Source organism: Calypte anna, chromosome 1, assembly GCF_003957555.1.
Source record: "Calypte anna isolate BGI_N300 chromosome 1, bCalAnn1_v1.p, whole genome shotgun sequence".
Classification (NCBI taxonomy): Eukaryota; Metazoa; Chordata; class Aves; order Apodiformes; family Trochilidae; genus Calypte; species Calypte anna.
Genome location: NC_044244.1, coordinates 51,760,173 through 51,830,401, shown reverse-complemented (window position 1 = coordinate 51,830,401; position 70,229 = coordinate 51,760,173). Strand labels below are relative to the sequence as shown.

The 70,229-nt window shown below is 50.3% G+C and overlaps 2 protein-coding genes and 1 non-coding gene across 4 annotated transcripts; 1 reads left to right on the top strand and 2 right to left on the bottom strand.

Annotated features, from left to right (window-relative positions):
* Positions 1-32,489: 32,489 nt before the first annotated feature.
* RPL3 (ribosomal protein L3) lies at positions 32,490-40,020 on the bottom strand. Its single transcript, XM_008496210.2, has 10 exons — positions 39,988-40,020; positions 38,491-38,683; positions 37,728-37,896; positions 36,705-36,840; positions 35,338-35,524; positions 34,776-34,936; positions 34,392-34,493; positions 33,863-33,958; positions 33,455-33,574; positions 32,490-32,605 (listed from the first exon to the last, which is right to left on the bottom strand). Exons 1-10 carry the CDS (start codon positions 39,988-39,990, stop codon positions 32,561-32,563), a joined length of 1,212 nt encoding a protein of 403 aa, XP_008494432.1. The 5' UTR covers positions 39,991-40,020; the 3' UTR covers positions 32,490-32,560.
* LOC115600506 lies at positions 35,136-35,228 on the bottom strand. Its single transcript, XR_003989029.1, has one exon. It is a non-coding gene; the product is annotated as a small nucleolar RNA U83B (small nucleolar RNA).
* Positions 40,021-47,382: 7,362 nt separating the features above from the next.
* SYNGR1 (synaptogyrin 1) lies at positions 47,383-69,305 on the top strand. Of its 2 annotated transcripts, none has more exons than XM_030469328.1 (4): positions 47,383-47,560; positions 60,451-60,688; positions 62,449-62,594; positions 64,948-69,305. In XM_030469328.1, the coding sequence occupies exons 1-4, from the start codon at positions 47,462-47,464 to the stop codon at positions 65,164-65,166; spliced, it is 702 nt and encodes a 233-aa protein (XP_030325188.1). In that variant the 5' UTR covers positions 47,383-47,461; the 3' UTR covers positions 65,167-69,305. The 2 variants fall into 2 exon arrangements, with proteins under 2 accessions (XP_030325188.1, XP_030325189.1); XM_030469329.1 differs by having other exon boundaries at positions 47,411-47,560; positions 63,696-69,305.
* Positions 69,306-70,229: the final 924 nt, after the last annotated feature.

The following is a 70,229-nucleotide window of genomic DNA, read 5'->3' as shown; positions in this document are numbered from 1 at the left end:
TGGTCCCATTTTGGAGCTCAAGTGGGAGGAAGTGGAGATGCAATACATACCTTTGCTTGTTTCCACTACCAGAGAACTTATCAGGACTTTACCTTAGATGCTCCAGCCGTGCTAGCCCTGTCCCACCCCAAATTCCTCACGACACTCTTAGAATTCCCCTCATTCTCACTCCTATACTTCCAGCAGTATATCAGCCATTTCACATGATGATAATTCAAATTCGACACCCCAGAAGGGTGGAGTTACTACTCTAATGTCTGCCTGGGTGCTAAAACTCCTTCTGAAATCTGCAGACAGCTCAAAAAAACCAAACAAAAAAAGATTTTAAATGTCATGTCCATCCAGATATAGCCTGTTAAAGGAATGCAGAAGGCCTAGGCTTATTGGTGGTCAGTGGAGGGAAAGAAAGATTTGGGATGGCTAAGGCAGCTCCTGAAAGTCATTCTATCTATGTAAAGAGAGCTGAGGGCAGCTAGGTCCTGAATGTCCATGGCCCAATTATGTGTTTAAAGTTCATAAGGGGTAAATAGAGGCTCAGATGCCCTTTGAAGATCTCTGCCCTCAAGTAACCCGGTGTGGCTCCACCACCTCCACACCACCTTGTTCAAGCTGTGTAGGGTATCCCCCACACCATGATGGCTGCCTGGCCAGGACAGAACAGCCTGCATGTGGGAGGATTGATTAAACTTCTCACAAGGGAGAAATGCCACCATCAGAGAGAAGGACTCATCAGTAAGCTAATAAGACTGCTGAAAATTCCTTGCTTGGTAGTAACAAGATCTGCTGCAGGGCATGACTCTGGGCAGGGGGGGGGAGAGGGTCTATGTGTGGTGTGTGTTTGCTTTTTTTTTTTAATATCCGTCTAAATTACATGTGAGATGGGATAGAAATAGAGTTATTTATTTTCATGTGGATGATGCTGGACAGTTTTTAAAAGCTTAACATCAGAAACAAAAAACTAATCCCTGTTGAACCTCCAGACAGCAAGGAAGAGGATGTTTGGAATTTGTCTAATCATCTACCTATGATCCTGCCTGGAAATAGAGCAAAATGATATTCAAGCCACTCAGGTTTCAGTTCCTTTTCCTTACGTTTTCTGCTTCTAAGACAGGGGCAGATTTTTCTTGAGTGAGGTCTTTTAGATGCAGGCTGGGCCAGTCTCATTGGTGCTGAGTTCAGTAGGGGTGCATGCACTTGAAACTGCTGAGCCCTGAGCTGGGTGGGTGCTCCTTTGATTCTTTTGCTTTTGTGAAATTAGCTTTCAACTTATCCCCAAACCCCCTAAATCTAATGGGGATGGCTCACTTGGCCTGTAGGGTGGATGTGAGGCCTGCCACAGAGCAAGAATTCAAAACCACCATTGCATAATGTAGGAAGATATTTTGAGGATACATTGAAGGAGCTGAACCATAACATCATATAGTGATTTAGGTTGGAAAAGGCCTTTAAGATCATCAAGTCTAACCATTGAGAGCATCGTGACTTGGTAAGGTCAAGTAACAACTGTGATAGTTGGCAATGGCCCCACAGACAAACCACAACAAAAACAGAGATTTCATAAGAGCCTGTGGCAGGGTTTCTTATTAAAACACTTTCACCACCACTACAGGTTTCTAGCCTGCAAACAGCTGAACTCATCTCCTTGGTTATTTTCTTATCACTAGGGAGGAGGGCAACACGTGTCTGAGGACAATAGGCAGTTCCTTGCTGCACGGCTGCTCTCCCCGCATGTTGCTGGAAAAAATGATCTATCCATCATCCACAGATGCACAATGTGAGGGATGATTTTTTTTTTTTTTTTTTGGTTGGTTGGGTTTTTTGTTTTTGTTTGAGAGGGGAGAGAGAATTGTGAAACAACAGGAAGAAAAACAGGGCTTTCAATGGAAAGCAAGACTCAGTCTGAACAGCTGAGATGTCTCAGCCTCTCCATGATGAGTCCTATTTTGAAAAACAATCAATGGAAAGAAATTAGGAGGTGTTGACAGCCAATGTGTAGTCAGCCCGCCCACTCAAGGTATCTAACTAAGGTGTTGCTCCCTCTCTCTGGTCTCTAAGTTCAGGAGAATGATGAGCAAGCCCTACGCCTACTCTGTGGTGCTGTCACAGCCGTCAATGGAGGGGAGCAACAGTGACACTGAAATTGAGCACCTAGAGTAAGTTTTATGCATAGTTTACAACAGGAGGCCCATTCAGTAGGTGCATCACTTTTATGCTACATCACTGGTTATACCAGCTTTATCAAAACCCAGGCAATCAGAACGGAGTCATAGTTTGTAGCCTAAGCTACTGCTTTCACCATTTGGCTCAGAGGCTGCCACTGTGGGTGTTGCTCTAAATTCCTAATGGCTGAATTTGGTCTAATGGAGGAAAAAAGTAGAAAAGAAGAAGAGACAATGAAGGAAGGAGACAGAGACAGGCAAGGAGCCTGGTGTTTATATCTAGTGCCAGAGAAAGTCAGAGTCTTGGGGTGCCCAGGTCTTGCACAATTTGCCTTTGTGCCTCTGGCACTGGCAAAGAAAATGATTTCCAAGGATGTGTAAAGCTTGTGCAGGGCAACTGTCTCCAGGGGAAAGGGAAGGTGTCACCTGGCAAGCAGGCTGTCAATTGGACCTGCCAAGCTTCCTCTGGGAACCCCTCCTCTGCCTGTCTCTTCCAGGCAGAGGGATTCCCCCTGCCCCTCACCACCTCCGTCATCTCATTCATTACTGGCAGAAACCTGGCAGAGAGAAGAAGATGGGGGAGGAGGACGAGCACGCAGATACATGCAGAGGGGAGAGCAAGGCCCCTCACGATGTCAGATGGAGAGGGCTCATGCTGGCCGCAGCTCACTGCTCCACGCTTTGGGGTGAAGGAGGAGGCAAAGGCATTTCACATTCCTGAGGATGCTCAAGCAGGATTCAAAAACAGAAGGCAAAGCTGAGGGGACAGATTTCCCAGTGCTTTCCTGCATGCATACACTTCCCAACACCAGGTGGGGAGGAGGGGATGCAGCCTCCTCTGCTCATGCTATCATATATTTCTGCCCCCCCACACCCTTCAAGTTTAGGGTAGAAGAGAACAATTTCCTTACTCTGGCAACCATCCATTATGTCTATGGATCTGCTCCCCACCCCATTCCCCCTCTCTTTCCTGTTTTGATGAAAGGAAAAAATGTTCTGCTTTCCTTCTTTATTTTTCCAGACTAGTGAATAGCACTCAAAAGGAATTTCTCTCCCTTCCCCCTTTTCCCTCTCCCAGCATAATAAATATATATGCATGTGTGTGTGTAAATACACCACACGTCACAGGTCATCTGTTGTTTTTCAAGAGGCATATACTATTTTTGTTTCCAAATTGATTAGGTGGGCAGAGGTTCCCCCTTTCCACTGACACCACCCCAAACACTGCTTCCTCTGCCCACAGCCTCTGCCACTCACCATCTCCCCATCCTTTGCCCCTGGGTCTGCAGCGAGTGGCGGTAGCGGTGGCAGCAGCAAAAAGGAAGCTCGCCAAGCTGGAGTAAAAATAGCCCCAGCAGTTACTCAGCTCAGAACATAACATGACTCATGATGTGAAATGAAGATGAGGGTCGAAAACCAAAAGCAAGCAGCAGTTCCCCACCACCACCACCTGCTGTAGCTGCAGAGCAAAACCCTCTCCAAATATGGCTTTGCTGGGGGTCAGGGCATCATCTGAGGTGGAAAGCTCTGTCAGTGGTACCTGCAAGAGCTGGTCCTCCCACCCCTGCCAATTCAGCTGTGCCGACACCAGCAGCCGGTGGATTTAGTGATGCTGCACCCAGCTCTCAGATCATTTACCTCCTGTAAGCTGTGGACCTTGAGCAAAACCGGCGTGCCATTGGTCCAGTGGGGAGAAATATCTCACAGCACCCTGTGCCAGCACAGCCAGCAGCTGGTTTGCAACAGCACAAATGCAGCTGGACACCCCGGATTGCCTGCACCCACCATGACCTGAGCCTGTGAAGGGGAAGACAACTGGTTTCACACCCATATCCCACCCTGCACCTCATCCTCGTGCAGGGAGGAGGAGGGCACCCAGTTCCCTGAGGTGTGCAGGAGATCAGCACCCCTGGCATGGGGGGAGGCAGGCTGTTGCTATCTGCTGGCCTGTGTAATAAAGGAGGGAGTTTAAAAATAGACTTTGAGCTGCGATGCCGGAAAGGCAGCAAGATGTATAGAGTGGGTGTGTATTTATCCTACACACCCTGTGTCTGACACCCCGCTGGCACAGGGACCTGCCCCAAAGCAAAGGTGCCGCTTGGTGGTCATGGGTGCTGGCCAAGGGGCCCTTGTGCTGGTCCTTATTGCCACCTTGGCTGTGGGGGCAAGGGGCTTGCAGGGAAGCCCTGAGCTCTGTCTCACAGGTACCAGGGATGCTCAGAGACCTTCACCCACCACCTCACCTTGAGATCATTTGGATCACCGGGACATACACATCTTGCCCATGCTGAACCAACCCAATCCATGACTCCTCCACCCCCATATACCCAGACAAAGTGGCATCTCTCAGGACAAAGCCTTTCAATAGATCCCCTGCCCTCTGCCCTCTCTGAAACAATGAGAAATCAAGGAATATTGTCCGAGCTGAATAAAAAGATCTAAATTTAGAGTGTCTGATGTGTTCTTGGTTTCCTGCCATGACTCCCCTCCTCCTCCCCAGCCTCCCTCTTCGTTGCTCGCTAGCCTTGTGCACTGAAAGGTTTCTGATGCGGTGAGATCACCACCAGGACCCTGTCTCCCCAGTGATGACACAGAGGGGAATTCCAAGTTTGACTCTAGTCTCTATTTTTGTAGAGCAGGGAGGAGGAGAACACACCGTTTTTTGCCTCACCGGCTTAGATATGCAAGGAGGAGAAGGAAACATAAGGTCAAGAGAGAGGGAACTTTCTCTGCCACTTTGGTCTCCTTGTATCCTGGTTCTCAAATGCTCCAAGTGCTCTGTCCACACATTTCCACCTGCTCACTGCATCCTGGCCTCCAGCTTTGCCACAGCAAGTCCTTGGAGGAGCAGTGCTGCCCCTCTGCTGCTACAGCCCAGAACCCAGGCTTGTAGGACCCTCACTGTCCTCCCACTTTCCCCAGGCAGGTCTGCCAAGAAGCAAGCAGCTCAGAAACAGCAAACAGAGGCAAAAAAAAGACCAACCCCCCACCCAAAAAAAAGAAAAAAAAAAAAAAAAAAAAAAAGCCAAGAGGGGAATGGGGTGGCGGGAGGGAGGGGTGCTATCCAGCAATGTACTCCTGATGTTTAAACAAGGGACTCCCTGGGTTCATGCCTGATAAGGTTGGGTGTCAGGGGAATCTATTCATTTGTTTTCCTCCTTAGACAAAAAGACCTTTCCAGAACCATAGTGAGAAGGGAGCCAACACCTCTTGATGAGCACCGGAAGCCTTTCTGTCTTGCTCCTGGAGAGGAAAAAAAAACTAAGCTGTGAGTATTGACCACACCACTCCATGTAAGTGGAAAGGGGAGTGTGGGCCAGCAGTGTTTTCTGCATGAGGATGGACACCAGGAGCAAACTTGAGCTTGTCAGAACATCTGTGGGGTGGCTGGAAGTGCAGAGGTCCCTTCTGATGAGAGGAATCAGGCAGATGGGCTGGGGGTCTGCCTCAAAAGCAAGGAAAATTCCTCCTAGCCTCCTTCAGCTTTGAACAGTGTCTCCTGAGAGCCTTGTCCAGTCCTCCCTGGCTTGGTGGCTGAGTCCATGAGCAGGTGGAGAAGGGCTTTGAGGCCAGCCAGGCTCTCCCACACTTCTCTATCTTTCTCTGGCTGTGCAATCTAGGGAAGGGAGGGCGGGCAGAATTATGAGTCTTTTTTTTTTTTTTTTTTTTTTTTTTTCTTTAAATGACTATTATTAACTCCCCTTTTTCCAAGAGTTTGGGGACAAGTTTTTTGGAATGATGCTCACATGCGCCAAGGATATCAGACCGCGCATGTTGGGGTTGTATGTTGGACAAGATGGGGAGAAGGAGAAGCACTAAGTGCTCAATAGGGAGGGGGAGAGCTGCCATGGCCACATCCCTGCCCAACATCATGTGAACAGGCAGAGAAACTGAGAGGAGCTGGACCTGATGAAGCAGAGGGAATGTCCTCCTTCCCTCTTAGCCAGGGTGAATGACACACGGGACTCAAGAAATGAAAGGGAGAGCCAGGAGCCACTTGTTGGTGGAGACAATTTAATGCCTGTTCCCAGCTCGGACGAATTGGCAGAGACAGTGGCTGGGGAATGGAAAAGTTCAGGTCTCCTGTTCCATGTGCAGCCGCTGCCAGAAAACATCAGGCTAATGGATGCAGCAGGGTGGGAAGGGAAAAAATAGCCTCAAGGCCACTGGAGATGAGGCCTCCTACTATCCTCTGGCTTGTCATGTGTGTGAGGGAGCAGCAAGAACAGGGCTGCTCCACAAGAGAGGACAAGCCAGGAACAAGGAGTGCCCTCAGCCCAGGTGGCGACCCTGTAGATCCAGGTACGGTCCCTCAGTACCTAAGCAGAGACAGAGATGGGACTGAAGATAAAGTGACTACAATGTGGTTCCCAAGCAGAGAAACTGATCAAAAAGCCAAGACAGCAGGAGACAGGACCAGGCAGGGGTATATCTGCAGCATAACTGGGGATAAATGAAGATCCTGCACCATGAGGATCTCTGGGTGCAAGGCCCAGGTGAGGTTTTTGAGGACAGATAAAGCTCAGAAATGCACTCTGAGTCTTGACAACCATCAAGGTATGGACTTGTTGGATGTCTCCTTGTGAAATACCCTGGCTCCTGTTGGTTGGGTAACACACACCTGGGGCAGGGATATGTAGCTGGATCAGGATGGTGGCACAGAATGAGGGCAGGGTCCCAGAACAGGGACAGTGACCTTGAAGGCAGGCTAAGATCATAACTTGGAAGCAAGGCAGGAACATGAATCTTCTTTAGAGGCACAGAGATGAAAAAGGGGTCCCAGAGACAGGCAGATATGGGGCAGGGTCCCAAGCACCCACTGCAGAGAAATCAGGTAGTGGTAGGTGGCAACAGTGCTGGAAAGCTGCAAGGACAGAAAAAAAGATGGTGTAGTGTCCTAGAGTTGCTGGGGACACAGTGGGTACAAGGTCTGTGGCCTTCACCAGAGGAGAAGGCATGGGACCAGGTCCTGCTCAGCCTGAAGACAGAGAGTAAGAAGCAGGAGTGGTGCTGCCCCACACAGGGGACCTGCCCAGGGCCAAGCACAACTCCAACATGGTCCCACAGGTGATCAGCACCCCCAAGGTGAGGACTGTGACAAATTCCAGTCACAGCCTTAGATGAGGCAAAGTCTGGTCAGGAGAGGCAGTAGACAAGGCTGCAGTGTAGGTTGAAGCCACAACCTGAGGAAAAACTACAATCATGTAAGGTCTGGAGTCCACCTCAGACAACCAGTCTGGAAACCAGGAGAGCAGAGAACAAGGCCAGGCACAAGGTACAGCCACAACATAACACAGCCAGAAGCAGGCACCTAGACCTGAGCTTAAATGGAGCCCATGGACGGAGGGGCAGTGGTCCCAAGTGTGCCTGGTTGGGTCCATGAAGCCCCACTGATGAAGCCCCATGGCAGGAGTTTTCCACCTCTTCAGGGAGTGGGGACTGTAAATCTGTACCTGCTGAGGCTCAGCATCCAGGCAGGATGTTGATTACCTAAACCAGCCAGAGGGAAAAGATGCTTGAAAGCCAAGACACACCTGAGCAACACGTAGCAAGCTGAACTATCCTTGCCTGGCCTCGTGCTTCTTTCATTCGCTCTCCCTTTCACTCTGGAATGACAACGCAAAATACTGCCTCCATCTCTCTGAAATCTATGCCAAGAAACTTTTATTTTTAAATTCACAAACAATGACCTAGCAGCTGCTCCAAGGCTTTTTTTTTCCTCACTAACAGAGTGGAAATTATATATATATTTAATTAGCTCATCGGAGCTAAATTTCCCTTCCCACCATTCTTCATTAAAAGCAGATGTAAAATGACCCCCGACTCCAATCTCTATTGAAGGAGGTGTGACCCCTCTCCATCTAACAGAAGTTTCCAGAGAGCCAGTTTCTCCCATCCTGCCTCTTTGCTTTGTCCAATTGTTGGTAGAGAGAGCCAAGAGTTTAAAATGCCATTTCAGCTGCCTCTCCATTATCTTGGGCAGAGGGAGGGTTGAGATACCTCAGAGAATGGAAAAGTCCCGATAAAGGAGACGAGAGTGGTACAGATATACCCTCAAGTCTTGCAGGCCCTTGGACCCACACAGGATCCAAGGATGGTTTTTGCTGTTAAAAAAACCAAGCCAACATTTTTTTTTTACATAAACACCATCCCTCCCAAGTTCTTACTGAACCTGAAGTCAAGCCTAGCCTGCAGGTCTTTACGTTCTGCACACAAGGACTATATTCCTTCCCTGTGTATTGGCCATGTGTCCCTCCAGGGCAGCTCTCCTGACCTCATGTAGGGCAAATGGTGCCCAGGGGCTCACTGCAGCCTTGTGCTTCCCAGATGGGAAGCCACACAGGCACACTGTGCTGCGGGCAGCAAAGCTTGCATTTGACACCAAGCCCTTGACCTAGGTGGCTGGCTTTTTCTTCAAGAGGTGTTCTATGGGATTTTGTGATCAACAGTCACTGGATGCATAAGCAGTGAGTTAGACACCTCCAGGTGCCCCAGCATCCCAGGACAGGAGATGCCAGACTGGCTGTTTTAGAGCTGCTGGCGAGTTTGGACTTCCCCACACCACCCCAACCCCACACTGGGTATGCCTCAAAGTTTAGAAGTTGATTGCTGCCTTAATCTCCTCCAGTGTCACAATAGAAGGTCAAGTCAGACGTAAAGGCCAGCTCCTGCTGCTGATCCAGAGTGACTGAGAATAGATCAGACTTATCTCAAGAAAACACAGCCAGAGGAATGGTGCTTGTCAGTCTGTCTGGCCCTTCTTTCTCCTTCCCTCAAGCCCCTCCCATCATCTGGTGGGGTCTGCAGGGCTACTGAGACCACAGAAATCTCGGCAGTGCTGGTTCATTGCACAAAGCCTTCTCCAGTGATAACAGCTCCTTTCTTCCATCCTTCCCTGGTTCCTCCTTCCACCTCTGCAGCTCTCGTGTTCCCAGAACCACGTCTGGGTCTTTCCAGGAGGTCCTGAGTAAAACCCTGCCCTCCTCCCCCAGCCCGGCCATGCAGGGCAGCCCAGTGGGTGTTTTGGGGGAGGACAGATGTCCACACGATGTGGCTCTGCTTGGGAACAGACTCTGTTCCCAATATTTACAGCCCTGTCTGTGATGGAGGGTGTGGTTTCAAAATTGGCGCGAGATGCTTGGAAAAAAGTTTCTGGAGAAGGAGGCTCTCCTGCCTTCTCCCCTCTCACTCCAGCTGTGCATTCCCTCTTTTTTTTTTTCCTCGCTTGTTCATTTTACTGGGATCATTTTCAGTCTGGATCAGCTCCAGATTGCCACCCTGTCACCTCCTCTCTCACACTGGTGCTGGAAGCTGGAGAAGGCAAGGCCAGGATGGAGGCACCAGCCCTTTTGCTGGCAGCAGCAGCTTAGACCAGTGGAAACCAATCCTGAAACCACTCACTCCAAGACTCCCTCTCCATACTGGGAAACATCCCTACAGCTATGTGGGATGTATGTAACTATGGCTCTGCTTCTACGCAAGGGAAAATCCACACATCTCCAGAAGGCCACATGAGTGTGTGCAGGGAGGTTTTTGTTGTATAAATTCTTGCATGGGAATAGATGCAATGCAAATGGCCCGGAGGTTCTCTACGGACCTGCACGTGTCCCCATATCCGTGCCTGTGGGATCATCTCTGTTTCTAACATGAGGTGGCCATGCATCACATCACAGCTTTGCCTTTTCCTTGCCCACCTGGAGTTTGACAGGCCCAGAGCAGTAACCCACTCTCTTCTCCCCCTCCTCCTCAGCCTATTTCCTGACACAGTTCCTATATAGGACAAGTTTCTGTTGCAATCAACTGTTAGGTTAATGAAACCCTGAATTAACCATCCCCCTTCTCTCCCCGCCTCTGCAGGGAAACCATCCCAGTGGGCAAAGCAAATCCTGGGTATCTCTTATCCACTCTGAGGGAGGCACATTCCCAAGGACACATGTGGGAACTCAAGCTGGAGTGGCCTACAGGGAGAGGGATGGTTGATATGGAATTTAAACACACACACACAGACACAAACACCGCATGTGTGTGCAGGGACACTCATGCACACTTTCCCACCTCCACCGAGGATGGTAGGAAGAGGGGGAGGGAGAGGTGGGCTTTCCTAATTGGAATTTGTTGATTTGTTCTACCTGACACACAGCAACCCCCACCAGCACCAGCAGATAACAGGGCAATGGCTGGTGAAGGAACCAGAGCTTTTGGGCACTGCCCACAGCAGTGTTTGCTGGCTACAGACAGGATGGTTGGGTGGTGATCTGGAGGGTCAGTTGTCTGCATGGCTTGAGAGAAATCATCGGAATGGGAGAGAGGCTGCTCCCTTCCTGTGGGAGAGTTTCTATCCAAAAAAGTGCAGGGCCACTCCAATGGCCAGCTTAAACAGGGGTGGTGAGCACCTTTTAAAACCTGCTGATACTGGAACTAATCAGTGTATTTTTCTAATGTTTCATTATTCAAGATTGACCCCGATGTTCCTGCCTCACACTACATTTCTAGAGACAAATTTTTTGCCTTTAGTGTTAATGAAAATTACTAATCTAAAGACTTAAGTAAATTAATACTCTATATTTGGTTCCCTGGTTCTTCTGGATTGAGGGATTGCATCTTAGTTCATGGTGGGCCTAGAAGACTCTTTTCCTTTGCTTTTATTGGAAAGTTATCACACTGAAGGAGCAAGCTTCCCACTCACTTGCACCTTCACTGCATTCCATCACTGGGGTGACCCTGGCCTCCTTCTGCAGAGGAACTGGACTCATCAGGAGATGGTGGCAACAGGGTGTCTCTCTGCTATAGCAATAAACAGAGATGCAGCAGAGGGCTCCGAATCATAAAGACCTTTGATTTTGCCAGGCGATGGTGCTGGGTGAAAATGCCAAACTCGGACTGATGTTTCTGTGAAAATGCAGGCGAGATGGAAGGGGCTGGGGGGAGGGAGCCTGAGTTATACAGAACAGATCCTTTAGTCCTGTCTGGCGCTAGCAATAATAGCAACAATAGTAATATTCATCATCATCACAGCATTCAGATATCAATTTCCATCTTGCAATTTCTGTGTGTGCACTGACTCATTTATTTTCCCTGGTGAGACAGGGAGGAATTGTTAGGCCATGGCAGATGTGGGGAAGCAGATATCCCAAGCCCTGCAGAGAGGGCCGGTAGTGGGCTTTAGTGGAGAAATCAGTTCTTGCCTTCTAGTTCTATGTCCATAAAACTCTGCCCACTAAAAGATGACTATCCCTTCATGGTGGCAGGAGGTTGCTGCTTCTTAGCAATGTTGGTAAGACCACAAAGGACTCAGTGAATCAAAGGAACTGTCTCTTCAAAACTATTTGAGATTAATTTTTTTTTTCCCTAGAATGGGTGTTAGGGCGTGTGGGCATGTGGGAAGGTATTTGCCACTACTGTAAGCTCCTGAAGTCATGCTAGGGACTTTCATTTCCATCTCTGAGGCTCTGGCACCTCGCAGTGGGTCTAAATCGGCTAAGAAGCATATCTAACCACGGAGCCGTATCCGTGTGACGCATGAGCCACTGAGTGCAATGAAAGGCAGCCTGGTGGCTGCAGCCTTTTTCCCAGGACAGCCTACCCCCTCTCCCAGCTGTGCTGGGCAGGACCCTCTTTGCAGCGAGAGGACTGCTGCGTCTGCAGCTCCGTGTCATCGCCAGCTATGCCTGCCTGGATTCAATAGCATCCATTGTCCCAGGGAAAGGTCACCCAAGCCAGGCACGCAGACAGTAGTGAACGTGGAGGCTGCTGCTGGAACAACTGAGCATGGGGAAGGGAAGCAGGGGCAGAGGGCAGAGGGGATAGAGGGGATGGAAGGGCGTGAGGACATCAGAAGAGGTCTGGATTGCCTCTTGCTCAGAGGAGGTTTTTGGGTCTGTATGCAGTGACGAACCGACCAGTTTCCACAGAGATAAGCATTTATACCTGGACCCTTGCTGGGAAATGTCCGACACCAGAAAGCTCACAGCTTCCCTGGGCAATCTGCTTTTCCCATAACTGGCTGCACTTTTCTTCCTGTCTTGAGAGCGGTGCTCCCAGGGCTCTAATGGTTTTAGCACCACACCTACAGCAGACATCACCCAGTCTCCCCTTACACGTTTCAGTCCTCAGACAGATGCTGTGATTTAGTCTGTCTGACCTTGTGGTGTGTGACATAATGAAGGAATGTCCTCCACACGGGATCCCAACGCCTTTGCCACCCCAACAAGGTGCTGCATTCGCGGTGCTGGGGATTTTTATGCCTTTTGAGCAAGACCCTCTCTCCCAAGCCTGTTATCATTGGGTCTTTTTGTGCTTCTTACTGAGGCGTCAAAAAGAAGCGGGGTCAGAGACATTCTGGCAGTTATTTTTTCCCCTCTTCCCCTCTCTCTGGAAAACACACTGGAATTTCACTAACAAATATTCCTCCAATTTCACGATCAGATGTCTGGGCCATGAGTCCCACCCTAATTTCTGTAGTAAGGCTTTTACCAGCCCAGGGTGGGATTCTGCCTCCACCAATTCCTGCCTGAGAGAATAACCATGAAACCACTCACAAAGTTAAAGCAATTGCCAGCATTTTTTCCTAATCTATTCACAGTTCTCTAAGGCTTTAGTCAATGTTTTGGAAGCATTTGCCATTAGGTGATCATCTTGCATTGGAACAGCTGCTTATCTCCGCAAATTTGCATTCAGCAGGGGTTTTTAGCCTCCTTGTTAGTCTTAGGGTATTTGGTTTTGGGGGTTCTATAAGAAGTATTTTTTAATTTTCAAAAGCAGTTCTCCTCCCATTATTGGAGGGATCACCCCAGGACAGTCATTCTCCAGGGAGAACAGAATGGAGATAAAATTGAGATGCATTTAATTGTAATCCATGTAACATGCCCAGGATGAGCTGGAGGGTGGGCAGGGCAAGAAAGAAAAGTGAGAGCAGGTTGCCCCCAGGTATGAATTGAGAAGGGCCTGGCCCATTACTTTGCGAAACATCCTCATTTAGGAAAGATCATAGGCCTGTGTTTTGCCTCAGACCCTCTGGAACATTATTGTGGCCCTGGATATGTCTGCACATCTCCAGGAGGTTCCTTGGTTTTGGAATCTGCTTCCCAAACTATCACCTCCCAGCCTTCTCCTTCTCCTTCTTCTGCCAGGCAGGAACCACGGGTGTGAAGGTAAAGCTACTTTTCCAAACTGCCTGCAAAAAGAGGTCCTTCAAAGCACGCTGCCTGCAGAAGACCCTGGGAGAGCAGGCTGTGCAGCACTGATTGCACCAATCTGGTAAAAGCCTCCAGAGCCCAACTTCCCCTGGCTGAACCTGCTTGAACCTGCCCTCATTTTCTGCCAGGCTTCTTTACGTTGGCACCAGTTCCTCTTCAACGAAAAATATAAGGGGACTTTCCCAGACACCCTGCTTTAGAGGTACCAAAATGAGACAGCTTTGAGACTGGACTGCTCTGAGCTGCACATATCCCTCTGCCTTCACTGGGCTTGACTCTGCAAGGAGCTTTGGTGGCTGTTGCTATTTGGGTCAGAGTTCCTGTCTTTGACCAATTTCTTCTTCAGACTCCAGTTATGATTTCTGGTCAATTTTATTTTGAATCAGCATGTCAGTGACAGGCAAGTTCTCAAGATCTTCAGAGATGTGCTTTTGTGAGAGAACTCAGTTACTGAGAGAAGGGTCCTTGCAATCTCCAACCTGAGAACAGAGAGTGGAAATATTTGCACTTTCTTTGCCTTTAGGTCTACAAAGACTTTTGTCCTCCAACCTGCTGAACAGACCTTTTAATTTAAGTGCCTTACAACCACTTCTTCAGAGATTTGTCTATGCTACCAAAAATCTCCAAACAATATCACAAAAAGGAGTAAGGTGCAAAACTATTTTCTTCAATATATCCATAATCCTGGGACCCTGTTGACAAAACAGAATTGTTTAGAGCCTCTTGAGATGTTTTAGGCTATCTGAGACACATGAAGGGGCCTGGTAGGTCTTTCACGGGACTTACTGTAGACCAACACCCATCTGGAGTAGCAGCTGGAGGCGAGGCAGGATATGCTACTGCATCTAAAATGAAACTGGATAGCAATATTTGGGCAACTCCATCAAGCCAGAGCTGAGTTGTGTGTGAGTGCATCTCCAACTTGAGTGAAACAATCTCAGGATGAATAAAAATTTGAGAGATGAATAAATGTGGCACTACCAAGCCTTGCAAGCACCCTGTCTTCTCTGCCAAATCAAATCCAGTTCTTGTGCTAACACTGAATCAAGCTGCTTGTCAGTTCTGCAACAAAATAATCCCATCCCTGCTCAGGCTGGCCATCTGTTCACTCTTTGGATTCACATGATTTTACGCCGTAGCTCTGTAACCTGATGATCAATAGCTTCGCCATTTCTGGCAGCTGGCATGCTGCATAAAATCTTTCCCAAGTGCTCTTCTTACATGGATGGGTGGAAGGAGCCTTGAGATTTCACAATATTATTGACCAGCAGTTTCTTCCTGCTGCCACCAGCACGGGGCACAGGGCTGTGCCATCTCTGCCTCCCCCATTTATGGTGGCACAGGCTATTTCAGCTCTTCTGCCTGCCCTTGATGATTTCGCTGCTCCAGGGGCATCCAACCACCTGTGGCTACCTCCTCTTATCCTCAGCCCTGCTCAACCTGCTCTGGTTCTGCTGGAGTTTTAATTGACTTCGGTCACTGTGTAAGCGTGCTGAGACTCACGGCAGGGCTGATAAGAGCCTGGGTTTTATATCTCAGCCTTAATTACATGACGCTGATCAAGGTTGTGGTGAATTATATCACCATCACGTGGCTGGGGCCACCATGCACTGCCCATGGTGGCTACACAGCTGAGCATGTGCTGGGACTGGCATGAAACCTTGGTAGCCCCAAAGCAAAGCAAACTGTTCTTAATTCACTGAGGGATCTATGGTGTGTTTGATGAGGGATGCAAAGCCCAAAGGTGCTGTGATGGGCTCAGAGGTGAGGATGGAGGTGCAAGCAGTGCTTGCACATTGGCGTGGTCTGATCTAGTTGGGGGTGTCCCTGCTCACTGCAGGGGGGTTGGACTAGATAACCTTTAGAGGTCCCTTCAAACCCAAGTTATTCTATGATTCTATGGCCTGGAGCACATGCTTAGGGTGCCTACTGAGCTGTGGGTCAGGGAGCACTGTGGGGCAATGAGCCCTTGTCACATGCCCATGCAGTCGGGGTTAGGGTAGCAGAGGCCCCCTGAGGAACAACAGAGCATTGAGCTGCCCTATCTCTCCGGGGCGAGGGAAGCGGAAAAGTGATAAGAGCCCTCTCGGATGAGGAATTCCTTCTCACTTTCCCCTTTCTGTTTGCCTTTCATCAGAGATAACATGAGTCTGGGGCAGCTTACCAGGACGAAGAGCAGCCAGAACAAGGAGGGACAAGGGCCACAGCTACCCCTGCATCCATCCACCTGGGCACATGTACCTGTACCTGCCACCCCCTCTGGTCAGTTCCCACAGGAGCAGCCTGGCCATGGACACTTCTCTTTTCCCACCTCCAGACTTGTGTTCTCTGGTTCCCTTGCGTGACGCCCCATTGATTCCAATCAGGAGCTGTAACCTGAGGAGCAATTCGGAAAAGGGGAGAGAGATTATGGGCAGCAGAGCCAAAGCTGATAAAAGTGGTAGGATATTTGGATAACATTTCACTGCTGCACTACCTGCCTAGAAGGGAGTGGGGAGCACCTGAACACCTGACACCATCAGGCTGTCTCCAACCTGGGCTGTTCACTCTGTCAGGAGAATTGAGTTCCTCCTGGCTCTCCAACCCTCCTGCTTGGTTGCTTGGTGGTAGTCTTTCCAGCTACCACTGCCCTCTCTCTGCTGGCCCCTGCAGGTTTCACAGCTCACCACTGAGGAACTTTGAGTCTCTCCAGTGCTTTACCATAGTGGTGATCAGCCGTTTTCACACTCATGGTACCAAGCATGGACCCGCACCACAACCAGGTAGCAGAGTACCCCAAGTAATTCAGAGCGCAAGTGAAAACTTAAACTTGGTGATGTACACAGGCCAAGGACAACAGCCAAGGATCAATACCTCTGATGTTGACCAAATGTAGGACCTCTGTACATGATCCTGCAGGCTTTGCTTAGTGAGGCCACATTCCTAATGCTTCAAGGACCTGAGTCTGCCTCCTGCCTCCACAAGTGTGGTGGGTTTGAAAAGAGCAGAGCTCTAGGAAGAAAGGCTCAGAGGAGCGGTGTTACCAAACCACAAGTCTTTTGTGACTACATGAACCATCTCTAGAAAAGGCTGATTTCCAGCTGCCCTTCCTAAATTCAAAGACAGCCATTCTGACAGCTTCATCTGACCCTCTTTTTCCCTGCTCTGCATGACAACGTCCAGAAAATCTTGCTTGCCAAACCTTCTCCCCAGCCCATGTTGCTGTGTAGGTGACACCCTCACTGACCAGTCCTAGCTTTTTTCCACAGTGAGGGACAAGCACGTCATGAGCTCAGTGGGAGTTCTCTGGGAGATGGGAAGAAGACAGAAAAGTTGCAAATGGTTGGTTCCAGTGAGACTCAGCCTCTTGCCAGATTTTGAGAGGCTCAGCTGCATAGCACTTGGGAATCCCAGAGCATGACTAGGCTTGCTGGTTGCCTCCTTAGCAGATGTGACTGACAAGCAGCTTAGCTGTGGTGGCAGATATGGTTTGTGGTGGTGTCCCAGCTCCACACCTTCCTGCCAACACCCCCTTGCCAGCAGGGGGGAGATTGGCCATTTGCTCTGGCAGTTCAAGAGGAATAACCTGGCAACACTTCAAGGCAGGCACAGACATCCAGGCCAGGGCCTACCCATTGGTGTGAAGAAGCAAATGAGAGAAAAAAACAAGGAGAAAAGGCTTCATGGTGTTGCAAGAAAGCCAAAGCATGGAGCTGGTGTTTTACCCTTGGCCTGGGCACAAATTCTTGGGGTGGGAGAGGGAAAGCTGCTCTGTCCAGATCAGGATCTGGGAACATGGTCTTGGTGCTGGACAAGACCACAACGAAAATGCAGTCCCTTTAGGCAGGGCACCTGAGTACAGATTCCATTGAGATGACTTGGAGATTTCTCTGTGCCCTGAGGCCACTATCTTGTGCCACACAACCGTGGGCAGTGCCCAGTCCTCTGTGGTGCTGCATCTGGGGCACACATACATGGATGCCCAGAGGTGGGATGCTGATCCCTCAGCTATCCGAGCCTCTGATTCATTCCTGCTGTTTGTGGCCTGTCCTTGCCAAGGGGAAGGCTGAGGAGAGCACGGAAAGAGGGGTGACTCATCTCAAAGCCCAGGTGGCTGTCCAAGCTGAGGGACACCTGAGGGCTTCCGCTGTGGCAGGAAAGCAGCAAGAAGGGCAAACATTCCCAGAGGAGCTATGCAGAATAACCACAGTAGAATAAGGGTTTCCCTACCACATTGTGTGCCTCGACATCTGGGAATCTCATCAAGCCCACGCGGCAAAGTGAGCTCATAGCCAGGGTGGGAAGGAAAACCCAGGGCTTTGTCTGCCATGAGGTACCCTCCAGCCATTGCTTTGTCTCCTTTTGCGCTTCCAGCATAGGTGGTTATTACCTCCACAAGTGTGTCTGGACACTGCCTGGTAGGATGATTTTGAAGGTACAGGTACACATTCAGTAGCATCAATCAACTCCTTGTGCCCAACATGCCCCTGTGTCAACACCTCCAAGTCCAAGCACCCAGGGGAAAGTGGGAAAAGAGAGCACTTAGGAGAGCAGGAAAAAGAAAGAAGGGGCTATGGTTGAGGGCAGAGGTGATGGTGGTCCAGACAAAAGAAGTTGGAGTTGGGACTGGGTTTTGGAGAAGTAGGTGAGATGGAGGTGGAATGGATTTTAATGAATACTGTACTCGACCTGGCAGTTAAGATAGATTGTACAGCAAGATTAGAGGTCATGGAAAGTGTATTACAAACCCTGCATTGCTTTTATTCACTGGAGACTGTTGGAAAAACAAGCAGGAAGGCAGCACAATGGGTTCTCCAGCTACAGACATCTCAGCACACATTTGAAAGACAATGGAGAAAACGATTAACTCCAAGAGTCCTCTATCCTGTCTCCAGTAAGATGCATGCCTTGTTTTGCATGGCTAGGAACTAGGGATCAGACAGACAATGCCACTTTACAAAAACAAACAAACCAACAAACAAACCACACACACAAACAAACAAAACCAACAAAAACCCCAAAAAACACAACAAAGACACAACAAAAAAATTCATAGACTTTTCTTCAAGGGAAAATGGGCGTAGGTAGAGGGAAAGAATGAAACAGACATTGGAATCAAGCACAGTCTGAGTAAACTGGACCTTCAGATGATGTTGCCCTGCAAGGGAAAGTGGGTTTGTGCATGGCCTGGCCTGTTGCTGAGGGATCTCTCAGTCCTAGATGAAAGGTGCTTTGTTTCAAGGACATGGTCTGGCCACTGGTTCCCACCACCTCTGGGTGCTGATGACCACCCAGGTCTGTAGACACATCCCACTTGGACACTGACAACTGCAATCAACGTCTTGGCTTGCAAGCATCACATCTCCATCCCAGCAGAGGGGAGGGCTGTAAATCCAGACACTGCAGATGGGAGGGAACTTACAGGGGGTGAGAGCACTGGGAGACGAGTAGAGCCCAGCTCCTGCTCCTCCACAAGCAGCTGGGGGGACCATGTATCTATCATCAGCCCTTCCCCATGAGGGGGGATGGCAGCCAGTGGGATCCAGCACTGGGGAGCAGAGAAGGTGGCTGGGGACCTGAAGCTACTCTTCCCAGTCTGGGACTTGGCCTTAGCTAAAAGGACAAGGTCAGGAGCATCCTAGCTTGAGGTGTCTCCAAAAGCCTCTCCAGGAGGGAAATTTGCATCCTGTCACCTGTCTTAATTAGGTATTTAATTAAGTTGCTCTTCCATTGGTATTCATATTTCTGGTAACAGATGGTGGCTTCCTTTCCTGGGAGCCAGGAAAGCTGTGCATCTCTCCTCGTGTTCTGCCATATTCCCACTCATGACCACATCACCCCTCTTTGGAAAAACATCAGCAGTTCACAGGACTCTACTGAAGAATTTAAAGTTCACATTTGTCTGACCGATGAGCAGGAGGATCCTGAGGGTCTGCACCACCTCACAGGGTTCCCCTGTACCTCCCTGGGAAAGCACTGCCAGGGTTCACAGCTGACCTGAATGATGGGAAACTCCCACACAGATGAGCAGAGGAATTGGACAGGATGATGTGCATGTAAGATCCCTCAAAGACAACTAAGGCCTGGTGTGATGTTCAGCCTGGCCTCTTGCTTCTCCTGCTGACCCAACACCAGCTTGTTGGCTCTTCTAGACCTTCCAAAGCCCATCACATTGTCCCCATGGCCTCCCTTGGGTCAGCCATCTCACCCCTCTGCCACTATGCTGCTGCTCACTCAGTCCTGACCCATGTGTATCCTGTTTGTGTGGGCTTGGAAGGTTTCAAACGCTAATTCTTGGTTTAAAATGAAAAATGGGTGGCAGGAGGAAACAAATACTACTGGCAGAGGAAGGCTAGGAGAAATGGAGGAGGTGGGAAGCTGTGGGGCAACCCCTCCTGAGAACACCTGCTGCAAGCGACCCCCTCACCATCACTCTTCATGGAGCCCCAGGGGGCTGCTGTCACATCTTGGCTCTGGAAGAGAGGGGATATCCTTAACATCACTTCTTAAGGTATTTTGGCCAAGCATCCGGTCCCCTCTTCCTCTCCCTGAGTTCCTGTACTCTGCAATTAGTGGTGACCTCAGCTCGCTCAATGAGTTGTTGAATTCAGAGATATGAGATCTTGACATGGTCCTTTCTGGGCCAGTGGGTGCTTAGTTCATTTCCTAAATTGAGAAATAACCTGTTATTTCAAAAGATACTTCCCAATATTGAAATTAGCTTCCTTGAGTGTGTTGTTTTTGCTGCTTTGACCCCCTTCTCCTTCCTCCTCCTCCTCCTCCAGGCTGGAAGGGTCTCAGCCCCTAATTTTCCCATGAGTTAAATGAAGTGCTATGAGGCTGCAGAGAACTGGAGAGTCTCAAGTTGAACAGTTCTTCCCTGGAAGAAAACACAGCTTTACACATGGTGGTGAGGTTTTCCACTCCCTACCTTCTCATCTTCCCTTGGTGAACCTCAGCAATCCATTTCCATTGCTCTCTATCCCTCAAGCCTGTTTTGAGGAGGTACTTAAAGGTACTCTCAGCATCTATGCCCTTCGCCAGTACAGTCCCTGAAAGAGAAGCCTTCCCTGATCCCAAAAATATCCCTGCTCTAACCTCCATTCAACAAATATCATTACTCCTCTACCCTTTCTCAACATACCCTTCCATGTCCCCCTTCCCAGCCTTCCTTCTGGACATGTGTGACATCCCTATGTGTATTCTTCAGCAGAATGTGCCTCCATTCCCACTCCTACTCCCTGGGAACATGTTAGTTTTGTGATTCCCAGCCCTCCTGTCCTCGGCATCCTCATCCCCTCCACCACCTGCCCTAGGAAATGCTGTTCAATATGAAGAGCAGCAGTGCTGGATCCTGTTCCCAGATCAGCATTTATCTCATGCTGGGGTCCCTCTCTCAGTATTCAACATACATCCTTAATCCTTTTGTATTCTGCATAAACATCTTTGCCTAGATCTTCTAAAGGGAGGAGGAAGAGAGGAAGCAATAGTCTACAAAGGACATGAAACTTTTGCATCAGGGTCCTATTCACTCATCCTTCACGGATACCGACCAGTCTAGTTGTGTGACACTGGGTGAGGCAGGGGGATGCACAGGGTGCAAACTGAGATATTTAGGATTTGAATGTGCTGTGAAAGGCCAACATGTGTCAGTGATACATGCAGAGCCCAAATTTCCTGCTTCCTGAGTCCTCAGTTTCCAAACTGGGTCCCACAGAGCATCCCACATGCCACCCCACACCTGCAGCATCCTCCCCATAATTAGAAGCCCAAAAATCACCCCACCTGCCATGGTTTTCCCTGCTTTCCTGAACTGGCAGAGCCCTGTGGCCATGCAGAGATGGGCTCCTGGACCTATGTGCAGGGACCAAATATTATCCATCCAGGAGAAAGAGCAGGTGTGGATAAATTTGGAGCCTAAGGAGGCGGAAGAGGACTTTCAGCCCAGAGGAAGCCAGCTGCTCCTGCCTGGGTAGCTCAGAGGAGAGGCAGCACCAGCAACATGGCAAAGAGCAGGGCTGCAGGAGCTGGGGAGGTAGGGAAGCTCAAATGATGAAGGGGGGTGAAGCTGGTGAAGAGCATCCGGAGATATAAGTGAGGTCAGGTAACTCCGCTTATAGCAGTTCCTGCACTGCTCTGGGAACAGACAAACAAGGCCTTCCTTCCTCCCAGCTTCCTTCTCCTCAGCAGCATTCCTATTCAGGAGAGCCAACCAGCTGGCCTACTCCTCCTCCATCCCTGCCTGCATCCCTGGGGGTGACTCACCTGGTCCTTGCTGTGCTCCATGGCTTCACACCTCCCTGCCCTGATGTGGGCAGCATGGGCAGAGGGGTTTCACCATGCAGGGTGATCACCCACTAGTAGTGTCCAGGGATGGCTCAAAGCAGCCAGGTGGCAGCTGCTGTTGCCTTGGGCAGAGGTTGCAAAGCTACGATGAGGTCGTAGCTGCTATTTTAAGCTTGGGAAAGTGCAGGAAAATAGACTTGAAATCTCCCTGCAAAGCTGCGATGGGCACTTGACCAGGTGTCAGCTCCAGCTCTGGCGAGCCTGACTGGCGGTGCTATTTTGGGGATGTATTCTTTCCCTCTGCTGGAGTTATTTTTGGAGGCTGAGTGGGTACCAAAAAGGACCTGGATGTGTTGCAGATAAGGGGCCAGTGACATTTTGGTGCTTGTGTTCCAGTCACAAAGTCTGCTCAAAAAGGCAGACCCTGGGAATAGCAGTGCTCCTGGTGGCAGCAGCATCCTGACTGTGCCACTCTTGCCACAGGCAGCAGGGTAGGGATGCTGTGAGCTTCCTTGCAGAAGGGCCATCCTGTGTGGCTCTATGGTCCCTGGTACTCTCCCAGTTGTCAGCAGTGCACTGCAGCAGCATTGAAACTCATGGCATCTCTGAAAGACCATCTCCCTGGCTCTGGAGCAGGCAGTACATGTGACATGAGGATGGTATTATGGACCAAGAGGATCTGCATCTTATGGGGCCGGGGCAGACTTTTCCTCCCCAGCCACAGAAGGGTCTGAGTAACACCAAAAAAGCGGGTCTTAATTTGCAGGCAGCTGGGATACACATAATTTTCTTGGAATGAGGGATATAGGAACCGGACTTCCTTAGCACAAGTGTGTTGAGGAGAAGGCTGCAACTACTGTCGTTGTTATTCACTGCTTTGCACAAGAAGAGGGTTTTTAGCGAGCTCTTCAGCCAAGCTTGGTGAGGACAGCTGCATCCCACAGGACCAGGGCTGGGAGACTCAAAGGTTCTGTCTCGTGCCAGGAGAGCAGGTTTCCTGACTCAGAGCCACCCAGAAGAGCCCCTTGCACTTGGGCTGTGGCTCTGCTGACCCACATCTTCAGGAGAGGAAGTGCATAGGGGTTTCCTCAAGACAATAAGGGCACAGTGGATGGGGACATGGACAGGATGGACAGGGACATGGACAGGAGCTTGCACGCTCCTCCCGGCCTCGGGTGAGACCAGCGGCCAGGCCCTCTGGGCTTTTTACTCAAAGTTTCCATTCGTGCCCATGGGACAGAGGCCCCGTTGTGCACATGGGGCATGCGGGCAGCCCCCCCGGCATTTCAGGGTGGTGGAAGGGTGAGCTTTGAGACAGAGTCCAGGCTGGCACCCACACCACCACTGCACACTGCTCTGTTCCCACGGCTGCCCTCACTCTGCTGCACTAGCCAAAGCTTCAGCATCTGGAGCTGGGCTAGAGGACATCCCCCTGGGTAGACCTCCTTGGAGTTTCTCCTTCCCAAAAGCATTGACTGCTTCCTTCTCTTCCCACCCTGCCCCCCCTCCAAAGTCTCCTTGCACCCCAGAGCTCACCACAGGGGGCTCAGACTGGGGGAGATGGAGAAGCAGCATGCTGGAGTTGTGCCCTAAGCTGAGACTGAGACAACTTGTCCAGGCTGTCTCCAGCACAAGCCCGTGCAGAAGCCTCCCTGAATCTCTGTCTTTGTTCCCCCTCAGTGGCGTCAGCAGCTCTTCGCTCCCTCCAGGAGATGATTCTGCTTCCGTCGCTGCCGTTTCCTGTGTTTCTCTCTCCCCCCTCACTCCCGTAGAGCCAGGCAACACCAGCACAAAAACAGGATTCGAACTGCTGGAGAATTACTCTGATAACAATGACCAAGGAGACAGTCTGCTGGACAGGACCCTCCCCGGAGCCAGACTGAGCTGGGGCCCTGGCTGGCTCACGACAACCTTTGGCACCCCCCTCTTGCCCATCTCCTGGGGCCACTGATGCAAAGAGAGAATTTCAGGCAGGAGAATGGGCAGAAAGAAAGGGAAAATCCTGGGTGATTCACTGCCTGCCAGCAGTTCCATCTATCCCCACACCTTGGCCCTTGAGGCCAGGCAAAGCAGCTCTGATGCCATCCCTAGGAAGACTTCCATGCCCACCAGTGGCCAGCAGAACAGCAGGGATCATGCTGTGCTCTCCCTTGCCAACCCAGCTCCATTTCCTAGGGCACAGAGCATTTTCAAGGAGCAGACAAAGGCAATTTCTATCCAGCTTCATCTGTGAGGAGAGGAGAAGGCAGATCTAGCCTTCAGGCAGGATCAAGAGATGTAATGTCTGCAGACATACTCCTGTGCAGCAGTAGCCCTGGACCTGAATGTCCATCCATCTGCCCTGGGCATCCCTAAGGGAGAACTGGGATTGCTTAGCATCTCAAATGAAGATTTGAAATTCAGGGAACCCCCATCTGTAGTCCAAAATTTCCTCCTGGATCTAGCTGTCCTTCTGTAGGAGATCCCAACCCTGGCTGCTTGCCACCTCTCCCTGCCAAGGAGCTGCCAGAATCCCAGTGCACTGGTGGAGCCATGGAGGGAAGCATCACTCCCTTCTCTTGGTGCAAAGCCAGGCAGCACAGCTGAGGCAGGGGAAAAAGGCCCTAAGATTGCCTGAACTGAGCTGGGAAACTCAGGCAAGGACCAATCCACTGGCAGGTCGGGAGGCAGCAACAAGTGCTGAGAAAAAGCTGCAGAGCAGGAGCACAGCTGGAGACCAAAGGAGAGGTCTATAACCTCACTCTGACTTGTCAAACAAGCTAAGTCCAGGTGCTCATGGGTGCCTGTGCTGTGCTCCCCATTGCAGGTGCTTTCTCACCTCTAACCAAGTGCTGCCTTCACCTCACACAGCAGTGACCTGCAGCTTGGGGGGCAGCAAAAACTGGCTGTGGGTGACACCATCTGGGTTTCCACCTGGAAACCATTCCACCAGGCCTTGGTTTAATGGGGCAACTGCTTCCAACTGGGGCTGTGGGTACCTTGGAGGTGGTGGAATGGAAGAGATGTCATGGAGGCAGAGGAACACAAAGAAGTCCTGCATCACTGAGCAAACATTCAGCCTTGCAGCACTGTCTCCAGCCATACAAATCTCTCCACCCTTAGCCCAGACCTTGCTGCTCTACAGGAAGATGACCACTACCTTGTAGACCTGTAGATGACTGCTGACCCTGTAGGCACCCAGAAGTTACACAGGACCTTGTAGAAACTGGTGGGACCAAGGCCAACCATAGGAATGAGTCTGCCTTGGTGAGGTCAGGGGGTTGTAATCCCCTCGTTTCCAGCAGTGCTGCTGATCTGTAAGTTCCTGACAGGGGAGGAAAAGTTGACTTTTGGCCAACACAGGAGGTCTCTGACCAACAGAAGCAGGAAATAGCTACGGTGAGCGAATAAATAAATGGTGCAACTGTAGTTCTGCCTTACATGGTCTTCATGGGGAGTTTTCCTTTGTTTTTCAGGTTGGCTATTTATACCATGGAGTGTGAAAATGATGTCAGCAAAGTCTCTGCTCTTCGCTGCAAAGAAAACCATTCCTTAGAATTTTTGCAGGGCTGAGAAACCTCCTTGAGCAGTGAGACTCAGAGGCTGTTTGGAAAGCTGGTAGAGCTAGCAGGAAACCCTGGGTGCCACATCATTCCTGAGAGGTCCCCCCCCACTTCCACACACCCAACTCAGGGTGCCAGTTGTCCCAAACCCATCTAGGATGGGGCTCTGCCCCTGTAAAAATCCATCTTGTCTCTGATAATGCCCTCCCAGAATATCTTCAGCTCACTCCCAGTTTTCTCTTTCTCAATACCTTTCTTTTTTGCCCCCTTTTTCTCTATCCTGCTTTCCATAGCAGCCTTTAAGGGTTTCAGCTCCAGCCTGCTCAGTTCAGTGGTGTTGCCCCAGATCTGCCCTGGGGCACAGGGGAAGTGGGAACCGGGTGTTCTGCTCTTTGAGAGGCTTCACCTCTCCACTGGGAAAGCCCAGGAGATATTTTTGGAAAGGCAAACTCTAAGCCAAGCCATCCCCACACTAGTACAAGGTGGGAAAGAACAGGCTCAGATTCAGTCCACCAAGTTCACGTTGAGATGGTGGGCAGCAATGGCCATGCTTTGGGAAAGGAGAGGAGGAACACACCCTTCCTTCCCACTGCATTTGTCCCCTGTGAAGCTCAGAAACCGCAAAGCCCCCACTGGCAGCACTGGTGCCCACGGGAAGGGGAGGCTGGTGGCGGGGTGGGAAGGGAAAAGCCAAGGCAAGTTCAAGGGTTGCCGGTGTACTTGAGACCAGAAAAACTCTTGCTAGTGACACATGCATCAGGTGTTTCCAGACGATAACAAAACCTGCCTGAGGTCATCGATATTTAATTAGCAATGGGCTTGGTTAAACATTATCCCGGGGGCAGAAGGGAGGGGAAAAGTGTTGAATTGAAGAGAGAGGTTTAACTCTTTGGAGAGAAAGGAGAAGAAGAGGGAAGGTTGCCTTCAAGGAGAAGGGGTGTTCATGGTTGGACCCCACGAGATTCTGACATGAAGCTGGCCAGAGGGGGAGAAAAAACATGGGATACACACATCTCTCAGGTCTCCAAGAGGTCCTTTGCCCCATGAAAATGAAATGAGCTAAAATTAGAAGCTCAGGATTCCTGCACCCCAACAGCCCCGGGTCATGAGAGCACAGCTACTGGATCAGAACATTGGTGAGCAGCTGGGCCAGTGGCTTGTCTGGTTTCCCTGCTGGAATGGCCGTCCTGGCAGCTGGGGCACCAGGGTGCTTTTGAATGTCTGAGTCACAGCCCTGCTACCTGCCTGGGTTCACACCTGGGTCCTTGCCTCACCACCGTCTCCTCTGTTTCCTCCATTGTCTGAACTCCTGTCCCTCACCCTGTGCCCTTGCCCCAGGGAGACACAGCTCAGAGCCCTGGGACAAGGAGGAGCTGGGAGGCATGGGAGGGCCTTACCCAGAGTTTCCCATGGGGAAGAAGGCTCGAGTTGAAGAAGGGATGCCAAAATCTGGGAGTTGGGGTGGGGAAGATGTGAGCATTTTGGCTCTCCAAGCACAGCCTGGCTCAACCTGGGGCACAAGAAGCAAAGCAGCATGTGGTGGAGGGGGTTAGACATGTCCTCAAGGGAAGGAAATGCTTTGGGTGGGCAGGTTTTGTATTGTCCCACTCCCCATCCCTGGCTGGTGCTGAGTGAGAGCTGCATGGGTGCATGGAGCCAGGCTGAGTACGAGGAGATGAGATTAATGGAGCTAGATGATCCCAATCTCCACAAGGACTGCGTATGGCTGTGGGGGAGAATCTGCAGACCCTAAAACAGGGCCAGCACCCAACTGCATGGGCCGTGGCACCTGGACAGAGAGCAGGGCAAGACGTTGGTGAAACAGCACTGAAATCCCACCAGCACCCACCCTATTCCATCCTTCTCTGGCCCCTCACTGTTCCCCTGCTGCTCCCTGCCACCTCCCCCCCCTCCAGAACCCCCTCTTGGCTGCCCCGAATCTGACACCCATAATTACCCCCAAGATCACAGGCACCTGCTGATAGAGGGAGCCTGAGCCAGGCAGGGAGGGGGGACATGAAAAGCAGCCGCAAGCCCCTGCCCGCAGCCAGCCCCCCCGCCACACCATCAGCCCCCCCGGCACTGGGGACACCTGGGGAAGGCACCTGCTGGGAGAGGGGAGTGAGAACCTGCTTGGGAGAAGAAGAGGACAGCACAGCCCAGCTTGGGATGTGGATGTGGCCAGCCACACCTCCCACCAACTGCTGCTGCTGCCTTCCTGGGAAGCCCCTCTCAGCGTGGGTGGGAGGAGGCTGGAGCTGGGTGGGCATTTGCCCACCACACTTTTTCTTGCAGGTGGACAGTGCTTGGATGCTTTTACTCCACCCCAAACAAAACCTGAGGTATGGTTGTCCTATGCTGGTATTGGGTGTCACCTCCTGAGGGTTGCTGTACACTGTCCATCCTGCAGCCCTGGCAGTGGTGGTGGTGGTCTCCCACCCAGCGAGCCCTTGAGAGAGATCCCCAGAGCAAAATGGAGAAAGGGTCTGCACAGACCCCCAGTGGGGCAGCACAGCCAAAGCCCTCAGTCGGAATAGGGTGAACAGGATCAGGTGCCCACAGCAAGGTTGTCACCTGTCTCCACATCACTAGTGACACGGACAACCCAGCCATCTCAGCTGTATTGTGCTTCTGAGACCTCAGCCTTTCCTTATCCCTGCTCATCACGGGGGCCCGGCGCTGAGGAAGAGGAGAGAAGTGGGGGACAGAGAAATAAAATCCTGCTGGACACCAACCCCTTACCAGGAGCAGGTGCATTTCTACTTTCTTGTCCCTGGCAGTGGTGACACCCATGGGCACAGCGTGCATGCCCTGCATGGGAGCCCTCAGACTCTGTATGTCCTCAGTGAGGTGTCAGAAATAGGAGAGGGGATAAAGCTGAGGTGGGGAAGGTGCCACAGTCACAGTGCCCCATCGCCTCTCGCCCACAGCCTCTGAAAATGGAGGGAGGTGGGAAAAACAAGGAAATCCCCCATTTTAAGGTGGAAGAAACAGCAGCAGCGACTCCTCAAGTCTTTGAGAGAAGGAAGAGGCTGCAGCCCTGGGCAGGGCGGAGTGGGGCGAGAGATACAGGGATTTCATCTGTGAGGAGCGAGGAAATGTCCCAGAGCTGTTTGATCTTATTGTATGGAGGGAAGCGGGAGTGGGCGTCCAGCCTTGCTGGAACCAAACAAAGATTATAAATACCTCCTGCCATCAAGAGCTCCTCACCGACCCGGCCCCACCGGGGCCTCAGTTACTGGCTGATTCCCAAGGGGAAAAATGAACTTTGGTTTCCATCCAGCCCTCGAACACAGTGACAGATAGGAGTGGAACACAAGGCAGATGGCTCCAGCCATAAAGCTGGGGAGGGGAATTGTCTCCACGGAAGGATGAGCCGGGGAGGGAACCTCTCTCACCAGCCACACACAATAGGAACAGCCAGCACCGGTCTGATTCAGTCTCCAGCACCGCTCATGTCAAGAAAGAAGTAAAAATATATATATCTCTAAAGCCCTGTAATATGGTGGCTGGGTGTGAAGTGATGCCTGGTGGTCAGCCTTGGAGAGTTGTCCTCATGTCACTTAGGCCACCATACTGAACCTGGACATGTGGCTCCAGTCCTTGCTTTTGAATTTGGTGCCACACATGCCACCTGGCATCAGGGTGCTTTGGGACTGGCAGGGGTCTGATCCTTGTCAAGCCCTCTCAAGAGGCAGCTGGTAGCCCTGGGGACCTTGGGATGGTGGCCATCCCCACTGGGAAGGGAGGGCAGCCCCACACCACATTTTGGGGAAGTTGGGAAGCAGTAGGAGATAAATATAGTCTTCTCTGCTGTGCCTAGTGATTGCCACAGAAACACATGGTTCCCCAACACCAGGCTGGGCACAGGGAGTGAGAGGATTTCCCAAAAGCCATGTGAGCTCCTGTAAGACCCATTCCTGACCAGGGAGCAGTGCTGAACTGGGACCACTGACACCCAATGGCATGGAGGCTGTGGTGGCTATGGGGTTGGGAGGGCTTTGGCTGTGGGGCTGTGGTCCCAGACCAAGGTTGCCCAGCACCACTTCACCTCTCACTGGGAGGGCCTGACCTCTCTAGCGACCCATCTTCCCCTCACATCCATCCCCCCACCAGGTCCCACAGGCACTTCCAAGGCTTGATGAGAAGCCAGAGTTGTTCAGGTATGAAAGCAGTCCTTAGGCGGTGGAGGGAGGGGGAGGTGGCTGCAAATCAAACACATGCAGCACTCCAAAAAGTGGAGCTGCTCCAGCAGAAAAGCCACCGCGCAGCGTGTGAACCCGGCTGTGGCTCCCCCGGGGCAACTTCGTCAGCACCGTCAAACATAGCTGAAGCTCTCTGCCTGTCACTGGGATCAAAGGCAGGGGCCGGGGTGGGAGGCAGGGGTGTCAGCTGGGCCACTTGTGAAGCTGATTGCGGGAGCCAAGACCTCCAACTTGAACCCACAGGTTTTTTTCCCCACCCCCCACCCCAGGCGTCTTCATGCGCTTCTAACATCTCTGCTCCAGCGTCCACAGCTGCACCTCGTTTCATCTCCGGAGAGGGGAAGAGGCAACACTGGAGCCAGATGTGCCCTGAGAAGGCTGTGCACCCCCCACACTCTCCCAAGGGAGCACTGGGTCCCAGCTCCTTTGCCACTGGCAGCTGGGGAGCACCGGGTGCTGGGGGTGCAACCCAGCCCTGCTTCCCAGCCGCGGCCATCCCAGCACCAGCTGGGACAAGGCACGTTCCCACGGTGCCCAGAGCTATTTTGGAGGGGTCAGGGCTATCCCTCCTGTGGCTCTCGGGTTGGTCTGGGCACCATCCGGGGCGCGGGATCTTTTCTGAATGGATAGGGATGTTGTTGGTCATTTTGGAGCAGGGAAGATGCACCCAAGCAATGCCTCAGCAGCACTTTAGGGTGTGAGATGACTGTGCAAAAAGAAAAAGCTCAATGTTAAGAGAAAGTGATTTAAAAAACCCACATAAGCCACGATAAACCCAGTTTCTAGGTTCTTAGGAGCTGCTTTACTGATGCAAGAGCTGCTGCACTCTGCTGCCTGTTGCACTGAGGATTGTCCCCAAAGCAGAGGATGGATGGCCTGCAGGAGCTGGAAGACCAGGGGAAACAAGGGCTACCAGGCAGACCCAATCATTGGGAGCCAGGTTTGCCAAACCCAGCTCCCTGTCCTCTGGCTTCCTCCCTTGCCTGAACAGCTTGGCAGGGACCTCCAAAACCTGGATCTCAGGAGCTCTCCAGCAAAGTGCCCAGGCAGCATCATGAGACTTCAGGGAACCCTTGGAGGGGCCAAGAGGTACACCTCGGTGGCTTGGCCTCAGCTAAGCAGGGTTTTCCTCCAGACCAGCCCCACCAGCACGCCCTTGGGGACAAGTGTCCCACACATCATCTACAGAGGGAGGAGCGCCACCTCCTGACATGGATTTTCCTCATGTCCTCAGGATAAAAAAGTATTTAAAACTGCTCTTGCGGTTCCTCACCCCCATCCAGCATGTTACCACCCAGCAACCATCACTTTAAGAATAAATAACCTAAACTTGGGTCCCAAGCTGAAGCAGCTGCTCCTGATAGACATACACCAAGTGTCTTCAACAAGGACAGCATTTCTTCAGGCTTCTTCCTTCTAATTAGGTGCTAATTTAACTGAAAAATCCCACCAGTACCATTGCCACTTGAAAAACACATTCACCAGCTTCACAGCCTCCAATGAAGCCCTCACCACAAGACTGAATTTTGTAAAATTCGGTGCTTTTACAGAATTTAATCTAGGTGGCACATAGCTTGTCACAGGTGATCATCCCAAACAACCTAAACAATTACCCCAATAATCCCAGTTCTCCCTGACACACCTTGAGTGGCTTGATGGGAGCAGCAGTGGCACAGAGCTGGCTTAGAGCTGGGTACTTGCCAGCCAGCTCGTATATACATGGGGTTTAAAATGCCTATCTTGGAGCCAAGCATAAAGACCACCCAAGGCTCCTTAATGGGCAGGAAATCTGTTTTAAGAGCTGCTCTTAAAACCCTGGCCTCCAAAGTGATCAAGGTTAGAAGTTCCACTTGCCAGTACTGGGGGAATACCAGTCCAGGGCTCTTCTCTATCTACCTGCTGATTTGAGACTTGGAGGGGGGCAGTGGTGGGGAATAAAAAATAAAATTAGTGGGTGAGACCTCTCTTGTTACACTTGGCTGAAACGAGACAGCAGGTTCATGTGCTAAACAAGGCTGACAGAGAGCCAGCCAGCTTGTGCAGTCATGGAGTCCAGTTTCTAGGGAAACAAGGTAAATGTTTTTCCTCCTTTTTGCCACCTTTTAACTCTTAAAAGGCCCTTACACATCACCACTGCAAACGTTCTGTATCTCAATTAGGAGTCAATGGCAAGAAATTGGGTCCCTCTCAGAGCAGCACACGCTCAATCTGGAGGGTTATCGCCTCAATCTCTGCCACTTCTCCAATTATGGTCAATGTAGGCTACACCAGTGCAGTTCTCCAAATTAACACGGAGCCTTCTGTGAGGCTGCAGCCCCAAGCCCGAGTGATCTCACTGCTGGGGCTGGAGCCAATCACCCTGGGGCTGCTGCTGCCTTTCTTGGTGTAAGGGCTCAGCTCCCCCGGAGCTTCGGAGGGGACTGGCCCCGCAGAGCCGCTCCCACGCACATGCAGAGTGCCCTTCACCTCCTGACTCTGCCGGGATCATCACCCAAACCCTTACCCCAGGAGCCGAGGGGGTATTTTGGGCCACACAGTAATGCAACACCGGTACCACCCCCTCCTCCCTGGAGGGTGGGAGGCAAAACGAGTCACCCCCTCCGCCCCCCTGCCAGGCAGGCTCCATTCCCTGTCACCGGGCAGGGCCACCTTGTTACCTGCTGCAATCTGCAGCTCTGCAGAACAGCACGCAGGTCACATCCCCTGTGTCATATGGAAACTGGGAGGTTACCATGGCAACAGCAAGCCTCAATCACAAAATTTAAGTGATTTTCAGTGTTTTATCTGTCTGAAGCTGCTTCATTAGTTCTGAAACCTGTTTGATGCAAAGGCCCTCTCCAGCCACCCAGCAGAGGACTGACACAGAATCATTACTTGAGAACTGAAAATTACTCCTGCTGCTTTTTGATTTCACACAACCACATCTTCGTGGAGCCTTCCTCTGCCCCCAGCACCTTTGCTCTGCAAAACCAGCAACAGCTTCTTCTGCCACTACAGGAGCTCTGCTGAGCCAGATATGCTGATGAAATTGAGCTTTACTTGCTTTGACACTCTGCTTTGAAAGAGCACCTGCAGCATGAGTACCAGGCTTGAGGCAGGTATGTTGGAAACAAGAGGCAGCACTGATTTCTTTAAAATATTTATTTTTTGGTCTGAGCGCACACAGGCCACAGGACACAAGACTGTTCCACACATTAAGCTGTCTCCTCTTTTGCAATACGATCTTTCTTGAGTGGTCCCTGAAACAAAGAACAGACTGTGAAGAGCGGCATGAAGACCACATCACTTTGCAACTACAGCACTAAGTTCTTCTCCTCGAGGCACACAGAAAATAACACAGAAAAGCACTGATGATGCTGCAGCCTGCTGCACATCCCCAGGTTTCAGGGAAAGCTGAACTCAGCCAAGCCACATGGCTCACAATGGGTGACTTCAGATGCAAGGTAAGAAATGCTGGTGCCACCTTGTGGGGAAGCTCCTGAACAGCATCTTAGCAGCAGAACTGCTCTGACTGGAGACAAGGACCTCACACCTAAGATTCCCAGACTGCTTTCTCCAGGAGTGACAACATGCAGGCACCATCCAGAGCTGATCTCAGAAGAGAGCCACTCCCCACGGGTCCCAGATACTGCTCCTTGTTTGTTCCACACCTCAATGAATGACTTGTGCCCAAACTGTGCACCACCAACCCCCTCCCTTACTGTGGTTACAGCCAAGCTGGTAAAGTGAACCATCTCAAGTAGGCTGTGGGGGGGAGGTTTAGGCTAGGAGTTAGGAAACATTTTTTCACTGAGAGCGCAGACAGGCATTGGAATGGCCTGCCAGGACAGTGGTGGAGTCGACATCCCTGGTGGCATTTAAAAGGCATTTGGACCTGGTCCTTAAGGATATGGTTTAGAAGTTAATTATGGTGTTGGTCAAAGGTTGGACTGGATGACCTTGGACATCTCTTTCAACGTAAGTATTCTGTGATTCTGTGACTAAAGCTACACACTGTATAAATGCTGATCCTGGGGTAGTCCCTAGGTCAAGCTACCAACAGCTGTTAGCTGAAAGGCAATAGGTAAGCAATACAAATACACCCTTACCATGAAAGCCTTCTTCTCTTCAGCTGTCTGGAAGCGGCCATGACCGAATTTGGAAGTTGTGTCAATGAACTTCAAGTCAATCTTCTCCAGGGCCCGGCGCTTGGTCTGCACAAGCAGGGACTACAAGAGAGATGCCAGATCAGTGTGCAGCAGCACACTTTCAAACCTGCCAGTATGCTGGCTACTTCTTATCACCTCCCACAGATTACACCTCCTAAGCCACTATGACATCATGCTTTTGCTGCTTACATGTGCAAGAAACTCTGCAACAAGCCAACAGTCTTCTTGGCTTTTCTTTCTGTCTGCCTACATGAATCCCCTCGGCAGCAGGCAACAATACCTGTGCCAGACACAATGCAGCCAACCCAAGCTGTCCCAGCCCGTGTGGCAGCAAGCTGCTCTACTCACCTTGCGCAGGGTCAGGACCCTCTTCTTGGTCCCAACAACACAGCCTTTCAGCATGATGAAGTCATTGGTCACCTCACCATAGTGGACAAAGCCTCCCTGAGAAAGGAGAGATCAGCAGTCTATATAAAGCAGGACCAGTAATCTGCCTGCACTGAGGTTCTCAAAACACTTCTGGGTCTTGGCCATTCCCACATTCTCCGGCGTTGTATTTCACTGTCCAAGTTTCCTGATACAGCAATTCACTTACTGCTGTTAAAATGAGACCAACAGCACAGCAAAACCTGGTCTCCCTGTTAAGTTATTCCTTATTTACAAGTATCACCTCCAAGTTTTAACATCTCTCTATACTACTGCCACACATCAAATGCAATTACCAAGTTATACAAGTCAACACTGAGAATGACTAAGCAACACCACCTCCCACAGCATTTAAGTTTTTCTTCAAGATTTTCTCATTCAACTCATACCAGGCCCATTTGAAGACTACAGCTCACAAACTGATTCTCTCCACAGAGCTGCAAAAACTTACCAGAGGATTAATACTCTTGTCAGACAAGTCATAATCAGTTGATGCGTTGTTTTTGATCAGCTTTCCATCCTTGATTTGGTAACCCTGGCCAATCTTGTAGATCTAAAAACATCAAGAATTGCTACTTAGTAGAAGATGGGAGAAAGGGCCTTTCATCAGTCCAAATTCAAAGAATTCTACAGAGCTGGAGAAAAACATCTGTTGTGTTTTGAAAACACGTGGCCATACATGAATTCTATGGGTAACAACACAATGAGGGTTACTGTCCCCAAGATGACATGCAGACTGAAACATGTAAAGCAAAACTCTCCGCTCTATTTAACGTCACCCAGCAAGTGACCTGGGCCAACTCGTGTTTCTTCTCAGCAGTTCCAAGACACAAACCTTTTTATTGATTTCAGTCCGATGGTGATAGCCCTTCTGACCAGCCCGGGCCACAGAGAAGGCCACACGGGCAGGGTGCCAGGCACCGATACAGGCCACTTTGCGCAGACCCCTGTGAGTCTTGCGGGGCAGCTTTTTGGTGTGCCAGCGGCTGGTAACACCTGAAAGAGAGAAAAAAAACCTAAAGTGTCAGCTGAGGGGTCACCGATCATTTGACTAGAGTTTACACCACCTTCCAAGCTGCTGTCCCCAGGCAACAAAAGGGAAGCCCAGATCCAGCACCCCAGGAATTAACAACATTTCCTGGTGAAACATCCTGCCCCAGCATGGCTCACACTCCCTCCCCAGCTGTCCCTAGGTTGTGTTCTCAGAAGGAAGGCAGCATGGAACGACTCCTCATGGATGTCAGGCGCCGTGCCCAGCGCTCATTCCATGGTCTCATCATTGAACCGTGACAGCAGTTATGGTTTTTACCTTCTCAGCTCTTGGACCACACCCTTGTGGAAACTCAAGGCCAGGACCTGTCCCTTGAGCACAAAGAGAAGAACTTCTACGTGCTTACCTTTATATCCCTTGCCCTTGGTGACTCCAATAACATCTATCATCTCATCCTGGCCAAAAACAGATGACACAGGCACCTGCTGTTCCAGCTTCTCCCGGGCCCAATCCACCTTCTCAGCAACAGTACCACCATTCACCTGGATCTCCATCAGGTGAGACTTCTTCTGTCTCAGAGGAAGTAAACGCATCTAGGAAAGAAAAAAACATGAGAATTATCTCCTGCTCTTCCATGATGGACCTACTAATTACACCAGCAATCTTTTAGTCCTGGTCTAACCTGGCTTTTTTTCAAACAGATTTTTTTCCCAAATTATAAAAATTCCACATACTGAAATAAAAGGCCCTATGCTAACGAGAAAGGCTATGCCACCAACAAAAAAACAGAATAAACCAGTGCTTTTGACCCCACAGCCACCAGCTGAACTCCATTCAGAACAAGAGATAACAAGGGGCAATGGTTTCAAGCTGCAAGACATTTGGACTGGGCATAAGCCCTATCACACGGGCTGCGAGGCAGTTCAACAGGTTGCCTAGTGGAGTTGTGGCTGCCCCCTCCCTGGAATTGTTGAAGGTCAGGTTGGATGGGGCTTGGAGCAACCTGGTGTGTCGGGGGGTGGTGTCCCTTTCCATGGCAGGGGGGTTGGAACTGGTTGATCTTTAAGGTCCCTTCCAACCCAAACCAATCTAGTCCTGCAGCACAGGACTAGGAGATACTGTTACTACTACACTGGACACTTTTGGATGGGGTCACATTTAGTTATTTCTGCTGCTTTTAGCACAGAGAGACTTCTATGAGTGTTAAGGGCAGCTGCAATCCTACCTTTGCTGTCCAGTACAAGATACAAATTCTAGTGAAATTAGTCATGTCATAACAAGACATCTTACTGCACTTACAGCCAACTGGAAGATTTATCTGCATCTCCCAGAGAAGTCCAGCATGCTCTGCTAAGGCAGACACCACCACACCACTCAGTAGTACCCCTCCTCCAGCTGAGAACAGAAGCCACTAAAAGCCTGAGTGTTCGCAGACCCTATAGAAACAACCTGGAACTATGGTGACCACACAAAATGCACTTAGGCGTTCAGCTGGTTTTCATTTGTAGCTGGAAGTAGTAGAGCCCAGGCCAACATGGAATCAACAGAGGGCTGATTCCATGAAGCTCCTACTGTGGTTCAGTCTCTACCAGACACTGCTTCAGAGGCTAGCCAGCAGTTGCTCCTCAAGCATCCTGAGCACACACTTTCATACAGAATGAAGACTACTAATACTTGTAATGTGGGCAGAAGCCTCCTTACAGTGACAGATCAAGTTTTATGCTTGTTCCCTTAGCAGTTTCCACTCTACACCTCAATCCTGCAGACACTTACCTGAGTGTGGGCCATGACTCTAATAACCTGGCAGTACTTCTTCATGCTGTTGAAATCTTTCTCCAACTGCTTCTTGCCCTCCTCATCTTGCCATTTCTTGCAGTATTTGGTGAAGGCCTTCTTCTTGGACTTGTGCCTTCAGGAGCAGAGCACAGACAAGGTTTGGCTAAGCCCTTCATCAGTCCCCTGGGAAGTGGGGATGAGCGGAAGGAGCTGCCACCTCAGCTTGTTTCGGCTCATTGCCAGCTTCTAAGGACTCTTTTCCACCGGCAAGCGGAGCCCGGAGCTCATCAGACAGAGGCAAAGTTGCCAGAGCTGAGCGGAGCTGCCGTGAATTCCAAAGCACATTTAATAATCACAGTACAGAAGACAAAAGACTGTAGAGAGATGCCAAACAATAACAGAAAAAAACAGATCTTTAAAGCAATTGTCACATGACTGCTATGTGCTTCAGAGGACTGCAATTTCCCCCTCACAAGCCCAAGCCCGACAGTGAGGTTGTTATTTTAACACCCTTGAGATCGTTTATTGCTCTGCTCTGACATCCTCTCAGCCTGCAGAGTTCATTACCAGGCTGCAAGCTCTAGACAAGCTGGAGCCTCCATCAGGTAAATGCGCATACTTTGAATCACAACAGTGCCTGGAAACAGTAATCAGAAGTAACAATATCTTCCCCTTTCCTGAGAAAACAGGGCTACAGTCAGGGTTCGACACTCAACAACAAACACCAGAGGCGTTTTCCTTATGTCCGCCCGTCGAAGTATCATCACTTGTAGCCTGCTCAGGAGATCCCGGGCAAAAACTAGGGATCACCAGCCCCACACGCCAAGGGAGACATCACCTTCCTAGAACCATTCCTACAGCCTATCCCATTATTATGCCAGTTCATCAAGGACACACCCCTAATAGCTAAAAAGCCTCTTCAAAAAGCTGTCCTTGTGTAATCTACAACCCAACAGAAAAAAACAAAACAACCCAACTGTGAGGTTGCATGAACAAGTAGAATCCCTGCTCTCTTCTTACCAGTTCTTGTAGAAGCGACGCTTGCACTCATCACTGATGTGCTCAGCAAACACCGTCTTGAAGCTGCGGAGACCACGAGGAGTCTGCACGTAGCCCACGATGCCCACAATGACCATGGGCGGGGTCTCCACTATGGTCACTGCCTCAACCACCTCCTTCTTGTTCACCTCTGGATGAGGACAGAAAGACAGCACAGCAGTTAACACCAGTAACAGCTGTTAAATGCCACCTGTTCCTTCTCCCTCACAAATCCTTCACCTGAAAGGTTACACCACTCAACCTTTTCACAGGCAAAGATGATGGTTGGTAAAACAACCAATTATAAGTCATAATTTAAAGCCTCGGAAAAATATGAGGCTGGGTCAGTGAGGAGTACAAAGCTTGACAGACAAAATGGATGGTGGTAACACAACTGGATTCAGGACTCCACAAGCCAGCAAAAAAAATCCCTAAAGCAATTTTACTTATGTCTGTCCATTGAGAACTCATGAAGAGTAGCCTGGCACAGTACAACTAGATCAAGCCATCAAGTCGCTGCACATCTCAGACAGGACCATTAACAAAACAGCCACTGCCAGAATTTAAAGTTCTGCAGGCAGGAAATCACTCTCTTTTGAAGTGGGAGGTGCGTTATACTCCACCCACTTAAGGACTGTGAATGGGGTGGAGTCAAGCCAGGAGTGAACTCCAGAGCTACTAAAACACAGCTGATCTTTTAACATTTATACAGAAAACTGTCTCCTCTAAGAAGAGGAACACCTACTGGATCCAGGTCTGTCGACTTCACGGACAATGTGGGTCATGCCAGCTTTGTACCCCAAGAAGGCAGTGAGATGGACAGGCTTGCTGGGGTCATCTTTGGGAAAGCTCTTCACCTTGCCCCTGTGCCTGCTGCTGCGCTTGCGGGGCAGGAAGCCCAGAGACCCGTGTCTGGGAGCTGAGAACTTGCGGTGAGACTAGAGAGGGGAAAATAAACACTTAGTGCTTGCTTCTATCACTTATATCCACTCAAAAGTCAAGGCCAATTCTCTTCTTGCCTTGAAACAACGTTACAAACACATGGCATTTTGCATTCGAGAAGCATCAGCTGTCTGGGTTCTGAATTCCCCATATGCTTTAGGAATGTAACGCTCATGCTACAACTTTGACAATCCCAGATGTCCTGAAGGCACCCCCCAAATAAAGTTAATTTTAAGAAACCAAGTCACTCTAGCAAAAGGAACCACACAAACTGCAGCTTGGCCTCAGCATACCACCAGAATTTATATGCACCCCAGAAGCCTAGAAATTACACAACACAAGTAACTTTATAATTATTTCAGTATGTGTTGGTAGCACTGTGAAAATAAGCATTATAGAAAAATTTCATCCTGCAATACTGCAGAAAAACAGTATTTTAACATCCATCTTTGAGTCAGTCACACTGAGTAGAAATGCAGTCTATGTGTTTAGCTCCCAGCTCTGCAGCCTGAGCCACATGAGGCTGGGTTCTACCGCAGGAATACACAGCTCAACAAAAAATTACCCTTCCAATCTCACACCCAAGTTTAAGGAAAATATTGCACAGCTAAACACGGTGCTAACACGATTGATGCAAAAAAAATACTGAATACATGTTGCCTCCAACGAAGTCTACCGGTCTCGGTAAGGATGGTTTTGTTAGAACTAGACCTCGTGGCGGGGTCCAGAGCAACCTAATTCAGACACTAAGATAAAGCTGCGAGCTACCAGCAAAATGCTTCCTCATCGGATTAACAGTCAGTCAGACAAGAAACTTGACCCTACAGACGAAACGCGGTGAACTCTGTCACTAAACGGACTGCTCCGGCTGCTCGCAGCCCCCAGCGCGGCCTCACTTCCCCACTCCCCCACAAAACACCCACGCCTCACCACGACCACGCTCCTTTATACCCGAGTGCCCGGTCACACCCACAGCGCTATCGCACACCCCCTGTAACAACCCCCTGCTTCTAAAAACAGGAACCCTAAATCCCGACGCGAAGAAAACCACCGCCCGCGGCTCCCCGTCCCCCAGGCCCCCATCACCCTTGTGGACCAAGCAGGCCCAGCCAGCGTCCCCAGGGCAAGGCCTCTCCCGCCCACGTCCCCTGCCGCGGCCCAGCCCTGAAATAAGCCCCGCGTCGCCTCCGGTAGTGCCTCGGCGGCGGGGGGAGTGGGGCCCGGCGGCCGCCGAAGACGGGATGGCGTTGATACCCATGGGATGGCGCGACCGGGCCCGGATGGTGCCAGCAGTACCCACCATCTTGTCCCAGCGCCGGGCCGGAAGGGGCGGGCAGAGCTGTGCGCGCAGTTTTTATATCTGCCCCGCCCCCCGCGGTGACGTGTGGCGCAGGTGCGTTCCGCGCGCCGGTCTCGCGAGAGGTGGGGCGGGGCGGCGGGGCGGCGGCGGGGCGGTGGCGCCGTGCGCTACGGGAGCGTAGCGGGTCCAAAAAGGGGTGGTGGTGGTGGTCCGCGATCTGCCGAGGTGGGAGGGGAAAAAATGTTGTGTGTATAATAGCAGTGCTCGTAGCGAGAGGGCAGAGCGGGCACGGTGGTACTAGCGCTGATAAAAAGCACAAGGGAGGGGAGGAACGTAATAAATAGCTCCTTACATAAGTTACCATAGAATTGTTTTGGTTGGGAAAGATCTTTCTGATCACGTCCATCCCTTAGAATCATAGAATCATAGAATTGGCTGGGTTGGAAGGGACCTCAGAGATCATCGAGTCCAACCCTTGAACCACCGTTGCGGTTGCTAGACCATGGCACTGAGTGCCACATCCAGTCTCTTTTTAAATATCTCCAGGGACGGAGAATCCACTACTTCCCTGGGCAGCCCATTCCAATGCCGGATCACTCTCTCCGTAAAGAAATTCTTTCTAATATCTAACCCAAACTTCCCCTGGCACAACTTAAGACCGTGCCCTCTTGCCTTGTTGAAAGTCGTCTGGCAAAAGAGCCCAACCCCCACCTGGCTACCCCCTCCTTTCAGGGAGTTGTAGAGAGCGATGAGGTCTCCCCTGAGCCTCCTCTTCTCCAGGCTGAACAGCCCCAGCTCCCTCAGCCTCTCCTCATAGGGTCTGTGCTCGACCCTTATCCCACCGCTGCCAAGCCCACCCTAAAACGCGTCCCTCAGCACCGCATCTACACGGCTTTTAAACACCTCCAGGGATGGCGACTCCACCACCTCCCTGGGCAGCCTCTTCCAGTGCCTGACAACCCTTTCAGTGAAGGAATTGTTCCTAATATCCAATCAAAAACTCCCCCGGCACAACTGGAGGACATTTCCTCCCCTTCTACTGCTTGTTACTGGGGACGAGGGGCCAGCCCCTCCCTCGCTACAAACTCCTGTCAGATACTTGTAGAGAGCAGTAAGGTCTTCCCCCAGACCCCTTTTCTGCAGATTAAACTGCCTCTCTCAGACACTCCTCATGAGGCTGGGGCTCTGGATCCTTCACTGGCTTCGTTTCTCTTCTCTGGACACCCTCCATCACCTTGTAATAATTTACATATAAAGTTATATTTGTTCATTTAACCTGTGTAACTTTGTTTATAAAATAGAAGTATTAAACTGCAAAGTTATGTGCCAAAAACATTGTGTGACTGTGACAAATTGTAATAACTTATGTTTGTTCGTTTAACCTCAGTGGAAAATTTTTAGTGTATTTACTTATAAAGGCAAAATAGAAGTAGTGAAAGAAGATAAGGATGTTAACTGCAGAATGTACTTTAGAGAGAAAAAGTGTGTTGTGACAAAATGCTGTGTAATCATGTTTAAACGTTCCTATAGACAACCTTTGTTGAAAGGGGTTAACCAAAACACAGGCTGTGGTTGCATAAGAAGAATTAGTGTAGAAAGGGGTTAACCAAACACAAGATGTGTCTGTATAAGAAGAATTAGTATTGTCAGCTGTGTCTGCTCAAGAAGAATTAGTATCCTCGACAGATTTCGAGCTTTCCCAGCAACAAGGGGCTCACACGGCCATAAAGGACTATAAATACCTAAGAAACTTTAAGGAAGTTGTGCTGTCTTGTCGGAGCAGAGACTCCCGAGCACCCAGCGCTGTTTTTGCTTGTTGTCGCTTGCTAATAAATTCTAATTGGTTTTTTTAATTGGCGTGTCCTGGTCAATTTTTAGGACCCCTAATTTATAATAACCTCAATGTCCCACTTGAAGTGAGGGGCCCAGAACTGAACACAGTGCTCAAGGTGTGGCCTCAGCTGTGCCAAGTCCAGGAGAAGAATCACTGCCCCAGTCCTGCTGGCCACACTGTTCCTGATACAGGCCAGGATGCCCTTGGCCTTCTTGGCCACCTGGGCACACTGCTGGCTCATGTTCAGAGAGCCGTCAAACAATACCCCCAGGTCCTTTTCCACTAGACATCACATCATGCAAATCTATGGTGTTCAGGTGTCATTGTTCAGATAAAAATATCACAAAGCATGTCCCACTCCCATTCTTCTCCTAGAATACGCTAGATATTTCCTTTCCATGAAAATAATGTAAGCTGGCAGTTACTATAAGCTGGGAGTGAGTACCTGCCCTGGAAGAGCATCCCGACACAGCATTCACCTGGTTTTATTAAATAGCTCTGAAGTTTGCAGAAGTTGCAAGTTTGCAGAAGATGTTAACCAATGTGAAAAAAAAAAGAATAAGCAAGGAAGAAAAAACACCTTCTAAATTAGAAAGATAAAATAAATCTTGCTGCTAACATTGCCACCCGTTACTTTTTCGTGTATCTCAAAACATAAAAAACCATCAAATAACTTTTTGTGTTCTTCAGGAGCTGTATCCTGCTGTGTATCCCCGCAGTGCTTGGTACAGTGCAGCTCCAACCTCAATCAGGGCCTCTGTGTGCTACTGGTGAATTAATAATAAACAATAAAGCCAATGTGGATGCTAAAGTTATGCTGTGAAAAAGGAATTGAAAATAAGACTTGCTGTGGAACCTGTCTGGAGCTGTTGTTGTTCACACTATTGTTTGTCTTGCTCCATTTACTGCTGTTCTGGAACATGGATCAGCCCCACCAGGACCAGCTGTGTTTCTGGAAGATGTTGATGACCTCGGCTCAGGTAGAAAACTCTTCTTTTTGGCATATGGGCAGGGTCAGCAAAGAGGACACAAGCACCCAAATGAAGAAGTTAGTTTATCTTCACTGATGTTTTCAGTGATGCAATAACCACTAAAGAGGGGTACAACAAAACTAAAATGCCATGGCAAAACACAGCAATGCATCTAATCAATACTACACAAACACAGAGATAAGGATTAAGAAAAATGTGTCACCAGCTGCCACAATTCTTTAGCATCACCCAGGTCTGCAGTTGCTGGGGAATCCCAGCTGCAGCAAGGATCTGGAGAGCCCTTCCCAGCAACTGGGAAATCCTACACAGTACATCCACTCGTAGGTGAGGTCTCCAAAGTTTGCTGCAAGAGGGCCCAGCTTTTATAATATCAAATTTCAGCAGGTCAGAATTAGTTGCATTTTTCTTTTTGTGAACACCCCCAACCAACCTAGACAAGGGCTTGGCCAGGGCCAGAGCACAGTTAGTAAGGTTCCCTAGAATATCTCGTCTAGATATTTTATTAGAATTTCTCTAAAACATCTGGATTCCTTAAAATGTCTGGACACTTTATCAGCATAAGCAGGTTTTTTTTTGGTGGTCAATTGCACACAGTCATGGAGAGTTACAAGCTGACACAAAGCTCATTATAAAATACAGTACAGAGTAATACAAATACCATTGATTACAAAATACAGAATTACAGGGTTCATCTGGAGGTCAGTTCTGGGTTGGGTTTACTGTCCAAGCCCTAACACTTCTACTTGCCAATGCAGGAGTTCTCTTCCAGTCCAATGCTGGATCTCTTCAGGGGAAAGCAGAGCCAAGGTGAAACCTGAATAGGGAAGGAGCTGGGGTACAGGAGATAAATTATTCATCTCTGTTGATGCCTGGCAATTGGATAGGACCCAGCTGAAGAAGCTTAAGAAGCTCCCTCAGACTTCCCTGGATTGGAAACTGTGCAAATGCCCTTGTGGGATAACTGATGCAATGCACAGCTCTGGATTAAATATACCCTGAAACATGTCTGGTCCTCACCCAGAATTTCTGCACATCCTGACAGAGGAGGGTGAAGCAGGACCATCCCAAAGTACCACAAGTGGACCCACATCTAAGGGGCAGGAGAGGGAAATAGCATCACAGCTCCCCTCTTTGCCCAGCTACCTACCCAGTGGGTCTGGCCTGGCCAAAGACCATGTGAGGAGGTGTCAAGAAAGCCATGCTGTGAGACACAGTCCCTCACAGGACCACCACGAGATGATGTATGGACAGACACCCTCTTTTCCTCACGAGATGCCCACCTGGTTTTTCACATTGCTGAAGACACGGGACACACACCAAGGCTTCATCCAGCCCATGCTCCAGCAGATGTTGGAGTGTCACATCAGCTGAGGTAACACAGGCTGAACCCAGGCTTTGGATATCTGGCATGGCATCAGGCATCCAGCCGGCTAGTAAACCTAAGAGCCCAGCCATCCCTGATGATGGCCACACCCTGCTACCTACAGCACCTCTCTGGGGTGAGGATGCAGGACACAAGCAAAGCAAGGAAGCCAGTGAAGCCACCAGAGGGCTGAGATGGTGTATGTCTCACAGGGTCATCTGTGAAAAAGAAACAAACTGCTGAGTAATGAAATCCACCCCCACCACATCCAGAAGCTGAATAAATTGAGAGTAAGTAGATAATTTTGTGTTATTGTAAATAACAGAGTCCTTAATCCACAGCTACCCGTAGTACAAACCCAAAGACACAAACCCAAGGCCATGCCAGATCTGGGTATGCTGATGCTCCCCACACATGGAGTTTGCCCTCAGGATCTCCTGGGCCTTACAGAGAAGCATGTGTTTGACAGACACAACATGGCAGGGAGATGCAGTACCCACAGGGATGACTCCCACCCTGCCTCCTCCCTCCCTGTGAGGGATCTTGACACAGTATGGAAGCCATCCAAATTCCCATCACACATGCTGACCTGTAACACACGATGTAAGTGCTGCACATTACAGTTCTATCGAGTTACTGCAGGCATTAATTAAACAGTTCAAGCAACCTACAGAGCCAAATCCTGCTGCCAGCTGCGCAGGTATAACACAGCTAAGCCATTCGGCAAGGGGAAGCTGGATACTCAGGTAGCATGAAATAATGGAGGGCATACCCAAGGTTAAACACACTTTAATCAGCTCCCAGAGACCTTTCACTTTCCCATCCCAACACTGGACCCTGTAGGTTAAGTAAAATTCAACACTGGAAGCTTTGCTGGAGGGGATACATGTGGAAACCAGCATGAAGAAGCCCATATAGACCAAGAGGTGCTTTGTTTGGAGAATGTTTCATTGCCTGCCCTAACCTGGCAGTCAGTGTGAAGGGAACCAGTATGAAATGGAGGGCTGAGAGTCCAGCCATGTTGGCTGCAGCTTACCTTCCCAAAACAGAACTGCCACATCCCTGGAAATTCAAGGCCAGGTTGGATGGGGCTCTGTGCAACATCATCTAATGGAAGGTGTTCCTGCCCATGGCAGGAGGGTTGGAACTAGATGATTTAAGGCCTCTTTCACCTCAAACCATTTTATGATTCTATAGCTGGATGTGATGGGGCACAGTCCCCCCCCCACACCTCAAATGTGCCCCTCTGAAGATGCCTCACAAAGGATGAGGTACAGCTGTTCACTTTTTAGGGTCCTACTCCAAATGGGTACCAAGGGTGGGCTTTAAATGCTCTTTTAATCTCCCACATACATTTGCCTCTAGATCCAGCACCGAGCTCTGGAGCTGGAGAGCTGATTCTTAGACTATGGCAAGAGGATGAATTTGGACTCAGGAGGAACAAAGCAGTGCTAGAGGGCGTCAAGCACATTACCTATCCCACTGCTCCTCCTTTTGCTCACTGCTGCTAACCTTACTCTGCATCGGTGTGACCTGGGGGCAAACAGGATGTGAGCCATCCAACCCAACATTCTGCTTTGTCTTTGTCAGATGCTGCACCATCACTCCACCTAGGTCCAGAGCAGAAGCAACTGGTTTTGCTGTGTACCTGGCTGACTTGTTTAGCTGGATCCAATCCTTGTTCATTTAGAACACCAGAGCAGTTCAGACACCTATTTAATTAGCAAAACCAAACCTCTCCCCTCTTCACTTGTCTCCCCTCTTTCATTCGTTTCCCTTAGTTCATTGGGATTCAGCTTTCAGTGAGGGAACTTTTGTTTTTCTGAGACTTCTGAAGATGTCCTGGCACTATGACACTTTACCAAAGGCTCACCTCACTCTTTGGCTGGCTACTGCCCCCAAAGCTGCTGTCTTGCTTGAGGATCTCCTTAATGAGGAGCTGGAAATGTAACAATTTGAAACTGAGAGTAGATTTAGATAAGATGTTAGGAAGGAATTCTTCATTGTGAGGGTGCTGAGCCACTGAAACTGATTGCCCAGGGAAGTCATGCATTCCCCCTCCCTGAGCTTGGTCTAGTGGGAGAGTGTCTGGGCCCATGGCAGGGGGTTGGAACTGGGTCTTGGTCTTTAAGGTCCCTTCCAACCCAAAACTTTGTGATTCTATGTCCTGTGGTTTGCCCAGTGGAGCTGCAGTGCAAGGGTAGCTGAAGCCTTTGAACTTCAGCTTCAGCTGTGTTCAGTCTGAATTGGACAAGCAGACTCTGAACAGTTTTGGCTTCCACTGCTGAGCTCAGAGAACCTCGTTACAACTCCAGGGCTTGCTTTTAATTTCCCTCATACTAATATAGATTATTGAGGACTTCGCTGAAGCCAGCTGGTAGGCAGCTTTTCTGTGCAAAATGCACAGGCCAAAAAGCTTGAGCTGCCCCTGGGGCTGGATGGCTTCTTCCCATCCATCTCTACCTGGCTGTGCTGGTGGCAGTGACAGTGCTGTGGTCGCTGGAGAAGCCACAGCCTCAGGGATGCCGTGTGAATACCTTGCAGTCTCTGCCTCCCGCAATCAGGCTGTCTCCCCAGAGTCTGCACTCCCCATGTTTGCAAAAGGCCCTTTTTCCCTGCAGCCCCTTCCCCGGGACAGGGTATCTATGGGGTGAGGGATGTCATAAAGGAGAGCCTGAGGCTTTGCTGCAGTGGCGTTTTGGGTCTCACCAGGGAGCAGGAACCTGGCAGGAAGCATCACTGGCTGCTCCCCTTGGGCACCCGGGTCTCACCCATGGGGGGAAAGCCTAATTCCCCTATGGTGGCTGCAACACTCCCATGCGGAGGGGAGGCAGAGGGTGTGTGTAGGCAGAGGGTTCGACCCACACGTCTGCTAGGCCCTACCAAAACAAACTGGGGCAGCACCCCTGCCTCCCTCTCCCGGGAGGACTGGGCTGCCACCCCTTGCCCCGCCGCTCCCCACCCCACCCCTCCAGCCACGCCTTCCTCACACTCTACCCCACGGACACCCTCACTCTCCCCTCCCCACGATGTGGCGGTAGCGGCGGAGGGGCGTGGGGGGGAGGAAAGGGGGTGGGTGCTCGCTCCCGTCGCGGCGCGTCCCCGTGGGCGGGAGCGTGCGGCTCGTCGCCGCCGCCGGCGGGCTGCCAGGCAGGGCTCGGCGCGGCTCGGCTCGGCTCGGCTCGGCTAGGCTCGGCACGGCTCGGTGCAGCCCGGCACGGCTCGGTGCAGCCCGGCACCGCCCGCCGAGCCCCCCGCCCGCCTCCCGCCCAGCCCCGCGCCGCCATGGACGGGGGCGCCTTCGGAGCGGGGAAAGCCGGCGGAGCCTTCGACCCGCAAGCCTTCATCCGGCAGCCGCACACCCTCCTGCGGCTCGTCTCATGGGTAAGGCCCCGCCGACACCGGCACTGCCAATGACACTGGCACGGCACCGGGGCGGGGGCATGCCGCCGGGCTGTGGGGGGCGAGGGGCTCCCTCCGGGCGCCGCCAGCCCCAGCCTCGCTACATACCCGCGTATTTATATAAAATCATTATGTTCTATACCATTATATATTTTTATAATTATATGCTGCTAAGAAATATACGTTTATTAAATATTTTATATATGCTTGTATATGCATATGTATCCGCGTACATAGATATGTGTATGCCCATTTGTATGTCTCCACACATCTATATTTGTACACAGATATATACGCATATGCCCCCGTATATAAGCATTTATATCCATATATATATTTATGAATGTATGTTCAAATACATGGATTTATCTGTGGGTTTATGTATCTCCCTATATGTGTATCTCCATGTATATTTCCACATACATGTGTGCAGGCACAGATGTAAAGCCATATGTGTGTATATATCTGTATGGATATAGGGACATATAGGGACGTGTGGGGTGAGAGCTCTCTGGTTTGGGGTTTCTTCCCTGGGGAGGGAAGGGGTAAAAGAGAAGTTTGGCCGTGACCCTGTCTCCATATTTGCTGTTTCGAGGGTGGTGTTGGGGGGGTCTTCTCTCCCCCTCTTTCCCTCCAGTGGGTTTATGGTGGATGCAGGGAGAAAATGGGATGTAGGGGGAAGAGCGGAAGCTGGGGATGATGTCCTGGCGTGGCTCTGGGGTGCATGGGGGGCACTGGGTTTTAGCCATGCCGGGGAGAACTGCGGGGCTCTACGGGGGCTGGATGTTGCTCTGTATTTTATGCCTCCAACCTTCTCTCTAACGTAATGCTTCTCTCTCTCCACTTTAATGTTTCTCCCTCTGAAATTTGTGGGAAGGGGGCTTGGGTAAGGGGGGGGTGGGTCTAACTGGAGCGGTGGGGAGGGCGCAGGGTGCCGGGGGGAAGGTCTTTTCCCTCTTCCCGTGACGGCGATCCCATGGCTGGCCATGGGGCTGGTGCGTATGTACAAGAAGGTCATTGGGATTAAGGGAGCCGGAGCTGCAGCACCCAGCCAGCCGGGAGAGATTGAGGTCTCTGCCGAGAGCGGAGAAGGGAGGGCAAGGAGAGGGAGCCGAGGAGACACATGCGCACCGCGGCTGGGAGAAGAGGCGTCAGGCTGGCTTTGGGAAAATAAAAGCGGTGTCAGGCGAGGGAAACAAGGAGGGAAGGAGAAGGTGGCCCAGCTTGCTGCCAGCAGTGGGATGGCAGCCCTCGTGCTCCCAGCCGGGTTGGTGGGTGATGTCCCCTCTGGGTGACGTGACTCGGAGGGCAGCCAGAGAGCCCCGAGACAGCTGAGGACATGATTAATGCAGGCAATCTGTCCGTCCGTCCATCTGCCCAGGCTTGTTTATGGTACAGCACATCATGCTGGGAGTAGACAAGCCATACCCAGGGCTGCTGCTGCGTGCTGAATGAGGGGGTATACGTGCCCCCCGCTCCCATGCGGATGGAGCAGAGCCAGCCTGCATGCCTGGAGATGATGGACGTGGTGTGACCTACAAAAGCTTGCCCAGTGCTAATCTCTCTGGCAGAATTTCCTCTTTTTCTCTCGGTCTGATGGTTGTTTTTTTCCCCTTCATCCCAGCACTGCGGGATTTTGGCTTCCCAGAGGCACTGGCTGAGGGAGAGAGAACAGGAAATATGTTTCTTTTTTAATTAGGCACTAACTCTGCTTCAGAATATCTTAGACACTGTCAGCTCGCTCACAGAAGCTCAGCTCAGTGCCCCAAAAGGTCTCCCCAAACAAGAAGCACTTCTTGGGGATTGGCATCTCTGTGGGACCCCATATTGTTTCCCCCTGCCTGTCTGACCTTGACAGAGGACAGGACAGGATTTACCCACAGCATTTCACTCGCCTGTGGAAATTAAAGTCTTTTGCAGGAGCTGGAGGTGCTCCAGGTCAGCAGTCTAGCAAGGGAGGCTGGCCTGGCAGTTGTGGTGCAGGGCAGTGTGTGGACATCTTCTCTCCCAAAATACGAGTTCCTTCTGGAGCTTTTGCAGCATTTTGATCTTGTCTGTCCTCCAAAACATCTCTCCCTCTGCAAAGATGAGTAGTCACAAGCTCACCCTGGATACTTAGTTGTGGTTTCCTTTGGGTTTTTTTTTAACTTGAAACCAAGAGGGGTTGGTCCTCGTGGGCACTGAAGTCCTTTCTCAGGCTGTCACAAGCATCAGACCTTTTATGGCCCGTTCTGTGAACTGGTTGAACTTTGTTGGAAAAAAAGAAAATTCATGGGTTTTTTTCCCTTCTCACTCTCTTTGGGAGAGGGCTCAGTGGCTCCCCTGGTCAGGGCCTTCCACCATTAATCTGTCTGTGGCTGGGTTTTTATGCGTTTGCTTTTGTGCTCTTGTGCCCTTCAGTTTAATGGTGCTTTTCCCTCCCTGGTGTTTTCCCCAGGGGTATATTTATAGTCTGCAATCACATCCGCACTTAGCCTTTCTGTTGCCAGGCTCTATAAGCCAAACTTCTGGTGGTGAAGGGCTCTCCCTCCCTGTGGTCTCTATAATATGGAGTCCTTCCTTTCACCCACCTTGGCATCCACTTTGCCTGCCACCTCCTGAGAGCTCATTTGCCTTTATCCTCCTTGTGGTGTGGGTGGTTCATCAGAAATCTGGGGCAAGCTGGATACTCTTTGTGGCCCCTTTCATGTGATGAGCTTTCACTGAGGGCAGAAATTCTCATGATCGCTTTCCCAGACAGTGACCTTGTGCTCAGTTCATGCTGCTTTTTTAGCAGACTTCATGATGGCACAGAGATGTCTATGGCTTTCTCCTAACAGGCAGCAAAACTGTTTCCTGCCCATAGAGTTTGCAGCCCAACTGAGGTGGTAGCAAATCTCTAGGGAGAGCTGCAGAAACAGGAGCAAATGAGGTGACTGAAGGTTATTTGTGTTGCTGCTTGCTGAGGAGGAGATGGGATAGGTTTGACATGGAGGATGCTAAACTATGGAAAGAGGTCAGCAATTCTGGAGTATCTGTCCACTGTGACGGTGTTGTGAGGCAGCTTAGGTTTCTTAAGTGCTCTAGAGTTCAGGCACAGCTGAATACATATGCATCTCCCTACAGAAAAGTTGCCTGGCACGGGTGCTGGTAAGTGGTGGTGGTTCTGCAGGGCACCTGTGTAAGGTTTGGATATTCAGTGGCAGCATGAGCCATTTCTCTGCTGCTGCCTGCCCCAGATACACTTGCTTGGCTTAAAAAACACCTTGTAGCGCATGGAGAAAGTCCTATGGAGCAATCTCCTGAGCATCTCTGCTGAGGATGCCTCCAAGGGCATTTGGGTCTTGCAATGAGGAGACTTGTCCAGTTAGGCTAGACTGAGGCTTACACAACAAAAGCAATGCACTGTTGCAAGCTCCTGGAGGCTTTCCCACCTCTCTGTGGAGAAAGGAAGAACAACTCCCTCCCTATATTCAGTGGTAGTGAAGAGAAGACAAGCAAGCTGACTCTTAGTGTTGGTCGTTCAAGGCATTCCTCCACGCTGTGCCACAGCTGGCTGGTGTCTGCAGCACAGAGATGTGCTGCATTGTGCAATTGGTGCCCCACTGTAGACAGTTCATGGGTGCATGGATGGTTTTTTTTACCATATAAACCTGCCATATAAACCTGCTTTCAACCTGCTTAGCTGGGCCAGCAACTGGAGCTGGTGGTGCTACAGCTGGAACAAGTGGAGGTAGGTGACCCATATTGAGCTGGAGCTCTGCTATGGTACGTGGATCCAGGATCATTCTTGTAATAAAACGGGCATTCGTGGGCACATCCCTTCGTAATCCTGTTGTGCCCTGACCCACGGTGCTCTCCGCAGACAGTGTGGGGGAGCAGGGAGGCTCCTTTGCAACCCTCAGGCGTTGGATGTAGCACCGACTCCATAAATAAGTAAAATGCTAATTGAAACAGGTTGTTCCAGGCACTCCCGACTGCATGGAAGCCTGCTTGCTAGAGAAACGGAAGCACTGCCCAATGTAGAAGGCAAACAAGGCAAAATTAACTTGCTTTTTGGAAGTGGGCCCCGACTAGGCAGCACAGGCAAGGATTTCCAACCTCAGCCATGCAGGCAAAGCATCCCATTAAAACTTGACACACGGATTGAGACATCAAATCTCTCTGATGCCAGGGGCCTTCCGGAGGTATGTTCAGTGATGAGAGGTGCTGCCTGCCCTCCATCTCCTCCTCCATCAGCTACTGCCATTGCCACCATGTCCCCTGACTGGTAGGAACAGGCAGACATTTCGAGCTGTCCCATGTCTCTGCAGGCACGCTCCATCCCAGGCAGCTCTGGCTAAGCAGGCAAGGTAGGTGAGGGACAGGAACTGCATCTCCATCTATCTCCATCTCCATCCTCACCACAACAGGCTAGCACCAGAGAGATGGAGGACAGGAGCAAGCCCCAGCGTGGCAGGGAGCCTCATCACATACCTTGCTAGTGGGTCTTGGCTGGATCCATCACCACCCTGATGCCTGACTTGCAACACGCTTTGCCTCTTGACACCACACTGCACTTTGCTTCATGTGGGCTTGTGGTACAATTAAACAGAGCCTTATGGCCAGGATAGTCTGAAACCAGCTGCAGCCTCCTTCTTCCTTCCATCCTGGCTGAATTTAGCTGAGATGTTCCCCGTATTCATGGACCATAGCTTGTGCTCTCTGCCTCTTCTCCTCCAAGGGATTTTGTCCCCACCACCATGGTTGCTTGCTTGCAACATAGGTTGGCACATGATGAAATAAATGTGGTGGTTCAAAGCATGTGGTATGAGTCAGGCCCTAGGTATGGTTCTTCATAGGATCCCCTTCCTTGGATTGACTGCAGAAGGCTTTTTGTAGGGATCGCTGTTGCTGGAATTGAGTGAGAGGCCACGTCAGAAGGTGAGCAATAGATGTGCAGAGCCATGAGGTGATTCAGGGTTGGGTACAGAAGGGTGTGTTTTTTCAAGCATGGTGTTTCTAGGAAAGATACTGAAACAGGAATAAATCTCTTGTTAATGACATTTGTAGATAAAAATATGAGAAATAGCACATAGGGACCAAACGCAGTCAGAAATCTGACCAAAAATAAAAAGATAATATATAATCTGCTATTTCAAGACATGAGAGGCACATGAGTGAGTAGTGGAGAAACTTCATGGAGACGAGACATAGTTAAGGCAAGCATTTGTGACAGGACTAGTGTGGCTGTGAGAAGTACAGGTGACAGAGGATGTGGTCCTTCATGAATGCTGGCACAGCCAAGCTGAAGACGGAGAGATGTGTTTCTAGAAAGAAAACTGAACTCTTCCTCACAGAAAAAGATGAAACTTTTGGGAAGTCACTTTGCAGAGTGGTGACCTGGTTATGGGACCATCTGGGAAGCACAAAATCATAGAGTGATTTGGATTGCAAGGGACCTTAAAGATCATGTGGCTACAGCCCCCCTGCATGTGTAGGGACACCTCCCACTAGACCAGGTTGCTCCAAGCCCCATCCAACCTGGCCTTGAATGCTTCCAGGGAGGAGGAAGTCATGACTTATCTGGGCAACCTCTGCCAGTGTCTCACCACCCTCACAGTGAAGAGTTTATTCCTAACATCTGATCTAAATCTACCCTCTTTCAGCTTAAAACTGTTCTCCCTTGTCCCATCACTCCATGCCATTGCAAAAAGTCCCTCCCATCTTTCCTCCAGCCCCTTCAGGCACTGGAAAGCTTCTATCAGGTCTCTCAGGTCTTCTCTTCTCCAGAATGAACAACCCCAACTCTCTAAGCCTGTCTTCATAGGAGAGGTGTTCCACCCCTCATCTCTGTGGCCTTTTTGGATCCCACCATGGAGGTGTGGCCATGGGGACTGTCTCTAGTGGTGGTGGGACAGAAGATCCTATTTGACCATGAGAAGAGTGTAAGACCTGTGGAAAGGACAGTTTCCTGAAGTTGCTCCCTGGGACACAGCCTTTTGTTCTACCAGTGAACATCTTCGCATGACAAAGCTCTTTCTCCTTCCCTGGGATGTCAGGCATGGCTGCTCAACCCAACCCTGGCTTTCATCAGAGGCTTCTCAGCTGCTGGCTCCCAGGGGGAAGATTGACCCAAGCACAGGTCTGGATGGAGGTAGAAGGGTTAATGGCTCTCCTGTTGGCTGCCAAGCCATGTGTGAAATAAAGCCAGCTGGCCAGAAGTGCCTGTCCCAGATCCCGTGGCAGGAATTAGGGATGCAGAGCCTTTCTCCCCTCCATCACCTGCTTCGGCTCAGCCACAGTTAAGGACCTGGTGCTGCGTGGCTGCTGACCAGGGAGGGTGAGCTGGGAGGGAGGTGTTGGTGTATCTGTGCTTATCCCCCCTGCCATGCTTAGGGGAATTGGATAACAAAGGTTAAGGGGAGGCTGTCCCCCTCCAGCACCCACACAGAGCTCAGACACACCGTGGAGACCGTGGGCAGGAGTTGTTCTCTGCCTACATGGTGCCGGCTGGAGGGAATAAATAGAGGCCGCCTGTTTCCAAGCTGCCAGTCCCATGCTTATGAAAAGCTGCATATGTTTTCTTCAAAATGAACTAGATACAAGTAGATTTAATGATGATAATAATACATGTCTGTGCAGAGCTCTCCAAAGCTTTCCAGAGACTCCATTTGCAAGTGGCTGAATGAAAATGAAAGCCAGATCATCTCTGCCAGTTTATTGTTTGCACTCTCCCCTATTCTTCCTTTCTTTTTAAATAGATTTGTTCGTGGTCATTACCAGGTCAGACACAGAAGAGGTTTCTGCTTCACTCTGCCCAGGTTGAATTTGATTTGAAGCCCCACAAGGAATATGAAGTCACTAAACTATCTCCTCTCTATAATAGAATGAAAAAGGGAGAGGCCATGTGCAGTGAGACAGAGTCTGTGACCAGAGGGCACCACAGTGAGCCCAAGCAGGTGGCTCAATGAAAATCCTCTTCATCCTTACCCCTGCTATGACAAGTGGGAAGACCTCAGGGGTGAAGTCAGGAGACAATGCAAAAAAATCCTGGGATGAGGTGCAGGAAAATCCTAGTGCATCGCTGGAGGCTGGACATGCTGTGCATCCATCACATGATGCTCAGGGGCATCTGATGAATGGCTGGGGATGGGCATGGTGGAAAGTCTCACATGACACTCAGGAGGTTTTGTCTGGCTTTCTGCAGGGCTGAGCCTGCAGCGGGGAGGTGGGGAGGGACCCAAGAGCCTCTCCTCTGAGGGCTCATCTCTTGCTTTTGCCTTTGGAAAAATTCAGTCACCTAGTTTAGTGACAGAGAAAAAAATCACAAGGTCTTTTATGGTGGCATGCAGCCTTTTGCCTGTTCTGCACTTTTCAGCAGTGAGTTCTAACACTCCCAGAACAGCCAGCACCAGACCCTCAAGAAACTGGGACAGGGAAACTCTCAGCCTCTCCCCGTCTCGTCCCTGCACTGCTTAGCAATACATTCATTTTCTGTGTCTTTCAGTGAGCTGCTGTGTCTCCATCAGCTTTACAAAGTGACTGGTTCTGGGCTTTGCTTGGTGCCTTGGAACTCCTAGAAGCCTAGGGATATCATTCCAACAATCTGTGTGGATGCAGTGTTTAAGGAGCAGAGACATTGAGAAAACCCACATTCCAGCACCAACACTGTGTTTGTCAGATCTTCTCCACATGCTGTTTTCTGTCCCCTTTTTTAAATGCAGACAAGTGTGTTACTGCTTATTAAATGTGTACCTCCAGTCAGGCCACACATCCACACAAATAATGTGTCTTTTGGAGGCTTAAGGAAACCCTCTCAACCTAAAAAGCTTGTTACTTCAAGTCCTGTTAGCTGACATAAACTTAGCCTTGCTGAAGAACAGGGGCCACTGTGGCAGCCAAAGCTGGGGGTGGCTACCTGGTTTGTGTTGCTGAGCATAGGAAAGTGGTTGATGATCTCATTTCATGGAGTGGAAGGGTGGACTGTGTTTGGGAGCATCAGGATGAAGGGCTTTGCACCCACCTCCTGTCTGCCTTTGGACAAGTCACTTCCTGAAGTCTCATGCTCAGTTGGAAGATTTAGTCCATCTTCTTCTCACCTCTTCTTTGCAGCTGGATGCAAGTTCATTTTATTAGTGGCTGCAGCTAGAGCCTTGGGCAGCGAGGATTTGCTATGCCAAGTGAGTAGAAGGAAAAAGCAGGGGTAGCACAGAGGGGCAAGAGGCTTGTGCCAGTGATGCTGGTAGCTGGCATTTCTTCAGTAGTGCTGTAGATGGGATAGGAACAGGAATGTGAATGCTTCATGCCTGCATATTTGGTGTTTTGTTTCAAAACCAGGCAGCATTCATACTGTACCTGCTGTCTGGATCATCTTTGCATGGGCATGGGTTATGAAATCAAGGAAATAAAAAATACTTGCTCTAAGTTGTATTGCTGCGTCACCGAGCTTCCACTCACCTGCCCCCATACCAACAAGAAGTAGCTGCCATGGATTAAGTGTGCAACAATTTTTCCTGAGGGCTGTGAGATCTGGGATCGCATAAATTTTTTTTCCAGAATTTTTTTTTGTGTACCTGTTGCAACAGCTTGTGAGTATAGACAGCATGGGGATGGAACGGGTGATGCTGCCTACCTGGAGCATCAGCAGTGGCCTCTTCTGCTGCCCAGCTCTGCTTGTCAGTCTGAAGCCCCTGGTTTGAGCCTGCCTGTTGTTGCCCAGTTGATGTTATCCAGTCCATCTCCAGGCTTCTGTGCACAGTGGATCCCCACAGCATTTTGCTGTGCCATGAGGGTGTTCGTGGGCTGGCAAAGGGAACCAGTCCTCTCCATTGACACTAACCTTGTCCTCTCTGGGGCATCAGAGACTGGAGCTGATACCAGTGGTAAGGAAAGATAGAAGACATCCCTTAAGCTACTGTGCTTTGGTCTGTAGAAGGCTTTCCCAAGGGCAAAGAGTACTTTGGGGAGGCTGTTTCAGAACACAGAAGTCTGTGGTGACATGTTCTGCTCATGAGTGAGAATACCGTTTGTGGGAATCTCCCCCAGAACTCTAAGATCATCCTAAATCAGATGTTTGCCAGTAAATCATACCTTAGGCACCCCCAGTCTGTAAAACAGGTTTCTCTTCACAGGAGAGAACTTGTGGCATCTTGGCTGATCAAAGATGGAGAAAATAATTTAGGAATGCCACCTCTGCTTGAAAATCAGGGAGATGGAGAGGTCCCTCTGGTATTGTGACTGAGCTGTGTCTTTATGACGTGCCAGCATTAAAAAGTATGAAAGAGCAAATGCAAAAGAATAATTGTACTTCTTTTGCTCACAGATGACATCTCTTCCAGGTCATCAGAAAACCCAAAGATAAGAGCAGAGGGAAGAGGTGTATCAGGATATGAGCAGAGTGAACAGAGGTGTCTCTAGGGAGAGGCCATTAGAGAAGTTCAGCCATCCCAAATGAGCAAGCAGAGTCTCTCAATACAGCTTGCTGCAAGGGTTGACCTGACTCAGGGAGTGTATGTTTTACCAAAAGCCAACACCAAGCTAGATCACTTTTGAGGCTGTTTGTCATCTTTCAAAGAGAAGATACACTTTCTGTCTAATGCTGTGGAAAACCGGGCACCTGCTTTGTAATCCAAATCCATGGAAGTTGGTACTTCAGAGGGCAGGGTCAGCACTGGTCCCAGACTCACACTGGGACATCAATTCAGGAGTCTGTCAGCCTCCACTCAGGGTAGAGGAACGTGGTGTTACTGCTGATGGTCCTAGGCAGACCTCTCGGCCCAGCCTGTGCTGAATGTCTGCAAGATTTCCTGTAGCAGGAGGAGCCATTCTTGCTCCTGAAGCTCGACGAGCTGCTAGTCTCTTCCAGGACTCCAGCCACCACACAGCGCTTCCAGGGCAGAAGTGTAGCAGGAAGAGCCTTTCTTGCTCCAGAGGCTCGACGAGCTGCTGGCCTCTCCATGCCTCGCACCAGAGTGAACTGAGCTTCCTCTGTGGGTGTGTGTCCCACCTTTATTGGCCCTCTGGTAATAGGGGGCCTGCCCTAACCAGGCACAGGTGGACTCACACCCACTCTTTGGCAACTCGAGGCACCTGATTTATCTTGTTTCTCTACATTTCCCCCCCTTTTTTTTTTCTTACAGCAAAGCTTTCCCGGTTTGCCCTAGTTTACAAACATTTTAACACTGATTACAGAATACACTTATACAGGATTTAGACATACAGGATTTTCACAGGATTTTTTTTACACAAAAATACACTTATAACTTACGGGATTTAACCCTAGCTTCTCAGGCAACCGTTCAATGTCAGCCCAGGCACTTTTTCACAAAGTCTCTACCTTTCCAACTTGAGTTGTTCTTCTCCCTCTTGTATCTGCTCTTCTCTTGGCTTCCCTCTGCTCAGGGGCTTCCAAAGAGAGAATCTTTATCTTGGCTTCCCTTTGCTCAGGGGTTTCCAAAGAGATTTCTGGTTCCTCATGGGTTTCTGGTTCCTCTGTGGGATTCCATACCATGGGATTCCATCCTCCTGGCTTCCCTCTGCTCAGGGGTTTCCAAAGAGAGAATCCTTATCTTGGCTTCCCTCTGTTCAGGGGTTTCCAATCCAAAGAGCTTGCTGGTCATACCTTTCAGGGAGAGTGTTAGCCCAGGCACTTTTTCAAATCAGGGAGAATGTTCCTGTTGCCAGCTCCTCACACTGCTGCTTCTTTAGGTGTCTGTATGCTGCCCGCATTCTCCACCAAATGTGGCAGGAGGAGCCATTCTTGCTCCTGAAGCTTGACGAGCTGCTGGTCTCTTCCAGGACTCCAGCCACCACACAGCACTTCCAGGGTAGAAGTGTAGGGGGAAGAGCCTTTCTTGCTCCAGAGGCTCGACAAGCTGCTGGCCTCTCCACACCTCACACCAGAGTGAACTGAGCTCTCCTCTGTGGGTGTGTGTCCCACCTTTATTGGCCCCCTGGTCTTGCTCATGCCCAATAGGGGCCTGTCCTAATCAGGCACAGGTGGACTCACACCCACTCACTGGCAACTCGAGGCACCTGGTTGACAATGTTTCTCTACAATTTCCCACTGAAAGAGCCTGGCTCTAAGTGTGTGCAGTTTTGCTGCTTTCCAAACCAATCAGGCTGAAATTGTGAAGACCAGACTTTTGGTTCAGGCTGAAGGGATTTTTATTTAATTTTCACAGGCAATTTCTGCAGAGTATGACCAATCTTGACTTTCAAGAAGGAGGAACAGGAGAAATCAGTTGTTTTACTTCCAAGCTTAAAAAGCTCTTGTGAACTTTCAGAGAACCCATATAGTCCCCACCAGCTTCCAGCTTTTTTAGTTTGCTCTAGTGTGTCAAAAATACGCCAATTTTCAGCAACCCAAGTGTGGCCCAATTATGAGCCTTAGGGTGCAAAAATATCCATATCAGTGGATACTTGCTAGAGCTTGACAGCTGAAACATGGTCAGCATTTAGTATCTCCCCAAGGGCTGTTGGTGACCATGACTAAGGTTTTTCTTTTGTTTCTTGATGACACAAGATAAAGAGCAGAGGTCTGTGCAGTGGGTCTCAGACATCCAACCCCACTGATGATGGTGTATTGGGTTGGCTTAAACAACAGTTAATTTTCCCTGCTCTCACAAAGCTGCTTCTCCACTTTCTGGATTATCTACTATTTTATCTGCTGGCTGGGTTACAGGGTCTGACCTAGCAAACCCTCAGACCTACCTCCACTCCCTGCAGGAGATTTGGCTTCCACATCTTCTTGTATACTCCTTCTCCTTGGGTGTTGGGTGGCTGTTCCAAGGATGCCAGGCTCCTGATGTGCAGACACCTCCCAGGTGTTAACCCCTTCCTCAAGGTCCCATTTCCCATCTGCCTGGGGGCCCTGCAGGCAGCGTGCAGGTGGGCTGCTCCTACTGAGGGTCTCAAGATGTCTTGCAAAGAAAAATCTGTACACACTGCCTTAATCTTCCCTTCTTTCTCCTTTGGCTGCGAGAGGAAGCTGTTTATTTGAGATGTAGGACTGGGGCTGCTGAAAATAGCTCTTTGCTTTGGTGAACCTGCTGTGTCAAAGAGGGACAGCCTTGTGGCAGGTGACAAAGGCTAAGCCCGGGAGCAAAGATTAGACCTGCAACTGGGGATTATGGCATTTCTACCTGGACTCATCCTTAATTCTACCTGATTTAAAATAACGTGCAGCATCAGTGGCAGTGACGGGTAGAGAGGACTCATGGTGGCCTTGCCAGTTGGACCTGGAGGGGAAATATTTGGCCCATGAAGTGTGTAGGAAATGTTGGGAGGTGCTGGCATATGGGTGAGTGGGAAGGAGAGGTGGTGTCATGGGCTGGGCTGATGGAAAGCTGTTGGTAAGAGGTGTGTGATGTGTGGGGAGATGAAGAGAGCGGGAGCCTGGCAGAATGGAGCTGCAGAGCAGGCAGGGCTGTGGATTGTGGGAGGGCAGATGGGGAAAAGAGTGGAGTAGCTGGATAGATAAAATTAATGAACAAATGCGTGGTAGAAACAATGAATTCTTAGAAAGGAAAGGAGTGGGTGGGAGAACAAGTGCAGACTAAGAGGATTTCCACTACTTAGAGCCCTTGTACACAGGCACCCGCACCAAACTGTATCCCAATTTACACACCATTTTGCCTCCCTCTGTGTTTGCAGGAAGCCACCCTTACTCCAGACTGTGGCTGCTTTACATTCATTTAGATTAGATTGATAAAAAGGTCCTATTTAATGTCAATCCTCAGAAATAAAATGAGACCACCTCCCCAGTAAATTCCCCGTGGCTCTAGCCCAGGCAGGGCAGTGGGATGGGAGCTCAGCAGATCAGAGAGGTGCCTGTGGAGGGTGCCTGTCCCCTGTGTAGCTCTGCTCCTTTGTGCTGTTCCTGACGTGTTTCCTGCCTTCCTCCTCACCAGGTGTTCTCCATCGTGGTGTTTGGCTCCATTGTCAATGAAGGGTACGTGAACCGCCTGGACGAGACACAAGAGCACTGCATTTTCAACCGCAATCGCAATGCCTGCAACTACGGCATTACCGTGGGTGTCCTCGCCTTCCTCAGCTGCCTTCTATACCTGGCTCTGGATGCCTACTTCCCACAGATCAGCAGTGTCAAGGACCGCAAGAAGGCAGTGCTCTCGGACATCGGAGTCTCGGGTGAGTTTCCTGGCCTGTTGGCCGCAGTGCCTTGTGGTGAAATGCGGCAACCAGGTGCCACAAATTGCCAGGTAGTGAGCATGAGCTTGTGTTAAGCCCACCTGTGCCTGGTTAGGGTGGGCCCCCACTGCACATGAGCAGGATTAGGGGGCCAATGAAAGGTGAGGCTCAAACTCACAGGCTCAGCTCAGTCCTGAGCAAGCCAGCAGAGAGGTCAGTAGCGCTCGGAGCAATAGCACCGATCCAGGCCAGTCAGCCCTGAGGGCTATAGGCTCAGAGCACTATTCGTGAGTCTCTGCTGGGTCATCTGGTTGGACCTTAAAGCACCGGGCCTAAAAGAGGTTCGTCTTGCTACAGTGCCTCTCTCCTCCACCAAGGAAGGAGTTTCTGCCCCCTTGCAGGCACAGATCCATGCTAGCAGGTCCTCTGGGTTCTTTACCCTCTCAGGCCTTCTCCTTTCCCTTTCGCTGCTTCTTAGCAATCTGTGTGATGCCTCTCTGCTGTTCTCCATGAGCATAGCTCAGGGATCCCTTCAGGATCATCAGGTCATGCCTCCCTGCATGCCTGTGCTCTCTTGGGCCAAGTGTTGATGCTTCTGGAAATGGTACTTACTTTTTCTCCAGCTCCAGTTGATTGAACCCTATAAATTTTTACATAAAAAACCCAAAACCTTGAGGGTTTCATGCAGGCTGACTAAACCAGTCCTCTTAGGTTACCAGGCATTCCCCCTGTGAACAGCTGTGCAGGACCTCATCCAACCCTGAGGCTTATTCTGCCTTACAGTCAGATCTCTCCATCCCCAATAGTGTGTTGAAGTGATAGACAGTGTGATGGTGCTTGTGTCCGTGAGTGTGTAACTCCAGTCAGCATCAGCACCAGCTTTGTTCTCCTGCTGTGATCCTGCACTGCTCTCCTGGCTCACTCCAGCCATACAAGCAAACTGCTCCACTCCAGGGTCCCCCCCCAGTTTGTCAAAGGGGCCACCAGTGAAGCGAGGACAGGGTCAAGTGCAGCATCTGGACTTGTTTAGGACTTCTGGCTCACAGGTTTGTTCACAGTTATTCCCTTGCCTAGCAGTCCTATGTGCAGGAGGAGGGGAAGGAATGATCCCTGTTTTGCTACCAATTTGGAATGCCCATTTTCCTTGCTGCAGGGTATCTGGCTGAGCCTGGCAATGAGGGTGAGTCCCACTCCTTACCAGCTGCTGATCTGGAATCAGGGCTCCCCCCTACCTTCACCCCTTTCCCAGAGGTGCAGCATGTTAACGATCCTTTAAGCACCTTTCCTTGGTGTCAGTCCCTTAGCCTGTGCTGTTCTGAGCCAAAGCCAGTCTCTGTGCCAAGCAGCTTCCCACTCTTCTTCAGTTCCCTTGGAAGGGCTTGCTCTTCGCTTGTCCTTGCAGGACAGGGTTGTGAAGCAGTGGCTGTTGCAGAGAGCCCAGGTGATCACTCCTGTACTGGAAGCCCTTCAGACTCCCTCCCAAGGCCAAATGCAAGTCCTGTGATGAATCCAAACACAAGCAAATAAACTCTCCTGAGGCACTTTCTGCAGACACATACTGTCACCTTGACAATTTAGCCATCAGCAAGCCTGTCAGTTGGGCTTAGACAGTCAAGAGTTTGGCTCGGTCTGCAACACACTGGTGGGTCTTGTAGAATTGAAGTTTCCAGAGAAATGTGGTGTGTTTATGTTCTATTCACAAATGCCTTCTTGATATCTCTCCCCTTCCCCTTTGGCATGCTGGTGGTGGTCCATTGCAGCCTTTTGGGCATTCCTCTGGTTTGTTGGCTTCTGCTTTCTGACCAACCAGTGGCAAGCTTCAAAGGAAGAGGACAACCCAATGAATGAGGGAGGGGATGCAGCCCGTGCAGCCATCACGTTCTCGTTCTTCTCCATCTTCACCTGGGTGAGTACTGCAGCCATGACACTGGATCGAGTGTCCTCTGCACAGTATTAGCTTGTGGGGAATGAAGGGTGACTGGCTAAGGGTGATTCCCTTTGAGATCTCAGTTCACATGGTTCCTAAGAAAAAGCAGGGGGGGCAGGTGATTAGGAGGTAAACTTTGTAAACAAGGTCTCAAAAACTTACATGGAAGAATGTGCTAGATTATTAATAAGCACAAAGGGAAAGAGGGTTCCCTATCCCAGTAAGGATTGTCCTTGACAAACCTCTAATATGACCTTAGCCAATCCCCAAGCATCATTTTCCCTGTGTGTAGGAGGAATTTAACAGCATTTTCACCTCACAGATGGTTGGCAGAGAGAGGAGCTCCAGGCCAGAGGTTACATGAATCTCCTTCTCTGTTTTGCTCCCATCACGGGAAGTATCATCAGAGGTGACAAGAGGATGTGGTCAGTGTCCCTCAGGGCTCTCTCCCTGCACCCACCACTGCAGTGCAGTCTCATTGGGTCCCCTCTTAGGAAGATGATGGTGCTGTCTCTTAGGACTGCCCTTTCCCCAGCTGATCTTTATTGCTAGTTTCCTAGAAAAATGGTAGTATGCAATATAAATATCCCCCATGGTTTCCTCTTGTCTCTGAAGGCAGCAAGCCTGAGTGACTTTTGTCTGAAGTAACAGGATAGTGCCAAGCAGGAAAGTATTTTAGGCTAGTCTCTGTTCATTAAGCCCTTGTGGCTTTATCTTCTCCTTTTCCTATCAGCCTTAATTTTGGGTGGGGTGGCTAAGCAGGAAGGGTGCCATAAGACCACCAAGCTGTCAGAGAGGAAGAGGGGACAGCAAAGGGTAGTGTCCTGCACATGAGTGCTGCCAAAAGCCCCTTGCAAGCTCCAGCAGAAAGTGTGATAAGAAGCAAGGCTTTTGCAAGAGGTCCCTCAGGACCTTTTTTGAAGTGCCAACACCTGCAGTGGTCCTCCCTGCTGCATGGACTTGCAAGTGGCTAAATAGGCATCCTCTTTGCCAGTTCCTTGGGGTTTTTATTTCAGTCAAACACTCTGATTTGCTCTTCCTTACTGTTTCTCCTCCCCACACCCGTCTCTCTCCTCACAGGGTTTCCTCACATATCTGGCTTTCCGGAGACTCAGAGACATTACTTTTCAGGAAGAATACAATACCCTGTTCCCTAACTCCCCGTCCTTGCTGCCTTAGTGTCCCTTACTGATGGGGGAGTTCAGGAGAAGGGATGCAGCTGGAGGAGGTTACTGAGCAGACTGTTCCAACACCCTGACCATGAGTGTGTAATCACTGCCGGGCACTGGGTGGGACATTGAACTGGTTTGGGGTTGCCCACTGAACAGGGAATGTCTCTCTAGGGAGTTGGAACTGGCAGCTTCTCCTCCTGGTCTGCTCTCTTCCCTCCTTCACTGTACCCTAACTAATGTTGCATAACAGCACTGTGCCTTTCTTCTGACTACTGCTCAGACCTAATACTTCAGCCAGGAGATGCCCTCTGCCCTCACTACTTTATCTCCTCCATTTCTTCCCAGCCCTCATTCCTTGAAAACCTCTCCCTCCACCACCTGCTAGACTGCTCATCTCTATCAGAGATGCTCTGGGACAACAAGCCATGCCTGCTGGGGTCTGCAATGCTCACACCCATGCCTGGGTTCTCTATGCCCATCAAAGGGTGTCCTGCCTGTCATGCCCAAGGCAGGAGGCAGCAGTACACTTGCTAACCATCCCCTGGCCTGGGAAGCAGCCTCCTTACCTCCTGCTGCTCCATCCCAAGGTCTGTGCTGCACCCTGTGGATGCTGCCTTGTGAAGAGGCTACAGGGGGTGACCACTACCTTGATACCTCAAATCCCACTCTCCTTCATGACCTCTGCAGGCAAAACAGCTGCATACGTCCAGCCCAGCGGATGAACTTTCTTCACTGTTGCTGAGGCAGGTTGCCTTTCCCAGGGGCAGGAAGGACTGAATGGGATAACCACGTGCCAGCTGAGCCTCTGCAGCCTGTGCCACCTCGGTGAAAGCCCACTGATGAGCAGGAGGTGCCCAGCACACCCCAGAGATAGCGGGGAGCCCCTGGCAGGCTGCAGACAGCCATCTGGGCTGGCAGCTATCCCTGCCTGTCCCTCCTCCCAGGCAGGGGGCTCGTGCTTTCCATGGGGCAGCCTAAACTTCCATGCTCTCAGGGGTGTTTCACCAGCGGTCTGACACGCGGGCCTTACGCACTAATCCGTAACCACTACTAACCCCACTTTTGTTTGTTTCTCTTTCTTGGTATGTTCCCCCCCCCCCCTTCCCTTCTCTCCTCCCCTCTCTGCTTCCCACCTCTTCCCTCCACCTCCTCCCTCAAAGGTGGGACAGGCATTCTTGGCGTATCAGCGGTTCCAGCTGGGTGCCGATTCGGCCCTCTTCTCCCAGGACTACATGGACCCAAGCCAGGACTCCGGCATGCCTTATGCTCCCTACACAAACGAGGAGGATGCTACAGATGCGGTGGGGACATACCAGCAGCCCCCTCCAGCAGATGCTTTCGACACTGAGACACAGGGGTACCAAACGCAGAACTACTGAGCCACCAATGCCCCTTTCCCTTCCCCTTTCCCCTCTGCCCCTTTTCCCGCTGCCAGCAGAAAGCCGAGGCACAAACCAGACACGTGCGCAGTGGCACAAGAGGTGGCTCTCAGCTATGCTCCAGCCTTCTGGGTCATCTGTTTTTATTTATTGTTTTTAAAAAAGGCAAAAAAAAAAAAAAAAAAAAAAGGTTTCCCCCATCACCTCTTCCTTCTCCTCCACCCCAGAAAACTACCTGCCAGTACCAAATTCTTCCAAAATCTGTCACTGCATTGTGACAAAGAGGTTCCCCCTTCTCTCCCTTCTGCCTTGCTGCAGAGGGCAGCAGAGTCTGGCTGGTGGGCAGGAGAGGGGCTGTGGCACCAGCAAGGCAGGGGAGAGGGTGCTGGAGGCAGAGGGAAGGAATGAGAGGGATTGGGGACCTTGATAGAAGAGGCAGTGTCGCTAAAGGCTGGAGCAGATGTGGGAGCATCCTAATTGTGCTGGAGGGCCTGGTGGCTCAGGGAGGGGAACAGTTTTGGAGTCAGCATGCAGGTGTGGAGGGGATGCTGGAGGGGAGGGGGATGGGCATCCCCCCTGAAGAGAAAGGGGGGTGAGGGAGGGGAGCTTTATTTTTTGAGGGTTTGGGGAGAAGTGGTATTGGGGGATGGGAAGCACAAATAGATTAAAAGGAGAAGGGAGGAGGAGGATTTGCAGGTACAATCAAAGACCACAGGCATGTCTGTAGGCACAGCAAGAAGCTTGGTAGGACAGAGGGGCAGTGCCATTAGTCACTCCTTCCCCAGCCCCCTTGGAATGAGGTGGAGGTGGTTCCCCTCACCTGTACATCCTGCTCACCACTCTTCTCAGACCAGTGTTTCATGAGGCAGGAGGGGAGCCATGCCCAGTTCCTGGCTCCCAAACCCAGTACCTGAGGGGGGAAGGATGAAGGAGGTGGACTTCTAGGGGATACTGAGAGGCCTCGTCCCCAGCTGGCCTGGCTCAAGAGAGAGAAGAAGGCTTTGCCATGTTGCTCTGAGCAGGAGGAGAAGAAAACCAGTTTCACTCCTCAGGTCCTTCTGAACCCTCCTCCATTACTCTGCTGCCACAGTGCAAAGCATCTTACTACTACCATCTTTGTAGGGCACAGGAATGAAGCAGGATTTCTTCTAAAGAAATACTGCTCCTGGCACAGCCACCATGCATCTGGCTCTTGTATAAGGATGCAACCAAGCGGGGAAGGGTCCTGCCCCACACAGCTTCTCTTTGCCTCTCACTCAGATGGGGAGGAGGCCTTGATGTGCAGAGAATTGGCTGGGGCCAGACTTATCTCTCTGAAAGTTGAGCTTGCTGTAATTTATTTAGGCTATACCTTAGTGCATCTTCTGCTGCATCTCAGATCCTGGATGTCTTTAAAGCCTTATCTAGGTGGCAGCAGTGACTCTCAGATAGGGCTCACATGGACATCATTCTACACTCATGATTCTGCTTCAAATAAAGACACAGCTGTGGAAGCACACTCTTTAGTCATGGGTAGAAGTAATGTCTGTGTTTGAAGATAGTCCTGAAAGGAAAATAATTCAGCAATAGCCACCTGGACAGACATCTCTCAGAGCACAAGAGGCAGGGTATGCCTTGCAGTGGTGCAAAGTTTCATTCCCCAGCCAGCCACTCTGCTCCACACAACACTGGCCTCAGGAGCAGATCCAAAATACATAGGTGCTTCTCTTCAATGTCCTGCCTATTCTCTGTAGCACCCTGAGGAATCAGGAGGATGGGACACAGGTCTGGCCTGCAGTTGTGTGAACATGCCATCAGGAGGGCACCAAGTTCACCACTCTCTCCTCTCTTCCCAGCGTGAGTCCTTTCCAGCTGCCTCACAATGATGGGGAAGGTGTAGAAACCATAGAGCTTCAGGCCCCAAGAGAGTAGGGGGACAATTGTTCCTGATGTATATAGGCCCTGTTTCTACCTGCTCCCACCAGCAGGCTTGTGCTGCTGGTAGCTGTCCCCATGGCTTGTCCTACCCATGGCTTATCCTACCCATGGCTTGCTTCCCCCTTGCTGGTGATTGACCACTGGTGAGGATGGGGGACCAGCTGGCCCTGTGGATGCACCAGGAGGGAGTGGGCACACATCCCTTGCTCTGTGGCTGCAAGCAAAAGCAATACTGTAAATAGGAGGGGTATTTTTTGGAGGGAAGCCCCTCAGGCTTCTTTTTCTGTGGTCTCAGCCTAATATTTAGGCTTGAGAGGGGGTTACTTTATTGAGAGAAGTTTGTTATGACTGTGTCTGTGGGGGGCACTCCCTCCAGTCGGTCTCTCCCAAGAGGGGGGAGGACATAGTGAGTGATGAGGTGGAGGAAGAGAAAAACTAGTTGCACTCACCCAAACTCTTCTGTGCCATCCTTCATGCTTTGTGTTTTTGGGGGTGTGGGGAGGTAGGGACCAAGAGGAGGAGAAGGTTATAAATTACCTGTCCTCAGCACAAAAATATCTTGTACTTTTTGTGAGGAACTACCCATCATGTTTCCTCAGTGGGGGAGTGAGGGCCTCGGTGCATGAGAAGAAAGAGGTATGGACCACTCATGGGGGTTCTGCCTGGGCATCTTACAGTCCCCTTCACTCAGCAGAGTTACGTAGATGGCTAAATGCCATTTAGGGGTGACTAATGAGCAAGCTTTTCTAAATCCTCTTTGGCTTGCTTCCCTCATGTAACCAGCTAATAGGCTCTGGTGGGTTTGAGGTAGGAGCCTCCCCCTCAAAGCCAGAACTTCAATGAGACATGAGCCACCGTGGCTTCATCTGGGGTTAGTGCCCATCTCTCTGTCCCTTTCCATGTTGCTTTGTGTTATGAGAAAGGCAGGGAACACTACAAAAGTAGATATTAAGGCAACACCTTGTTCTTGCTTATTGGAGAAGGTGTATTTTCCTTGGGTTGTTGTGCTTTCAGCCTTTGCAGTGCAGGGTTGGTGGTAACAGAGCTGGGGGTGGGACTCTCCTTGTTTGCATGTAGCTCTTTAAAAAGCTATTTCCAGTGGCATTTAGCTGGTTCTGCAGCTGATGAGAGATATGGACCTACCCAAAGGGTTGGTTATCTTATCTTATCTTACCTTCACTTACCTTAGGCACTTCTGAATAGGTGCTGCCAATTTCTGGTGATTCTGGACATCATAGGCAAGAGCATCTGGCTGAAACATGTCCCTTTTAGATCCTAAACATAGGTGAGATCAGCCCCGCTCCAGCGATTAGAAGATCAAAGGAAAGGCTGAATAAGCAAAATGATAAGGCAGCTTTCTTCCCTCCCTTTCTCCTTCCCCCCCCCATTTGTTTGGATTACAGAGGATTATGCATACCCTGTCAGGAGCACGGGCCCCTTGATGTCATTTTACTTTAGAAAGCCCCCAAGTAAGGGACTGTTTTATGGACATAGGGGCTGTGAAGGACAAAGAGCTGATGAAACTCTGCCCCAATTCTACCTGTTGCTTCAGTCTCCTGTTGTCTCCCCATCTCTGGCTCACCCATGTCCCCACCACACTGTTTGTCACCTCATTACATACCCTTCCCCCCTGTATTATTCCTGGCAGTTCCCTCAGGGGAGGAGGCATTTTTGTCCCTGCACTCTCACAAGCACTTGGGAGGACCCAGGAAGGCAGCGTTGCAGGGTGCTTCCCACAGGACTCTCAGCTCCAGTCCCCAGAGCAGGTACAAGGCAAGGAGCCCAGCGAGGCCACCTCATGCAGCGAGCCCAAACTTTCCATCCCTGCTGCCTGCGTGGCACCTGTAACACCACCTGGGCTGCCCTGCCCCTTCCCGTGCCGCATTACTGCCTGTGTATAGTATATATATTATATATATATATTTAAAAAGATGTATAATATAAAGCTATACATATATACGTATATATGATGACTCACGGATGGCCTGCTGCATACAGGGTCCCCTGAGTGGTCTTGTCTAAGCCCGAGTGTCCCTTCACCCCTCCTACTCCTCCTCCTCCGTCCCTCACCCCTGTCTGCTCCGAAATCCAAGTACAGCAAACCCCGCCACCTCGGCACCTGTGTTTACAATGTCCTATATATTTGTGGTTAACAAAGTGAAGGTGGTAACTACTGGTGTCTCAATAAAGTTATGACATTCAAAATAACCAAAATATATGGAGAAAAAAAAAATTGTCTGGATTTTCTTCTTTGTGGGGGGATGGCTGTTTTAGCTGTGTTTGATACAAAAGCATGGTCCCTGTGCTCCTGCATGACCAGCAGGCAAATTTAGTGACAATCAAGGTCTTGAATGGAGGAAAGAATTGCCCTTAGTGAGGTATAAATTTCAGTGGAGCTAATGGTTGACTGTTTTGCTGGGCCTAGTTTTGTAATCCCCACATGCAATCATACATCTCTTGCTTAATGAGTAGGAAAACATAAGAAACTTGACATGCCATATTAGAAGTGGACTCTTATGAAAGAGGGGACAAACAGGAATGTAGGATGCAAACCTATATGAAAATAAACATCAGTATTTCCACTCTTGGGGAAGAAGGTCAGTTTATTGCTTCATGTGTCTTTTCCTCTATTCGTCTGTGTGTGCCTTTTGCTCATGTGTCTCACACAGAACACATTTTCAGAACAGTTGAATGCCAGGAAACAAAGAGCTCTCAGGGCACTGCCATCAGTGTACTGATAATTGGTAGCACAGCATTAAAAAGGATCTCACACAAGCTCTGCAATAAAAATAAATTTCAAAATCCCATCCTGCAACGATGCTTTGGCGAACCTTTACCTTCTCATCTCCTTTTAATGAGCCTGTCACCCGAGTACCTGAGTGTCACATTTTCCAACCCATTTGCAGCTTGAGGAGTTGAGCAGAGGCACATGGTGGTGAGCAGGCTCTATCCAGTCCTCCTCCAAACTGTCTCCCCTCTTGGGCACACAACTGAGCACACACATGCTGTATCTCCAGATCATATCACAAGTAAAAGTGTTGATAGATCCATCTGTTTCTTGATTTATCTTTGTTTGGACAAAGTCCCCTCCTACAGCCCCAGCTTTTGTGATGGAAGTGTTGTAGAGATGTGCCCACAGAAAGACA

Coding starts and splice junctions, on each gene's coding strand:
- RPL3 (XM_008496210.2), bottom strand. Junction 34,494..34,775: donor GGACTGAAATCAATAAAAAG/GTTTGTGTCTTG, acceptor TGATGTTTTTAG/ATCTACAAGATTGGCCAGGG. Junction 33,575..33,862: donor GGGTCCTGACCCTGCGCAAG/GTGAGTAGAGCA, acceptor TCTCTCTTGTAG/TCCCTGCTTGTGCAGACCAA.
- SYNGR1 (XM_030469328.1), top strand. CDS start 47,462: ATGGACGGGGGCGCCTTCGGAGCGGGGAAAGCCGGCGGAGCCTTCGAC. Junction 47,561..60,450: donor TCCTGCGGCTCGTCTCATGG/GTAAGGCCCCGC, acceptor CCTCCTCACCAG/GTGTTCTCCATCGTGGTGTT. Junction 62,595..64,947: donor TCTTCTCCATCTTCACCTGG/GTGAGTACTGCA, acceptor CCTCCCTCAAAG/GTGGGACAGGCATTCTTGGC.